The following is a 72,089-nucleotide window of genomic DNA, read 5'->3' on the forward strand; positions in this document are numbered from 1 at the left end:
CATGCAACCCGTGGCACCTGTGTAGATTTAGTTGTACCGCCACGGATTGCAAGCAGGCCTGCCTCTTCTTCTCCTCCTCCTCCATCCTCCCTCTCCTCCTCGGCTGACTCCTCCTCTTCCGCTGCTACCGTCTCTTCTCCTGCGCCGCCCAAGATCCCCAGAACCTATTCCACATGCCAGGTGAGACCTCGTCCATGTTGTGCTGTGTCTGTTGTGCCTTGAAGCCAAGAGCCACACTGGTCCTGCACTCCTTTCAGCTTTGCGTTCACAGGCAGATCAGTGGCTGACACCACTGAATTTGTCAGTTGGTAAAGTGGAGTGCGACAACGGTGCCAATCTGCTGAGCACGCTGAAACAGGGCAAAATAACACACGTGCCATGCATGGCACACGTCCTGAACTTGGTTGTGCAGCGATTTGTTGCCAAATACCCTGGGGTCCAGGACGTCTTGTGGCAGGCCAGGAAAATCTCGGCCCATTTCCGAAGATCTTACACAGCTATGGCTCGCCTTGCTGAGATTCAGCAGCGCCACAACCTGCCCCTCAGGCGTCTTATTTGTGACTTCTCGACGCGATGGAACTCAACATTGCACATGCTCGATAGGCTGCTCCAGCAGAAACGTGCAGTCAATGACTACCTATTCGAACTCGGCGGCACGACAGGTTCTGGGGAGCTTGGGTTTTTTTCACCTTGCCAGTGGCTGCTCATGCGGGACTTCTGCAGCCATTCGATGAGATCACCAAACTGGTCAGTCATGGCCAGGGCGCCATAAGTGACACCATACCTTACGCCTTCTTTCTGGAGCATGCATTGCGTCGTGTCATTGATCAAGCCGACGAGGAGCAGGAGCAGGAAGAACAGGAAGTCGCAATGTTGGATGAATTCCCAGGGGGTGCTACTCCATCTGAGACAAATGGGGGGAGGAGAACAAGGATGACATTATCCTGGATGATGAGCTGGAAGCAAGCCACTATACTGCTTCCAGTTTAGTGGGAATGGGGGCCTACATGGTTCAGTGTTTTAAGGGGGACCCCCGTATAAAATGCATAAAGGCCAAGGACCATGTACTGGGTGGCAACGTACTTAGACCCCCGGTACAAACATAAAATGGCGGAAATGTTACCACCATCACAGAGGGCGGTCAGAATGCAGCACTTCCAGTCCTCTCTGCGGGAAATGCTGCATTCTGCTTTTCCGTGCGCTGGCAGATGAATTTCCAGTCACAGAGAGACAGTTGCGGGTAGCAATCCAACAGCGCCTGCAAGAAGAGGGCGGTTGGAAGATGTCTTGGTCACTTCCAATATGATATCCTTCTTTCAGCCTAACCATCGGCAGCTGTACTCCGGATCCAGAATGAGGGAACGCCTAGACCGACAGGTGTCTGACTACATCGGGTTAATGGCCGATGTGGAAGCTCTGAGGAGTGATGAACCCCTGGACTAGTGGGTGGGCAGGCTTAACCTCTGTCCAGAGCTTGCACAATTTGTAATGGAAATGTTAGCTTGCCCCCCATCCCGTGTCCTATCTGAAAGGACATTCAGCGCAGCAGGGGGGGATCGTGAACGATAAGCGCACTCGCCTTGCTCATGACAGTGTAGACTACCTCACATTTATAAAAATGAATGAGTCATGGATCTCTGAGGAATTCAACACATGTGACCAGTAGACCAGGTTTAATCGAAATTCCTCCACCCACAACAATTCCTGGTACTTGGCTTCGCTACATACAGCTGCATAAAAGGCATTTCATGTCCATTGAATGGCAAATTTTTTGGCCTTTCAGGGCCGACAATTATTTTTTCTGTGAATGCCTAATGTACCTCCAGCCACCAAATACTAAGTTCTTTGCTGTAAGTTCAAACCATGTGAGCTAATTTTTGACGCCTATACAGGCCGACACTTACGGTTCTGTGTACTGTGAACGCCTACCATACCTCTAGCCATCAAAAACACATTTTTTTGCTGTCAGTTCAAACCATGTGAGCTAATGTTTGGAGCCTATACAGGCCGACACTTACGGTTCTGTGTACTGTGAACACCTACCATACCTCTAGCCATCAAAAACTAATTTTTTTGCTGTCAGTTCAAACCATGTGAGCTAATTTTTGCAGCCTATACAGGCCGACACTTACTTCTGTATACTGTGTGGACAGAGATGTATAGTAACGAAGTAGAACTACTTAAGTACTGTACTTAAGTACTGTACTTAAGTACCGAAATGCGGTATCTGTACTTTCCTAGAGTATAATTTTTTTCTCCTACTTCTACTTTTACTTCACTACATTTTTTTGATGATTTCGATACTTCTACTCAAGTATTTTTTTTTTGTGCTGCATAGTTACTCGTTACTTTTAAAAAAATTACCACTGCCAGAACAGTAGATGGCAGGTTACATAAAGCTCAAAAAAATGTGTATAATGTCATTTGTAAATCAGCGCATACGAAAATAAATGCTGTGTATAATAAAAGCTGCTATACCAAATCTTTCCAATAAAAAGAAAATATGAAACAAACAAATAAATTGTGCTACAGCGCTTAAAGTGCATCAAGAAACTACTAACAAACACAACTTGGCTGTGCGAATAAAGTGCCTGTGCAATCGATATAATATCATTGTTGCCCCCAGTGCCCTGTCCACACTCCACACAGTATCAAAAATAAAGTGACATGAATGTGCTAAAGCCTAAATGCAGTGGAAATAATTATTCCCACAATGTAACAGTAAATTCAATTCATATAAAATATGACAATAAATCACAATAAAATAAGTTATGAAATAAATTAGGTCAGGGGCGTGCAACAAGTTGAAGTGTGTAAACCTATCTATAACGAAAAGTCCATAAATTAATTCCAGTGTGCAAATCTAAAGTGTCACTTCACTTGTCAGATGCTTCCACCTCCTTCAGTGCTCGAGTGACCGATCAACACACTTAATGGTGGTGGCACTGGTGGTGGATAGCGTCTGGGTGGCACTGTGGCACGGGCACTGACTGCACTGGTTCAAAAAGCCATATATATATTTAATTATTTCAATTCTCAATCTCATAGGTCCTCTCCTCATAAGATATTAATAACTTAAGATTAGGTGATGAACTTCTTGGCGGCCCTGGCAGGATGACGGGGACACCCGCCACTTCTGGAGCCGAGCCGCTGTGATTCCCCAACATGTGACAAAGTGACAGCCAGGAGATCTAGTGGCTAGTAGTGCTCAACAATACCGCTTTTATATATATAAATGAAATAAAATATACTGACTCACAATTTAGTAGTAGTAGTAGTAGTAGTAGGTAGCATGTAGCAGTAGGCAGCACAACTCAATTCAATCAATCCCACAGCCTCGCTCGCGCCGCGGCCCGCGGAATCACTGTCATGATCATCAAGTTAAGACCGCACTGGAGGAGCCATGCTGCCGTCTTCCCGCTCTAGGTCTCTGCCTCTAGACGTGTTGTGTGTCACTCAGACTCCACCCCTTAGGGCCCTTACTGAGAGGAGTTGTGACGCGGGCGGCGGGACTCGGAGCATTTTCTTCGTTATCTCATCTTCTTCTCTATGAGGTGAGTGAGGTGGACCGTGGAGAGGGCCTAATCCTTGCCATGGCAAATGTGCCATTTGAGAATCAAATAATCAATATAAAATATTAATATATTATATACACACGGGTCATGGGTGGCTTTTTTGAACCAAGAAGAGTGAGACTGACGGCTATGATGATTATCCGACCATCCATGGACCATAAGTGTTGTGTTGGTGGTGCCTGTGCTTCCTGCGGCCTGCCTCTGCCTGTGCGGCTGTGCCACTGGCAGTGGCACTTGACTTGAGCAAAGCAAATGAGCACTACTAGTGTGAAGGACAGGTGGTGGAAGCATGTTCTGACAAGTTCTTATAATGAAAATAATATAGACAGCTTTTTGAACCAGTGCAGTGCCAGTGCTGCTACTAAGGTGAGAGGCAGAGAGAGAGGCTATCCAGTCCACCACTTTACTTGAGCAGATCACAGAAGAAAGGTGGAAGCATCTGACAGCAAGTGACAAGCACTTCTTAGATTGCACACTGAAATTCAGTTATGGACTTTTCGTTATAAAGTTTAGTTTACACACTTAAACTTGCACCTAACTTATTCACAATCACAACTTATTTTATTGTGGTATTGTCATATATATTTTATATGAATTAAATTTACATTGTGGGAATAATTTGCACTGCATTTAGCATTTAGCACAGACATGTCACTTTATTTTTGATACTGTGGGCGATGATTTTGAATACAAGAAGAATATATATATATATATATATATATATATATATATATATATATATATATATATATATATATATATATATAATTGCAGGCACTTTATTAGCATTTTTAGCACAGCCACTTTGTTAGTAGTTTTTGATGCATTTTTCACTTTAAGCGTTGTAGGTTTGATGAAGCTGGCCTGGCACATCATCATCAATTGAGCAAATCAAATCAAACCGTGATTAAGAAGATTGCGCATGCTCCTGTTCTGCCTTTTGATCAGCTGAAAAGATGGACGAACCAAAAACACCACCTTCCACCCCTGGCCCTTCAACTTCAAGTGATCTGCCTGGCTGTGAGAGTGAGGAAGCTCAGGAAGGAGACCACCCCTGGCTTTAAAAGATGGATGCTTTAAAAGGGGAAGGGAGGGACATACTTTATCTGTTTTTTGTTTACAAAAAGTTACAGCCTAAGGAATTGTGATTGTCCTTTAGGTTAATCATTTGAATAAATCATTTGAAATAATAAAAAACAATATGATGTTCAAACTTTTAACTTCTTTCTTTAATAACTACATAACACAGTACTTGTACTTCTACTTTCAGTACTTGAGTAGAATTTTTTTTTCAAAACTACTGGTACTTTTTACTTTTAGTACTTAAGTAGCAAATTTTTTGAAAAAAATACTTGCAATACTTAAGTAAAAAAAATGTTGAATACTTTAGTACTTCCACTTAAGTAACTTTTTCTGCGAGCACTTCCACTTCTACTCAAGTCACTTTTTGATCGAGCACTTGTACTTTTACTCAAGTAGAAATTTTGAATACTTTATACAAGTCTGTGTGTGGATGCCTAATGTACCTTCAGCCACAGAATACTACGTACTTAGCTGTCAGGTAAACCCATGTGGGCTAATGTTTGGGGCCTGGAATGGGCGACACTTACTTCTGTATCCTTTGAATGCCTAATGTACAGTACTTTCAGCCACAGAATACTACATTCTTAGCTGTCAGGTAAACCATATGTGGGCTATTTTTTGGTGCCTTTTATGGCCGACACTTACTTCTGTTACCTGTGAATGCCTAATGTACCTTCAGCCACAGAAAACTACGTTCTTAGCTGTCTGGTAAATGCATGTGGGCTAATTTTTGGGGCCTGGAATGGCCGACACTTACTTCTTTATCTTGTGAATGCCCAATTTTTCAGACTGGAAATTAAAAACAATGGGTCTGTAAAGGTTCCGTCAAATTGTGGAATGGATCCTGACCCATTTTACAGATGTGTGAATGGACCCTATATGTATTAGACAATGTATTTACTGGCTGCTGTCAGTTCTGGCTGATTTATGAAAAAAAAATATATATTTTTTGCTGTAAAAAAAAAATAAAAAAATTTAGGGCAACTTTTTCAATTGCAATACTTCTGCTATGACATTGTCCATGTGCTGGGACTATTTGTGCACAGCTAGTACGTATTTTGTGGCTGCAAATATGACCTAAAGGTTTTTAAAGTTCGCCTCCCATTAAAGTCAATGGGGCCCGCCGCAAACTTGCGGTTCGCGGACTTATGAGAAAATTTGCAGCTGGCGTTCGCGAACAGCCCCGGCCGATGTTCGTCCATCACTACCTGGGAGTCCTAGTGAACAACAGGCTTGGCAGTGGCATGCAATGCCAAGCAGCTGCAAGCAAAGCCAATAGAATACTGGCATGTATAACAAAGGGAATTTACTCCAGAAATAAAGAGATTATTCTCCCACTTTATAAGACTCTGGTCCGGCCACATCTTGAATATACTGTCCAGTTCTGGGCACCGGTCCTCAGAAGGGATGTGCTGGAACTGGAGAGAGTGCACAGAAGGGCAACAAAGATAATTAGGGGAATGGAGGACATCAGATATGATGAAAGACTGCAAGCACTGAACTTATTCTCTCTGGAGAAGAGGCGTTTGAGAGGGGATATGATATCAATGTACAAATACTGTACTAGTGACCATAGCATAAGGAACAAACTTTTCAGAGAAAGGGAATACAATAAGACACAGTGCCACTCATTAAAACTAGAAGAAAAGCGGTTTAACCTTAAAATACTTAAGGGGTTCTTTATTATCAGAGCGGTAAGGATGTGGAATACTCTTCCACAAGCAGTGATATCTGCAGGGAGCATTGATAGTTTCACAAAACTATTAGATGGGCACCTTTATTGACCACAACATACAGGGGTATATTATGTACAGTTAGTAATAAACACACAAACACACATTATGGGTTGAATTGGATGGACTGAAGTCTTTTTTCAACCTCACAAACTATGTAAATATCATGGACAGATGTGGTAAACGATCACCGAAAGATGCGGCAGATGATCACTGACAGATGTGGCAGATGATGTGCACCAGATGTGCACCAGGTGATCATGGACATATGTGGCAAATGATCATAAACAGATGTGGCAAATGATCATGGACAGATGTGACAAATGACCATGGACAGATGTGGCAAAAGATCATGGACAGATGTGGCAAATGATCACGGACAGAGTTGGTAATGATCACGGACAGATGCGCCAGATAATCACTGGCAGATGTGGCAGATGATGTGCGCCAGATGATCATGGACAGATGTGGCAAAGGATCATGGACAGATGTGGCAAATGATCACAGACAGATGTGGTAAATGGTCACGGACAGATGCACCAGATGATTACTGGTAGATGTGGCAGATGATGTGCGCCAGATGATCACGGACAGATGTAGCAAATGATCTCGGACAGATGTTCACTGTAACAGATTATTGTACTGGGACAGGTGTGTGACAGGTGTTTTTACTGTGTTGGGGACACTGTGTGTTGTGGACACTGTGTGCTGGGGACACTAGCAGGGAGATCAGTGAGCAAAGAGCAGTAAAACAGCTCTAAACTCACTGATCACCGCCTGCCAGCAACGATCTGCTCTTCTTCTCCTCACTATGGGAGGAGAAGCAGAGCCAATTGCCGTGACAATGGCTTTACAGCTGTGAATCACAGCTGTCATGTGATGTCTAATCACAGCTGACATCGCATGACAGCTATAATTAAACACAGCCATCATGTGATCAGGAGGGCCAATCACAGGGCCCTCCTGCCGAACGGTGTTGCGCTGTGTCCAGGGGACACAGGAACACCAAGATCGCGCAGCTGTGCAGGCACACGGCTGTGCGATCTGCGTTTTTCTGAAAGACGTTCCTGAACGTCCACTCAGAAGGAGGAAGCTGTCACTATATATGTTCATTGGCCAGGTGGGAGAAGGTTAAAGATGTGTTCCAGTGGGGGGGTAGACTGCACTGAGTAAGGTGCACACAGGCGCCCCGTGAGGGGGGCGCACATAACCCTAAATCTCCGCAAGTCACGGGAGTGTCTCACACAGCGAGGCTGCAGTGAGAGAATGGAGACGCTACATTCTTTGTAGTCCCGGCTCACAGACGGAGTGATATCAAATGCTCTCCGTCGGTGAGAGGAGCCATACAGAGGAAGCACGGCTTTGCTCTCTACTGCAGCTGCGTGCTTTCTCTGTATGGCTCCTCCTCTCACAGGCGGAGTGCATTTGATATCACTCCACCTGTGAGCTGGGACTGTGGATTAAATAAAGGGGCCATCTCACAGTGACAGCCGCAGCCCCGCCGGAATATTGAACAAGAGCCCAGCACCACAGAGCCCAGCACCACTGGCACCAAAGAGCCAGCACCAGAGAGCCAGCACCACAGAGCCCAGCACCACAGAGCCAGCTCCACGGAGCCCAGCACCACAGAGACCAGCAATACCAGCACTACAGTCAGAGCCCAGCACCACAGAGCCCAGCACCACCGGCACCACAGTCAGTGCCCAGCACCACAGAGCCCGCACCACGGAGCCCGGCACCACGGAGCCCAGCACCACAGAGCCTAGCGCCACAGAGCCCAGCACCACAGAGCCAGCATCATAGAGCCCGGCACCACAGAGGCCACAGAGCCCGGCACCACAGAGCCAGCATCACAGAGCCCAGCACCACAGAGCCGCACCACAGATCCAGCACCACAGAGCCAGCACCACAGAGCCCAGCACTACCAGCAACACAGAGCCCAGCACCACAGAGCCAGCACCACCGGCACCACAGAGGCCAGCACCACAGAGCCCGCCACCACAGAGCCCAGCACCACAGAGCCAGCAACACCGGCATCACAGAGCCCAGCACCACAGAGCCCAGCACCACCGGCCCCACAGAGCCCAGCACCACAGAGCAAGCACCACCAGCACCACAGAGCCCAGCATACCACAGAGACCAGCACCACAGAGCCCAGCATACCACAGAGACTGGCACCACAGCCCAGCATACCACAGAGACCGGGAGCCAGGAATCAGGACCAGCAGCCAAGAATCAGGACCAGCAGCCAGCCCCAAGGCCCCAGCAGCCAGACCCCAGGACCAGCGGCCAAGAATCAGTACCAGAAGCCAGCCCCAATGCTCCAGCAGCCAGACCTCAGGAGGACCAGCAGCCAGACCCCAGGAGGACCAGCAGCCAGACCCCAGGACCAGTAGCCAGACCCCAGGGCCAGCAGCTAGAAAACAGGACAAGCAGCCCAGCCCCAAAAACCAGGACCAGCAGCTGGGAATCAGGACCAGCAGCCAGAAATCAGGAGGACCAGCAGCCAGACCCCAGGACCAGCAGCAAAGCCCCAGAAGCCAGGACCCAGTCCCAGAAGCCAGGACCCAGTCCCAGAAGCAAGGACCCAGTCCCAGAATCCAGGCCCCAGGACCAGCAGCCAGCCCCAGTACCCATTATTTAAGGTAAGTGAAGTCTTCTAGTCTTGGGCCTGGGCATCAAAGTGCTATTAATATAATATTGTTTATTTTTCTATTGTTCAGTGACACTCTAATGTAGTCTCTCATGGGGGCTGGAGGGGACTCTTTCTATCAGAGACTCTCCAATAGGCACATAGAGGGCCTCTGTAAGATAAACCCCCCTCCAGGTCCCATTAGACTCCTTTGTAGTCTCTAATGGGGCCTGGTGGGGGGTCTTTCTAACATAGACATTAAAACGCACACAGAAATGACTTCTGTTCGAGAGACCCCCCTCCAGGTCCCATGATACGACCCCATCATAGTCTCTAATGGGGACTGGTGGGGGCTCTTTCTAACAGACTCTCTAACAGAGGCGCTCTCTGTGTTCCTTGGAGAGACCCCCCTCCAGGTCCCATTAGGAAAAGGGGAGGAGTTAGTAAGATGACCACGCCCACGTGTGGGCGCCATAAATATTTCTGCACCCAGGCATCTGTTACCTCAGGATCGTCCCTGGTAACAGTACAGTTAATCTGAAAAAGTAGTACTCAGCCACATTGGAACTAGACGATAATCCATAAGTGACTTGCATCCCCACAAAGGCACATAAAATAAAAATACCAAGGAGCTATGAAAAAGAAAGTTTTCAATTTATGTTGTCCCTACAAATGACAAGAAAATAAAATAGGGGTAAAAGAAACGAATAGAAGAAAGGGGGGAAGGGGTGGTGAATCGCTAAGAAGAGTTTAAAGGCCATGCAGTGTAATATGGTTTTTAAAAAGATCTCCTGGATTAATCTGCTCAAAAATTCACTAGGATTTTGAATCTCAAACCCATAGGATTACACTATAGTGAAATTCTCAAACCCCATCCCTATCCAACACTTCTGTTTAGTGTCAGAGCTTTCCCAGTTTCTTCTGCCTACCACAAATACCTATTGGTTGATCAATAATATTGTGTATGAGTGTAAGAGTTGGAATGGGGCAGGGCAAGCTTCTTCACTGCCAGATAATGTAAAGCTTTGCCAATCCAGAACACCTCATCTCAGTTGGGTCAAAGAGAGCTTCTGCTTTAGTGTTTTTTTTTTTATCATTAAAATGTCCTGTATAGTTAACTACATGCCGCCCGCCCACCATCATATTACGGCAGAGCGGTGGGACCATTATCCTGGGCCGCCGTCATATGACGGCGGCACTTCAAGCAGGGCAGGCGCGCGATCGCGTGCGCGCCGCCCTGCACTGCCGGTGTCGGGGTGTCCCCGAGACACCCCCCGTCACCGGCAGGGGGGAAAAAGCCAATGGGCGTGGCTGTTTCCCACGTGATCAGCTGTGTTCCAATGACACAGCCGATCACAATGGAGGCGCCCACAAGATGACCGCGCATGCGCGATCGGGAGCCCGCAGCGCGGTCATGTCGGTGGCACTGTGTTCCGTAGGAACACAGCTGTCACCGGCAGTAGTAAACAGTCACTGACAGTGACTGTTTACTAAGTGATCGGCTGTGAATCCATTCACAGCCGATCAGAAAATGGAAACAAAGAGCAGTAACTCACTGTTACTAGCCCTTCTCTCCTCATACAGCTTCCAGTATGAGGGGAGAAGAGCTAGAAATAGTGAGTTGCTGCTCTGTACAACTGTAAAATGTAAAATCACACAAATAAATGTCCCCACACAGTCCTCAGCCCCCCCCCCATGTCAACTGTCACCCAACAGTCACCTCATCAGTGCCCAGAAATTGACACCCATAACGTTCACATGTGAGCGTAGCGATCGCAGGCAGAATCACAGCGATTCTGCCCGCGATCCGGAAATCATTGCAAATCGCGGGACGCCTGTGCGTTGCCCCTGATTTGCACTAGCACCCCAAACGCTGTGCGATGTTGCCGCCATTTCCACCTGCCGAATCGCGGTAACATCACGCAAACATCGCATGATGCCCAAAAAAGGTACAAGAGCTTCTTTGGGGCGTCATGCATTGTTTGCGTGATGTTGCCGCGATTCGGCAGGCAGAAATGGCGGCAACATCGCACAGCGTTTGGGGTGCTATTGCAAATCAGGGGCAACGCACAGGCGTCCAGCGATTTGCAATGATTTCTGGATCGCGGGCAGAATCGCAGTGATTCTGCCCATGATCGCTACGCTCACATGTGAACGTAGCCTTAAGTTCACCGGTCACCAGAGACTGCCATCAGTACCGCCGTGCACCATCGCCTGTCACCTGTCACCCCATCAGTCATCGTCACCTGTCACCCCATCAGTCATTGTCACCTGTCACCCCATCAGTCATCGTCATCTGTCACCCTATCAATCATCGTCACTTGTCACCCCATCAGTGATCGTCACTTGTCACCCCATCAATCATTGTCACTTGTCACCCCGTCATTGATTGTCATCTGTCACCCCATCAATCATCGTCACTTGTCACCTCATCAATCGTCATCTGTCACCTCATCAATCATTGTCACCTGTTACCCCATCAGTCATTGTCACCTGTCACCCCATCAGTCATCGTCACCTGTCACCCCATCAGTCATCGTCACCTGTCACCCAATCAGTCATCGTTACCTGTTTGCCATATACATGCAACCACTTACCGACCGCCTAACGACTATATGCGTCGGCCATTAAAAGCTAAATACTGGGGTTATGGCAGCAGATAGCTGCCATAACCCCGGTATTTTTTTAAACGGCGGGCGGTCGGCTTTCAGATAAGGGTGGTCCCAGTGGTGGATTTGCTGCGGAATTACTCTTACGGTGCAGGGGAAGAGGTGCCCCCGCCGCGTCCCAGACGTTTTCCCAGCTTACCGGACCCGCTGGCAGCGGGGAAAACTATCCGGTCCCGGATCCTCAGAGACAGGAAGTCGAGTGAGGGCAAGATGGCCCTCACTCGACTCTATGGTCTTGGAGGACCGGAGCTACGTCAAAAGCCGTTGCCTAGCAACCGGTTTAAAGGGCCGTTTTTTTTTTTTTTTTCTTTCTTTTTTCAACAATTTTTTTTTTTCTTTTTTAGTGTAGTTGTGATGTGTGAGGTCTTTTTGACCCCAGATCTCACAATAAAGAGGACCTGTCATGCCTATTTCTATTACAAGGGATGTTTACATTCCTTGTAATAGGAATAAAAATGATCAAAACATTTTTTTTTAAACTGTGTAAAAATAAAAAAATAATAAATAAAATAAATAGGAAAAAAAAAAAAATTAAAGCGCCCTGTCCCCGTTAGCTCGCGCGCAGAAGCAAACGCATACGCAAGTCCCGCCCACATATGTAAACGGTGTTCAAACCATACATGTGTGGTATCTCCGCGATCGTTAGAGCGAGAGCAATAATTTGAGCCCTAGACCTCCTCTGTAACTCTAAGCTGGTAACCTGCAGAAATTTTTAAAATGTTGCCTATGGGGATTTTTAAGTACCAATGTTTGGCGCCATTCTGTGAGCATACGCAATTTTGAAGCATGACATGTTGGGTATCTAATTACTCGGCATAACATTATCTTTCACATTATGGAAAAAAATTGGGCTAAATTTACTGTTTTCTTATTTTTTAGTTCAAAAAAGTGATTTTTTTTCAAAAAAATTGCATTTGGAAGACTGCTGCGCAAATATGGTGTGATAAAAAATATTGCAACGATCTCCATTTTATTCTCTAGGGTCTCTGCTAAAAAAAATATATAACGTATGGGGGTTCTAACTTCTAAGTAGTTTTCTAGCAAAAAAAAATATTTTAGCTTGTAAACACCAAGTGTCAAAAATAGGCCCAGTCTTAAAGTGGATAAATGGACAACTTTGTGAAAAGGGCTACTTGGATGTTAGGCGTCTGTATGTGTCTAGGCTGTGCAAAAGTGTTACACATGTGGTATCGCCATACTCAGGAGGAATAGCAGAATGTATTTTGGGGTGCAATTTTTGCTATGTACATGCTATGTGTTAGAAATATTGCATAAATGGACAGCTTTGTGTAAAAAAAATGTGTTTTCATTTTCTTTCCACAGTTTCCAAAAACTTGTGGAAAAAAATGACATATTCAAAAGACTCATTATGCCTCAAAAATTATACATTGGGCTGTTTGCTTTCCAAAATGGGGTCATTTTATGGGGGTTTCCATTGTCCTGGTGCTCCAGGGCCTTCAAAAGTGCGATAGGTTGTCAGGAAATTATATGTGTAATTTGTGCTCCTAGAATGCTCGACGGTGCTACTTGGATGTTAGGCCTCTGTATGTGGCCAGGCTGTGAAAAAGTCTCACACATGTGGTATCGCCATACTCAGGAGGAGTAGTAGAATGTGTTTTGGGGTGTAGTTGCAAGTATACATATGCTGTGTGAGAGAAATAACCTGTTAATACGTCAATTTGTAAAAAAAAAAAAAAAAAAAATCTTACTTTTGCAAAGAGTTGTGGGAAAAAATTACAACTTCAAAAAACTCACCATGCCCCTTATTAAATACCTTGGAATGTCTACTTTCCAAAAAGGGGTCATTTGGGGGGTATTTGTACTTTCCTGATTTTTTAGTGTCTCAAGAAATGAGATATGGGCCATACACACTATCAGATTATCTGAAGACTTTTGTCTGTAGACTTACCAAAACCATATAATGTGATGTCAAACCTAAACACTTTCAATTTGTATGCAATCCGGAAGGCCCTTGCACTACATAGAAAAGGTAAATCTGAAGGAAAAAGTCTTCAGATAATCTGATAGTGCGTATGGCCCATTAGGCCTTCAGTACATCAGGTGTGATCAAGTGTGATCAATTTTCAATGAATAGCACCATAGCTTGTGGACTCTATAACTTTCACAAAGACCAATTAATATACACTTATTTGGGTTATTTTTACCAAAGATACAGTGGGTACGGAAAGTATTCAGACCCCCTTAAATTTTTCACTCTTTGTTATATTGCAGCCATTTGCTAAAATCATTTAAGTTCATTCTTCTTCCTCATGAATGCACACATAGCACCCCATACTGACAGAAAAACACAGAATTGTTGACATTGTTGCAGATTTATTAAAAAAGAAAAACTGAAATATCACATGGTCCTAAGTATTCAGACCCTTTGCTCAGTATTTAGTAGAAGCCCCCTTTTGATCTAATACAGCCAGGAGTCTTTTTGGGAAAGTCCAGGGTCTTTCACACCTGGATTTGGGGATCCTCTGCCATTCCTCCTTGCAGATCCTCTCCAGTTCTGTCAGGTTGGATGGTAAACGTTGGTGGACAGCCATTTTTAGGTCTCTCCAGAGATGCTCAATTGGGTTTAAGTCAGGGCTCTGGCTGGGCCATTCAAGAACAGTCACGGAGTTGTTGTGAAGCCACTCCTTCGTTATTTTAGCTGTGTTCTTAGGGTCATTGTCTTGTTGGAAGGTAAACCTTCGGCCCAGTCTGAGGTCCAGAGCACTCTGGAGAAGGTTTTTGTCCAGGATATCCCTGTACTTGGCCGCATTCATCTTTCCCTCGATTGCAACCAGTCGTCCTGTCCCTGCAGCTGAAAAACACCCCCACAGCATGATGCTGCCACCACCATGCTTCGCTGTTGGGACTGTATTGGACAGGTGATGAGCAGTGCCTGGTTTTCTCCACACATACCGCTTAGAATTAAGGCCAAAAAGTTCTATTTTGGTCTCATCAGACCAGAGAATCTTATTTCTCACCATCTTGGAGTCCTTCAGGTGTTTTTTAGCAAACTCCATGCGGGCTTTCATGTGTCTTACACTGAGGAGAGGCTTCCGTCAGGCCACTCTGCCATAAAGCCCCGACTGGTGGAGGGCTGCAGTGATGGTTGACTTTCTACAACTTTCTCCCATCTCCTGACTGCATCTCTGGAGCTCAGCCACAGTGATCTTTGGGTTCTTCTTTACCACTCTCACCAAGGCTCTTCTCCCCCGATAGCTCAGTTTGGCTGGACGGCCAGCTCTAGGAAGGGTTCTGGTCGTCCCAAACGTCTTCCATTTGAGGATTATGGAGGCCACTGTGCTCTTAGGAACCTTAAGTGCAGCAGAAATCTTTTTGTAACCTTGGCCAGATCTGTGCCTTGCCACAATTCTGTCTCTGAGCTCTTCAGGCAGTTCCTTTGACCTCATGATTCTCATTTGCTCTGACATGCATTGTGATCTGGAAGGTCTAATATAGACAGGTGTGTGGCTTTCCTAATCAAGTCCAATCAGTATAATCAAACACAGCTGGACTCAAATGAAGGTGTAGAACCATCTCAAGGATGATCAGAAGAAATGGAAAGCACCTGAGTTAAATATATGAGTGTCACAGCAAAGGGTCTGAATACTTAGGACCATGTGATATTTCAGTTTTTCTTTTTTAATAAATCTGCAACAATGTCAACAATTCTGTGTTTTTCTGTCAGTATGGGGTGCTATGTGTACATTCATGAGGAAGAAGAATGAACTTAAATGATTTTAGCAAATGGCTGCAATATAACAAAGAGTGAAAAATTTAAGGGGGTCTGAATACTTTCCGTACCCACTGTAAGTAGCAGTATAAATTTTGGCCAAAATTTGTGAAGAAAAATTACTCATTTGCTAAATTTTATGACAGAAACAAAGAAAAATGTGTTTTTTCACAATATTGTCTTTTTTTATTTATAGCACAAAAAATAAAAAAACCCAGTAGTGATTAAATACCATCAAAAGAAAGCTCTATTTGTGTGTAAAAAAGGACACAAGTTTTTTATGGGTACAGTGTTGCATGACTGAGTAATTGTCATTCAAAGTGTGAGAGCGCTGAAAGCTGAAAATCAGTCTGGGCAGGAAGGGGGTGAAAGTGCACTGTAGGCAAGTGGTTAATACTGGAATGTTATTATCACAAAATTCTTCTATTCCCTATTTAGATCAGCTATGGAGCATCATATGCTGCACTGACCAACAGACAACTTTATCCATCCTTCTTCCATACTCTGCCCAGTGATCACACTCAATGTCTTGCAATTATTAAGCTAATCAAACACTTTGGCTGGACTTGGATTGGTGTCATTGCGTCTGATGATGATTTTGGAGATATTCAGGCTCAGGAGTTGATGTTGAGTGCTGCCAGCCATGATATCTGCATTGAGTTTATTATGAAAATACCAACTGATCAGGCTTTGCAAATCAGAAATTTATTTTATGAGAAAGCAGAGATTCTAAACAAAACAACCTCCCAAGTTGTTGTACTTTGTGGGAAATCTTCATATTTTACTAAGTACTTGCTAGAAGTGGAATACAAAGGTCAGAGTAAGACAATTATTATGCCAGTGACATGGACTTTTGACAGATTTCTTCAACCAGATAAAATAACATACCAAGGAAGCCTATTATTTACACCACCTAAAAAAAAGATACCACGTATAAAGGAATTGTTGCAAAATGTTACCTCTGCCAATTATACTAAAGACTTTATACTAGAACGTATTTTAGCAGAGTGCTGCGATTGTTTAACATCAGACTCATATTTCAATAGGATATATGAAGATGAATTTGAAATTGAACTTCATAAATGTAATGCTACTCCTGACCTCTGGCAAAACACTTTATATTTTGGAACTACATATAATGTGTATAAAGCTGTCTATGCCTTGGCACATTCTTTGCACAATGTAGATTTTTATTTGTCCAGAAAATCCAGAGGCACCGTCATGAAAAATCAGAAGCTTATGCAGGAGGTAATGCGTTTATTACAGTCTTGTACACACAACTACTGCTATGTATCTTTTTTTTTTCCTAAATAAAATTGTTACCACAACATTTTAGTAATTTACTTAAAGGATATCTAAATCCAAAAACAAAAAAATATAATATACAGTCATGTAATACATTTTGCAGCTTGCTTTTCCTTAGATCTGGTGGCTGCAGAAAAAGTAGTTGATCCCAAACAATAATAACAGATTTCTTTCCTAGCTCTAAAGTTTACTGACTCCATTCCACCCCTAATATATATGTGGGCAAAAATTTCTGGGCATCTAATTATCACATTTACATAAATGTTTTCAAAATCGAATTCCAAACCCATGGCCAAAAAATCAGGCACATATAAATGCAATCTCCATTGAAAAACATTACCATTCAAAGACATTTGAAACAATTGTACATGTACACTTCCAATGCTATAAAAACAGTTTAGGGAAGGCCTTTTTTTTTTTTTTTCAGTTTAATTGTCCCAAGCCAGCTTCATAAAATGCTATAAATACATGGTTTGATGAATTTGGTGTGGAGGAACTCAAGTGGCCGCCGCATAGCTCTGACCTCAGGCCTAACGAACACCTATCAAGACATGCGCAAACTATATACCTTCAGTATTTTTATGGATGCAAGTGTTATGTGTTTGTACTAGATCCAAAAAATGATGTTTGTATACATCACATAATCTGCTTTTATCAACAACTTTGCATATGGTATTTACAGTGCCTTGCGAAAGTATTCGGCCCCCTTGAACTTTTCGACCTTTTGCCACATTTCAGGCTTCAAACATAAAGATATAAAACTGTAATTTTTTGTGAAGAATCAACAACAAGTGGGACACAATCATGAAGTGGAACTAAATTTATTGGATATTTCAAACTTTTTAAAAAAATAAAAAACTGAAAAATTGGGCGTGCAAAATTATTCAGCCCCCTTAAGTTAATACTTTGCAGCGCCACCTTTTGCTGCGATTACAGCTGTAAGTCGCTTGGGGTATGTCTCTATCAGTTTTGCACATCGAGAGACTGAAATTTTTGCCCATTCCTCCTTGCAAAACAGCTCGAGCTCAGTGAGGTTGGATGGAGAGCGTTTGTGAACAGCAGTTTTCAGTTCTTTCCACAGATTCTCGATTGGATTCAGGTCTGGACTTTGACTTGGCCATTCTAACACCTGGATATGTTTATTTGTGAACCATTCCATTGTAGATTTTGCTTTATGTTTTGGATCATTGTCTTGTTGGAAGACAAATCTCCATCCCAGTCTCAGGTCTTTTGCAGACTCCATCAGGTTTTCTTCCAGAATGGTCCTGTATTTGGCTCCATCCATCTTCCCATCAATTTTAACCATCTTCCCTGTCCCTGCTGAAGAAAAGCAGGCCCAAACCATGATGCGGCCACCACCATGTTTGACAGTGGGGATGGTGTGTTCAGGGTGATGAGCTGTGTTGCTTTTACGCCAAACATAACGTTTTGCATTGTTGCCAAAAAGTTTGTTTTTGGTTTCATCTGACCAGAGCACCTTCTTCCATATGTTTGGTGTGTCTCCCAGGTGGCTTGTGGCAAACTTTAAACAACACTTTTTATGTATATCTTTAAGAAATGGCTTTTTTCTTGCCACTCTTCCATAAAGGCCAGATTTGTGCAGTATACGACTGATTGTTGTCCTATGGACAGAGTCTCCCACCTCAGCTGTAGATCTCTGCAGTTCATCCAGAGCGATCATGGGGCTCTTGGCTGCATCTCTGATCAGTCTTCTCCTTGTATGAGCTGAAATTTTAGAGGGACGGCCAGGTCTTCGTAGATTTGCAGTGGTCTGATACTCCTTCCATTTCAATATTATCGCTTGCACAGTGCTCCTTAGGATTTTTAAAGCTTGGGAAATCTTTTTGTATCCAAATCCAGCTTTAAACTTCTCCACAACAGTATCTCGGACCTCTGAGACTATCATAGTGCAGGTGCATTTATACGGAGACTTGATTACACACAGGTGGATTCTATTTATCATCATTAGTCATTTAGGTCAACATTGGATCATTCAGAGATCCTCACTGAACTTCTGGAGAGAGTTTGCTGCACTGAAAGTAAAGGGGCTGAATAATTTTGCACGCCCAATTTTTCCGTTTTTTATTTGTCAACAAAATATCCAATAAATTTCGTTCCACTTCATGATTGTGTCCCACTTGTTGTTGATTCTTCACAAAAAATTACAGTTTTATATCTTTATGTTTGAAGCCTGAAATGTGGCAAAATGTCAAAAAGTTCAAGGGGGCCGAATACTTTTGCAAGGTACTGTATATATATATATATATATATATATATATATATATATATATATATATATATATATATATATATATATATATATATATATATATATCCATATGCATGTGCACACACACACACACACATATATATATATATATATATATATATATATATATATATATATCCAAGATACTATATCAGAGCCCCCCCCCCCCCTTTGCCCCAAAGTGTCCCCTCATTTCAGGGACATGTGGCCTGGTATGGTTCAGCAGGAGGGCTCTCACTCATGCTCACCCCCATTTTCTGGCCTGCATGCTCAGATAAGGGTCTGTGATGGATTTGGGGGGAGACCCCATACTATTTGTTTTTTTAATTTTGGCGTGGGGTTTCCCCTCCAAATCCATACCAGTCTAGTATGGATTTTGGGGGGGACCTTATGTCATTTTTCTTTGGCATGGGTTTCTCCTATAAATCCATTCCAGACCCAAAAGGCCTGGTATGGATTTGGGGGAACTCCCATACTGTTTTTTTTTTTAACAATTTTCTATTCCCAGTAATGTTTTTTTTTTTTTCATTCAGCTGTCAGGGGGGAAGCCCGTTGATAGCTTATGACTCATTCATTGTTAAGGATGCCGCGGCCTGCTTCCCGGCCTGCTTCTTAACAACAAGCTATTCACTGTTATAAACACACAATGAGGATTATTATGAACAAACAACTAACATGGGCCAAAGATTCATAAATAAAGGAAACAATTCAAGCCACATAGAGGAAACAAACAAAGAAGTAGGAAGGCTGGAAAGAGAAAACTTTCTGAAAGACAAAACCAACACCAATGACCAAAAAGAACAGATGCCATTGATTCTCGACTATAAAACATACAACATAGAAAAATAGAAACCATCATAAAAAGACATTGGCATATCATACAAACAAACAAACATCTAAAATAAATATTACCCAACCATCCCAAATTCGTGTACAAAAGGGCACCCACCATCAGAGACTAGGTAGTCAAAAATGTGGTTGACCTACCCAAGAAAATGTTTTCATTCTTCTCAGGTAAGGGATTTTACCCTTGCAAGAGATGTTATGCATGCACCAAAACGAAACAATCTAAACATAAAAAAAATAGAATTCACTGCCAACAGTAACGGAAACACATTTCAAATCAACAATTTAATTAGCTGTAATACAGAGGGTGCAGTATATGTCTTAGAATGCAGTTGCAGGCTACAGTATGTAGGCCGCACAAAGAGACTACTTAGAATTTGCATCAAAGAACATATACAGAATATATGCAAGGGCTATGACAAACATAGTGTATCTAAGCATTTTGATCTAGTACATAAGAGAGATCCCACACACCTCAAATTTTGGGGGATAATACCCTATATAAAACACTGGAAAGGAGACCACAAAATTAGAACCCCCAGTCAACTCAAATCAAAATGGATTTACTTAATGAACACTCTCCACTCCCCTGGTTTAAACATAAAATTCAACCTCAATTGTTTTTTAAGCAACTTCTAGTACTCTATCACCTAACCCCCCCCCCCCCTTTTCACAATATGGAGCATTCTTACATTTTATGTTTCCAAATGAATGCATATATCATGCATATTTTACATAATTATACATAATTATACACCTCTTCTTTTCTACACCACATTGAATATGGGTATATATATATATATATATGTGTGTGTAAGCACCCACAGTTTCTTCTATCCATTTTTATATAGTTTAATATTAGTCATGTGCTTACCCACAGGTTTTTATTAATTTTGATTTTATTCATTGTTACTTCCACTTTTAAACATATTTGCATATATGTTTATAAGTTTTTATGTTTTTAGGCAGCCTCTGACAAGGTGTGTATGTCATCTCCTAATTCTATAGTTTAAGACCATTATAACCATTCTGCGGCCACTGTATACATATATATATATAATGTTGCCTTGTTAACCTGAATACCAGTTTGCTGGCACAGTCATCATATACGTATACCTATATTTCCTCCCGCCGCTATACATTGGAGGATGCACTTTTGCAAATGGCCACAATTCTATGTCAGCGCCTCTCGCTGCTGGCCCACCAAACCCCCCCCCCCCCCCGTAGTCACATTGTATTCTGCCACAACAATATGGCGGTTTCCACTGCTTAGAATTCAGCCTCTAGTAGTCCAACATGGAGATAAAACCACCTATCTGTACATTCCCTGCCATCCCTGAAAGAAGTCACAACGCACATGACGTAACCGTGTAGGGCAGGTCAGGAGCGTACCCAGAAGTGACGCAACCAGGAAGAGAGACACACCGAGACAGATCCCGATGTGTACTATCTGATATGTGAGTCAACTACATTTTAATACTACACTATGAGAGGTCTGTGCTTATACCCCTGAGAGCAAGATAAAGAGCAGAGAGGAGGAGTGAGGCGATGAACTCTGTGAGGGCTCCACCATCCAGGACCCCCTGAAAATATTGGTTTAACCCATAAGGCTATTTGCAAGAAAGTGAGAGGTGAGAGGCCAGGCACACCATTTTGGAGGCACCAGCACGGAGGATCACCCTCACTTTCTGCAATTATCACAGCACCTAGATGTTTTTAGCATATGCACGGTTCTTAGATTGGACATACATGATCCAATCTGCACGATTTATACAAATTTTGTTTGGATACATCACGTTCCAGTTTGAAGCACAATTTTGAGGATAAAAATTATTTGAAGAGACCATTGGATGTATTATTACAATAGACTTTCTATAGTTTATGGACACTAAAACACCATTTATTTATTTTGCACTTTATATACTATTTTGCACTTTTTGTGATAAGGTCTGTGTTTACAATTGGTGGAGATAACTTGCTCCACAAAGTCACCTTCACCATCACCTACATTTGCACATAAGGATGGACTACTAGCACTTTATTCTATCATTGAAATGTTTTAATATATGGTATTAGTAAGAGCAATATTTATATGCATTATTTTATGTACTTTATTTTGCATCCTTTGCACTTAAGGCAACACACTCATTGATTTACTTACTTACTGCATTCATCACTTTGCACATTAAAAGGCAGTGCAGCACTACAGTACATTTCACAAGCTATTCACTGTGCCCTGATTGGGCAAAGCTTTGCCCAATCAGGGATTGGAATGCACTGTGCAATGTGAAAACGGGGGAACAGGCAATGTTTGAGCCAAACTTTTGCTTGGCTCGAACCGTTCGCGCATCTCTAGTATCTCACTTAAGTTAAATTTTGAATAGTGGTAGAGACTTAGTAAAGTATTTTTTTAGTTTTTAAGAAGAGTCCGTTTTCAAGATCCCACCGGAGAAGAAGTATATTTTAATGAGAGAGGAGATATGGGCACGTTGTATCATATTTACAGTTTTGGAATATATTTTAATTTTGAAAATAGAGATGTATATATGGGATATTACAATGCCTCTTCTCCTGATGGAGAGGAATTTGTGTTTGATGGATTACCAGCAATATGGAAACATGGTGAGGTTTGTGTTTTCACTTGACTACTGATTCCTACATACTGTAGATGTGTTAAGTAGTGTAGGAGAATACTGCTTTTTCCCTCCAACATTCCTATTGACCTATCACCAAGATGACCAGCATAAGTGGGCAGAAGGGACATGCAGAAGGTAGGAAGAGATGGACAAGCTTTAGTACTTTGAGAAAGTGTTAGAGTTTGCATGTCAGCTGCAACTGCTGGAAATGTTAGGCTACTGCAAGTATGTGTATTTTACATTTGCAGGCCCCTAGAGATGTCTACAGAAGGGCTCATTTAATAAAGTGAATGTTTATTTAGCTTAGTTAAAGCGGAGTTCCACCCTTAAAAGACATTTTGCCCCATCTGCTTGCTCTGTGTCACCTGAAAAATAAATGGATAATCATGATTTTATTTTTTCTTTACTTACCTTGTTTTAGAAGAAAATATACTTACCTTACTTCCTCTTCCTCCCTCTGCGGCCGTGGCCCACGCCATCACTTTCTTCTTGCATTGATTCCTGGGAGCTGAACGTCATAGCTCCCAGGAATCAATGGGCCTGCACAGGCCCCACTTGTCAGTTTCGGTGCAGGTGCGTCATTCCCTGCTAAACAGCTTCTGGCCCAGAAGCTGTGCAGGAATGACATGACGAGCGGGGCTGGTGCAGGCGCATTCTGGGACGAAGAGGACACGGAAGAGGATGCTGAAGAGGACGCACTGGCTTCAGCTGCCCACACCTGAGATGGCAGCGCTGGACAAGGCATTTTCAAGATAAGTATTTCTTTTAAAAGGTAAGTGCGACCTGGGACAGTTCAGAGGCTATCCATTGTGGAATACACTAGCCCTGACTGTCCTGGGGGTATTTTTAGTGAAAAAAACTTTCCGAGGGTGGAACTCCGCTTTAACATCCCTAGCGGTATTCTCAAGTGTGGCTTGGGGTTAATATTCAGTGTCTAAAGCAGTAACCCCGAGCCACACTCGGGATTACCCCAGAATCATACTCACCTTCCTCTGTGATCCTCCCGACATCCTCCCCGCTGTTCTCCAGCCATCCTCCCACTGTCCCCTCGCTGTGTGCTCGGCAGATGCCGGCACCTGTCTTCCAGTTCCCTTCTCTGCGAGCGTTGCGACATAGAGGGGTGGAACCGGCGGCAAATTCAAAAATGTAAATACACTAAATGACATAATAAAAAGCTGTGATCCTAACGGGTTACACTGTATGAAGCCATTTCACCACAGGATTTCACCTGGTGGCTTTTCCAGTGCCCTGCCTGTGCTTTTCCAGATCTTTGTGCCTGGAAAATTGAGAACGACCATGGCACCCAAAAAGCGTTATTTTTGTGCAAAAACGCTTTTAGACTAACTAGAAAACAGTGAAACGGAGTTACTTGAAGTGAGCGATATCGATTCGTGGGAAAATTCGTCATCAGGTATGGAAAGTGACGACAGCGACAATTCTGATGTCTCTTTCTGGCACATAGCTTTTGGAATTTGGGAAGTATATCAAATGATTGGGAAAAAATGTGTAAATGATATGCCACAGATGTCCAGTTGCCTCCATCCCTATGTATATGTGTACAAGCAGAAAAGATTTGGGACTTTAATTGAGGTCAATTGGACAAAAAAGAAAAATATATATTCTTTATTATTAATTTTTTGATGACATGAGTCATATAGTAAAAACATAAAAACATAACAATACTGTAGCATGAATACATACAGAGAAAGCGCACACAGTGAGTATAGCGATACATATTGAATACACAATGAATACAATCTTTTTCTAGGACCAAAAAATGGATCACTCAAGAATAAAATAAATAAAATAGCATACATATTCTGTGTGCGTATAATCTTTCAATATATTCCAGTCAAATGAAACATATGGGTAATTGTTAGCTTAGTCTTTCAATATAACACAGTTAGATAGAACATATGAGTCCATTCATCAGGAGCTTTGAATGTTTGTCTAAAAATAATGATGGAAAAATTAGTTAGTCATGTACTAATATGGATTATTGGACTAAGGTAAAGAATATATATAATGGGATGGACACTACCTTGAGCAGTGTCATAAATCCAAGAGCAATCCAGTCAGGGGCAGAAAGACCAAATTTGATCCAGGATACGCCTGACCCGGAGCTGAGGCATGGATCACCTCCAAAAAGCACGGGCAACAGAGAGGATCTCAGATGGAGTAAAAATAAATAGGCAAGTAAAAAGGCTTTAGGAGCGTCACTCCATGAAATGATGGTAAAGACGTATTGAGAGCAAGTATAGTCTGAAAATATGTATATAAAAAAAAAAAAAAAAAGGAAAAATTATTATACACATACATATATGTATATATACATATACAATGAGAAAAACAATCTCCACATCTCTATAAAAAATATAAGATTTCCAAATCAGACAGTTGAACCCAGAAAGAGTACCTTTGGGTAGCCAGCTAGAAATCATAAAGCTGAACAGAACAATAAAGTGCATATAGTCAAAACAAGAGTCCAGGAAGATGTATGAGTTGAATAGTCCACCGACAGTGAGAAGTGAACAAAAGATGTTTAAGTGCATGTTGGGGAATAACCCCCAACAGATATGAAAATATGCATTTAGTCGGAACAGTGTATAGGCAAACCGCCAAAGGTGGATATACAGAGAAAATAAAATAATAATATACATATACATATATATATACATACACATACATACATATACATATATATATATATACACATACAAGGGTAGTGGGATCCAGATAAGGGGTATATGTGGAAAGCTGGCAAAAGTGACAACCAAAGTGAACAAATGGTTTAAGAGTAGAAATGAGGAAAAACAGCCCCTGAAGAGAGAGTGCCCAGGAAAGAGTGCTATGAATAAGGTGAGGATCGGTGCACTAGAAATGTGACATAAGTTAGGACATCCATTATTCATATTCAGTATGACAAATAGTCAGTAATGAAATTAGATAATATAACAAAAAAAAAAAAAAGTTGTTGAAAATGCCAGAAAGAGGAGATCCCAATAAGCATGCTCAAATCCATCCACATCAGATGTCTGAGATGTTGGGGTGAGACCACGCCAACGCCATGCTGGCGTCAGTATATATAGGCGGTTGGCATCCCTCCCACATCCGGTCAGTGGGACCGGACATTTACAGGACCGAACCGCCCACTGACGTCATACAAGATGGAAAAGTGGTTGCCCTAGTAACGTTACGCCGTGAGGCGTCACGTACTATGCAACTCATGCATGGCGCCGATGGAGGGCATGTCCCCCCACCCGTAGCCCAGATGCCAGAGCAGAGACAGGCAAGGGGGGAGGTGACTGGCCGCCCATCGCAGCCCCGGACAGGAAGCCTGTAACCAACTTGAGTCCAAAAGACCCAGACTGGATATTAAAAAGCTCAAACAAGATATATTTTTTGTTGTGACCATCAAAAAACAGTATAGAAAACGGGCTGATTGTACCAAAATATATATATTGTATAATGTGTATGAGGAAAATGTATTATTTAATATCAGAGAACATAAGAGTTAAAGGAACTGTGGCAAATCACAAAGCGGGTGTCTTCCACCCCAAAGTGTACTGGGAAAAAATGTGTAAATGATTTGCCACAGATGTCCAGTTAGCATTTGACTGAATATATTGAAAGATTATGCGCACACAGAATATGTATGCTATTTTATTCATTTTATTCTTGAGTGATCCATTTTTTGGTACTAGAAAAAGATTGTATTTATTGTGTATTCAATATGTATCGCTATACTCACTGTGTGCGCTTTCTCTGTATGTATTCATGCTACAGTATTGTTATGTTTTTATGTTTTTACTATATGACTCATGTCATCAAAAAATTAATAATAAAGAATATATCTTTTTCTTTTTTGTCCAAATGACCTCAATTAAAGTCCCAAATCTTTTCTGCTTGTACATATATCAAATGATTCTTCAGAATTTCCAACGGAGCTATGTGCCAGAAAGAGACATCAGAATCGTCGCTGTCATCACTTTCCGTACCCAATGACAAATTTTCCCACAAAATGCTATCGCTCAGTTCTTCAAGTAACTCAGTTTCACTGTCGCTGTTTTCCATTTAGTCTAAAATCACTTTTGCGCAAAAAGAACGCTTTTTGGACGCCATGGTTGTTCTCAATTTCCAGGCACAAAGCACTAGAAAAGCACAGGCAGGGCACTGGAAAAGCCACCATGTGAAATCCTGTGGTGAAATGGCTTGATACAGTGTAATCTGTTAGGATCACAGCTTTGTATCATCTCATTTGGTTTATTTACATTTTTTAAATTGCCACCCCCCTGCTTCACAACGCTCGCAGGGAAGGGAACCGGAAGACAGGTGCCGGCATCTGCCGAGCATACAGCGAGAGGACAGCGGGAGGATGGCTGGAGGACGGTGGGGGATCGCAGGGGAAGGTGATTTTTAAAATATAAAACAACAGATTTCCATACAAAACGATGAACCGCTTTTAGCACAGAAATCCTGACATAATCAGACCATCAGGGAGGTTAAGTAAGGTGATGCTATGGTTATTTTATCCACTGACTGACTGAAAGGTGAATGTATGTACAAACCTGATTCCAAAAAAAGTTGGGACACTGTACAAATTGTGAATAAAAACAGAATGCAAAAAAAGAAAAAAAAAACAGAATGCAATGATGCGGAAGTTTCAAATTTCAATATTTTATTCAGAACACAACATAGATGACATATCAAATGTTTAAACTAAGAAAATGTATCATTTTAAGGGAAAAATAAGTTGATTTTAAATTTCATGCCATCAACACATCTCAAAAAAGTTGGGACAAGGCCATGTTTACCACTGTGTGGCATCCTCTCTTCTTTTTATAACAGTCTGCAAACGTCTGGGGACTGAGGAGACAAGTTGCTCAAGTTTAGGAAGAAGAATTTTGTCCCATTCTTGTCTAATACAGGCTTCTAGTTGCTCAACTGTCTAAGGTCTTTGTTGCATCTTCCTCTTTATGATGTGCCGAATGTTTTCTATGGGTGAAAGATCTGGACTGCAGGCTGGCCATTTCAGTACCCGGATCCTTCTTCTACGCAGCCATGATGTTGTAATTGATGCAGCATGTGGTCTGGCATTGTCATGTTGGAAAATGCAAGGTCTTCCCTGAAAGAGACAACGTCTGGATGGGAGCATATGTTGTTCTAGAACTTGGATATACCTTTCAGCATTGATGGTGCTTTTCCAGATGTGTAAGCTGTCCATACCACACGCACTCATGCAACCCCATACCATCAGAGATGCAGGCTTCTGAACTGAGCGCTGATAACAACTTGGGTTGTCCTTGTCTTCTTTAGTCCGGATGACATGGCATCCCTGTTTTCCAAAAAGAACTTCAAATTTTGATTCGTCTGACCACAGAACAGTTTTCCACTTTGCCACAGTCCATTTTAAATGAGCACTGGCCCAGAGAAAATGCCTGCGTTTCTTGATCATGTTTGGATATGGCTTCTTTTTTGGCCTATAGAGTTTTAGCCGGCAACGGTGAATGGCATGGTGGATTGTGTTGACCAACAATGTTTTCTGGAAGTATTCCTGAGCCCATGTTGTGATTTCCATTACAGTAGCTTTCCTGTATGTGATGCAATGCCGTCTAAGGGCCGAAGATCACGGGCATCCAGTATGGTTTTCTGGCCTTGACCCTTACGCACAGAGATTGTTCCAGATTCTCTGAATCTTTGGATGATATTATGCACTGTAGATGATGATAACTTTAAACCCTTTGCAATTTTTCTCTGAGAAACTCCTTTCTAAAATTGCTGCACTATTTGTTGCCGCAGCATTGGGGGAATTGGGGATCCTCTGCCCATCTTGACTTCTGAGAGATGCTGCCACTCTGAGAGGCTCTTTTTATACCCAATCATGTTGCCAATAGTGTTGAGCGAACACGGACTGTATTATTCGTGTTCGTACCGAATAATTGGATTTTTGTTACCCGAACACGGACCCGAAAACTTTACTCTATGTTTGGGTTTAAAATCCATGTTCGGTCATTTTATTTCCGGGTTTGTATGTATTGGCGCGCTTTTAATGGCGGGCTTTTAACAGCCAATCAACAAGCGTTTAACTGGTGTGCCTTAAGCCATCCCAGCCATGCCTACAAATGTATTAGTAGCTGTGATTGGCCATCTGAAGCATGTGACCAAGTCTTTATAAGTTTGAGACCGAGCGCCGCTGCGTCATTCTGCTGTAGTAAAGAGACAGAGCACACATCATACATGCTGGCTGCTGATCAGGGACAGACAGGCAAAAATCATATTGTGTCCGAAAATAATTCAGGGACGGGTCGGAGTGCTGCAGGCAGGGCGAGATATTAGGGCATTTTAGGGAGAGGCTGGAGATAGGCAGGGTCAGTGTTCTACAATCGATTTTGCTGTGTGGGGGGGGGGGGGGTTTGCAGTGCCGGCAGTGACCGATCTTATTGATCCTTTTAGGGCCAAGCTGGAGATAGGCAGGGTCAGTGTTCTACAATCGATTTTGCTGTGTGGGAGGTTTGCAGTGCCGGCAGTGACCGATCTTATCGATCATTTTAGGGAGAGGCTGGAGATAGGCAGGGTCAGTGGTCCACATCGATTTTGCTGTGTGTGGGGTGGTGTGAACACAATCTTTTTGCCCGCTGAGGAGGAGGGAGAAAAAAGTATTTTTTATCAGTCAGCTGTGTGCAGCGTTTTTCCTTCAGTGCTGCTGACTCTGATAATACACTGCTGTGTTCACATGTGCTATTATTGAGTGATTTCAAAAGTTATACACTTTTTTCTATTCCACTCTTCAATATACACCCTTGGGTTAAAAAAATTAAATTGTGGCATAGTCTGTAATAATCTATTTAAAAATTACAATCTTAAAAGGGGAATTTTCTTTTTTTTTTCCCTCCATAGCCTGCAGCAGAGCTGACTGATATAAGACACTGCTGTTCACATGTGCTATTGATAAATCACCAATTTTATATCATATTTTCTATTCCGCTATTCAATCTACACCCTTGGGGTAAAAACAATTAAATTGCGGGATAGTCTGTATCGGTACACCTTTCCAATTTTTGGGGCGCATCTCATACCGCCGAGGATTGCAGGGTGCTTCAGTGTGCCTCCTGCCTGTTCCGAACTCCTCCTACTCCTCATCCTGCCTTTGGGGGTACAAAAAATAGTAATTTGGGCCTAGTCTGGTTCTGTACGTGTGAGATACATACACCTTTTGATATCATATTTTCTATTCCGCTATTTAATCTACACCTTTGGGGTAAAAACAATTAAATTGCGGGATAGTCTGTATTGGTATGTGTGAGATACACCTTTCCAATTTTTGGGGCGCATCTCATACTGTCGAGGATTGCAGGGTGCTTCAGTGTGCCTCCTGCCTGTTCCGAACTCCTCCTACTCCTCATCCTGCCTTTGGGGGTACAAAAAATAGTAATTTGGGCCTAGTCTGGGTCTCTACGTGTGAGATACATACACCTTTTGATATCATATTTTCTATTCCGCTATTCAATCTACACCTTTAGGGAAAAAACAATTAAATTGCGGGATAGTCTGTATCGGTAAGTGTGAGATACACCTTTCCAATTTTTGGGGCGCATCTCATACCGCCGAGGATTGCAGGGTGCTTCAGTGTGCCTCCTGCCTGTTCCGAACTCCTCCTACTTCTCATCCTGCCTTTGGGGGTGCAAAAAATAGTAATTTGGGCCTAGCCTGGTTCTGTACATGTGAGATACATATACCTTTTGATATCATATTTTCTATTCCGCTATTTAATCTACACCTTTGGGGTAAAAACAATTAAATTGCGGGATAGTCTGTATCGGTACGTGTGAGATACACCTTTCCAATTTTTGGGGCGCATCTCATACTGCCGAGGATTGCAGGGTGCTTCAGTGTGCCTCCTGCCTGTTCCGAACTCCTCCTACTCCTCATCCTGCCTTTGGGGGTACAAAAAATAGTAATCGGGGCCTAGTCTGGTTCTGTACGTGTGAGATACATACACCTTTTGATATCACATTTTCTATTCCGCTATTCAATCTACACCCTTGGGGTAAAAACAATTAAATTGCGGGATAGTCTGCGTCGGTACGTGTGAGATACACCTTTCCAATTTTTGGGGTGCATCTCATACCGCCGAGGATTAAAGGGTGCTTCAGTGTGCCTCCTGCCTGTTCCAAACTCCTCCTACTCCTCATCCTGCCTTTGGGGGTACAAAAAATAGTAATCGGGGCCTAGTCTGGTTCTGTACGTGTGAGATACATACACCTTTTGATATCATATTTTCTATTCCGCTATTTAATCTACACCTTTGGGGTAAAAACAATTAAATTGTGGGATAGTCTGTATCGGTACGTGTGAGATACACCTTTCCAATTTTTGGGGCGCATCTCATACTGTCGAGGATTGCAGGGTGCTTCAGTTATCCTCCTGCCTGTTCTGAACTCCTCCTACTCCTCATCCTGCCTTTGGGGGTACAAAAAATAGTAATTTGGGCCTAGTCTGGGTCTCTACGTGTGAGATACATACACCTTTTGATATCATATTTTCTATTCCGCTATTCAATCTACACCTTTAGGGTAAAAACAATTAAATTGCGGGATAGTCTGTATCGGTACGTGTGAGATACACCTTTCCAATTTTTGGGGCGCATCTCATACCGCCGAGGATTGCAGGGTGCTTCAGTGTGCCTCCTGCCTGTTCCGAACTCCTCCTACTCCTCATCCTGCCTTTGGGGGTACAAAAAAATAGTAATCGGGCCTAGTCTGTGTTTGTACGTGTGAGATACATGCACCTTTTGATATCATATTTTCTATTCCGCTATTCAATCTACACCCTTGGGGTAAAAACAATTAAATTGCGGGATAGTCTGTATCGGTACGTGTGAGATACACCTTTCCAATTTTTGGGGTGCATCTCATACTACCGAGGATTGCAGGGTGCTTCAGTGTGCCTCCTGCCTGTTCCGAACTCCTCCTACTCCTCATCCTGCCTTTGGGGGTACAAAAAATAGTAATTTGGGCCTAGTCTGGTTCTGTACGTGTGAGACACATACACCTTTTGATATCATATTTTCTATTCCGCTATTCAATCTACACCCTTGGGGTAAAAACAATTAAATTGCGGGATAGTCTGTGTTGGTACGTGTGAGATACACCTTTCCAATTTTTGGGGCGCATCTCATACCGCCGAGGATTGTAGGGTGCTTCAGTGTGCCTCCTGCCTGTTCTGAAATCCTCCTACTCCTCATCCTGCCTTTGGGGGTACAAAAAATAGTAATTTGGGCCTAGTCTGGTTCTGTTCGTGTGAGATACATACACCTTTTGATATCATATTTTCTATTCCGCTATTCAATCTACACCTTTTGGGTAAAAACAATTAAATTGCGGGATAGTCTGTATTGGTACGTGTCAGATACACCTTTCCAATATTTGGGGCACATCTCATACTGCCGAGGATTGCAGGGTGCTTCAGTGTGCCTCCTGCCTGTTCCGAACTCCTCCTACTCCTCATCCTGCCTTTGGAGGTACAAAAAATAGTAATCGGGGCCTAGTCTGTGTTTGTACGTGTGAGATACACCACCGTTTTGTAAAATTTTTCCTATTCCACTATTCAATATACACCCTGTTTGAGTGTAAAAAATTAAATTACGGCATAGTCTGTATCGGTACATGTGAGATACACCTTTTTAAATTTGTTTGGCGCATCTCCTTCCACCGCCGAGGATTGCAGGGTGCTTCAGTTTGCCTCCTGTTCCGAACTCCTCCTACTACTCTTCCTCATCCTGCCTTTAGGGTACAAAAAATAGTAATCGAGGCCTAGTCTGTGTTTGTACGTGTGAGATACACCGTTTTATAAAAATGTTCCTATTCCGCTATTCAATATACACCATTTTGGAGTGTAAAAAATTAAATTACGGCATAGTCTGTATCGGTACGTGTGAGATACACCTTTTAAATTTGTTTGGTGCATCTCCTTCCACCGCCAAGGATTGCAGGGCACTTCAGTTTGCCTCCTGTTCCGAACTACTCCTACTCCTCTTCCTCATCCTCCCTTTAGGGTACAAAAAATTTTAATCGGGGCCTAGTCTGTGTTTGTACGTGTGAGATACACCGTTTTTTATCCTTTTTTCTATTCCGCTAATCAATATACACCCTTTTGGGGTAAAAAATTGCGGGATAGTCTGTGTTGGTACGTGTGAGATACACCTTTCCAATTTTTGGGGCGCATCTCATACCGCCGAGGATTGTAGGGTGCTTCAGTGTGCCTCCTGCCTGTTCTGAAATCCTCCTACTCCTCATCCTGCCTTTGGGGGTACAAAAAATAGTAATTTTGGCCTAGTCTGGTTCTGTTCGTGTGAGATACATACACCTTTTGATATCATATTTTCTATTCCGCTATTCAATCTACACCTTTGGGGTAAAAACAATTAAATTGCGGGATAGTCTGTATTGGTACGTGTCAGATACACCTTTCCAATATTTGGGGCGCATCTCATACTGCCGAGGATTGCAGGGTGCTTCAGTGTGCCTCCTGCCTGTTCCGAACTCCTCCTACTCCTCATCCTGCCTTTGGAGGTACAAAAAATAGTAATCGGGGCCTAGTCTGTGTTTGTACGTGTGAGATACACCGTTTTATAAAAATGTTCCTATTCCGCTATTCAATATACACCCTTTTGGAGTGTAAAAAATTAAATTACGGTATAGTCTGTATCGGTACGTGTGAGATACACCTTTTAAATTTGTTTGGTGCATCTCCTTCCACCGCCAAGGATTGCAGGGCACTTCAGTTTGCCTCCTGTCCCGAACTACTCCTACTCCTCTTCCTCATCCTCCCTTTAGGGTACAAAAAATTTTAATCGGGGCCTAGTCTGTGTTTGTACGTGTGAGATACACCGTTTTTTATCCTTTTTTCTATTCCGCTATTCAATATACACCCTTTTGGGGTAAAAAAAATTAAATTGCGGCATAGTTTGCATATTTGACTGTGAGATACACCCGTGCGATACTGTTGTTGTTTTGTTCCGCTATTCAATCAACACCTTTCTAGGTCAAGATCATAAATTACAGAAATATGAGGAGACCGTCAAATTGGGGCCGTGGCCTGGGTCGTGGTGCTGCTGGTAGATCTCCTGTTGCAAGGAGAGGACGTGGTTGATCTGTGCCAGCTACACGCACAAGTGAAACACCTTCCTCAAGTGTGAGTAGGCGACAGAACCTGCAGCAGTATTTGGTAGGGCATCATGCGCCTCTAGAAGTGATGAGGCCAGAAGAAGTACAGGCGATAGTAGATTGGGTTGCTGACAGTGCCTCCAGTTCCTTCACATTGTCTCCCACCCAGTCTACTGCAGAAAGGTCAGAGTTGGCACCTGCAGCCAATGTCCAACCGTCTTTCACCTCACCCCCTTGCAAATCAGGCAAGCAGTCTGAGCCCCAAGCCATACAGCAGTCTCTTCTTCTTTTTGAGGACTCTGTCAGCAGGGTTTCCCAGGGCCATCCACCTAGCCCTGCCCCAGAAGTGGAAGAGATTGAGTGCAGCGATGCCCAACCACTTATTTCTCAAGATGAGTACATGGAAGGAACATCGCAGCACGTCTTCGATGATGACGAAACGCAGGAGCCACCAGCACAGCAGACAAAGGAGCAGGGTGCAGAAGCGGAGCGGCCGTGCCCTATACACTACGCCTGCTACTGCCCAACACAGCAAGGGACCGAGCGCACCAAAGCCAGCTCAAAGGATTTCTCTAGCGTGGAAGTTCTTCAGAAAATGTGCTGATGACAGGACACGAGTGATTTGCACCCTGTGCAATCAGAGCCTGAAGTGAGGCATAAACCTTCTCAACCTGAGCACAACCTGCATGATCAGGCATCTAAGTGCAAAGCACGAGCTGCAGTGGAGTAGACACCTTCAAAACCAAGAAAGGTCTCTGGCTCTTCATCCACCTCTGCAGTGATACCGGCACCTGCCACCCCGCAAACAGGCGATCTGTCAGCAACACCACCACTTGGGTCACCAACCATCTCCACAATGTCCCATGGAAGCGTTCAGCTTTCCATCTCCCAAACACTTCAGAGGAAGAGGAAGTAACCCCCTACCCACCCGCGATCCCTAGCCCTGAATGCCAGCATTTCAAAATTCTTGGCCTTTGAAATGCTGTCATTCCGTCTGGTGGAGACGCACAGTTTTAAAAGCCTTATGTCGGTGGCTGTCCCACAGTACATCATGCACAGCCTCCACTACTTTTCCAGGCAAGCCATCCCTTCCCTGCACAACCAAGTGGGGGAAAAAATCAGGTGTGCACTGCGCAACGCCATGTGTGCTAAGGTCCACCTAACTACCGATACGTGGACCAGTAAGCACGGTCAGGGGCGTTATATCTCCCTAACGGCACACTGGGTAAATGCAGTGGCGGATGGGCCTGAGGCGGATAGCAATTTGGCGCATGTCCTTCCACCACCGAGGATTGCAGGGCGCTTCAGTTTGCCTCCTGTTCCTAACTCCTCCTACTCCACTTCCTCATCCTCTACCGCCTCCTCATCCCGTCAGCATAACACCTTCACCACCAACTTCAGCACGGCCAGGGGTAAACGACAGCAGGCAGTTTTAAAACTTGCCCGTTTGGGGGAAAAACCACACACCGCGCAGGAGTTGTGGAGGAGCATAGAACAGCAGACAAATGAGTGGTTGCGGCCAGCGAGCCTCAAGCCCGGCCTGGTGGTGTGCGATAACGGGCGAAATCTCATAGCAGCTCTGGGCCTAGCCGGTTTTACGCACATCCCTTGCCTGGCGCATGCGCTGAATTTGGTGGTGCAGAGGTTCCTTAAAAATTACCCCGATATGTCAGAGCTGCTGCAGAAAGTGCGGGCCGTCTGTGCGCACTTTCGGCGTTCTCACCCTCCTGCTGCTCGCCTGTCAGCGCTGCAGCGTAACTTCGGCCTTCCCGCTCACCGCCTCATATGTGACGTGCCCACAAGGTGGAACTCCACCTTGCACATGCTGGAAAGACTGTGCGAGCAGCAGCAGGCCATAGTGGAGTTTCAGCTGCAGCACGCACGCGTGAGTCGCTCTGCGGAACAGCACCACCTCACCACCAATAACTGGGCCTCCATGCGAGACCTGTGTGCCTTGTTGCGCTGTTTTGACTACTCCACCAACATGGCCAGTGCCGATGACGCCGTTGTCAGCTTAACTATCCCACTTCTATGCCTCCTTCAAAAAATGATTCGGGCGATGATGGAAGAGGATGTGGCACAGGATGAGGAGGAGGAGGAGGAGGAGGAGGATGAAGAGGTAACATTTCCAAGGCTTTCAGGGCAGTCATTCACAAGGGGCTCCGAGGGTGGGTTCCTGCACACACAAACGCCAGGGACACAATAGTCCAGCAGGGGCACAGTACTGGAGGATGAGGAGGATGAGGAGGAGGAGATGGAGGAGGAGATGGAACCATGTTCACAGCAGGGTGGCACCCAGGCCAGCTCATGGCCAACACTGGTGCGTGGCTGGGGGGATACAGAGGACACAGACGATACACCTCCCACAGAGGGCAGCCTTTTGTTGCCTCTTGGCAGCCTGGCACACATGAGCGATTACATGCTGCAGTGTCTCCACAACGACCGCCGAGTTGCCCACATTCTAACTTGTGCTGATTACTGGGTGGCCACGCTGCTGGATCCCCATTACAAGGACAACGTACCGTCCTTAATTCACTCACTGGAGCGTGATCGCAAGATGCGCAAGTACAAGCGCACGCTGGTAGACGCGATGCTGCTGGCATTCCCACCTGACAGCGGGGCCACAGTGGAAGCACAAGGCCAAGGCAGAGGAGGAGGAAGAGGTCGCCAACGCAACCAGGGCACCGCCAGCACCTCAGAAGGCAGGGTTAGCATGGCAGAAATGTGGAAAAGCTTTGTCAGCACGCCACAACAAACAGCAGCTCCAGCAGCTCATATGGAACGTCTTAGCAGGAGGCAGCATTTCACCAACATGGTGGAGCAGTATGTGTGCACACGCCTACATGTAGTGAATGACGGGTCTGCCCCCTTAAACTTCTGGGTCTCCAAATTGGGCACATGGCCTGAGCTTGCCATTCATGCCTTGAAGGTGCTGGCGTGCCCTGCAGCCAGTGTATTATTTGAACGTGTATTTAGCACGGCTGGGGGCGTTATCACAGACAAGCGCAGCCGCCTGTCCAGAGACAATGTGAACAAGCTCACGTTCATTAAAATGAACCAGGCATGGATCCCACAGGACTTTTCTGTACCTTGTGCAGAATAGAGATGGATACTGACCTTACCCAGCCATTGTTCTATTTTTGATCTTTCTCACTCTTTTGGGGTGTACCCTCATTTAAAATGACTGAAAAAAATCAGTGTTGGCTACCTCGTCCTCCTCCACCGCTGCTTCCACCTACACCGCCCATAGGTGTGTGCAGCCTATTGCAGTAGGGTGTGCACCCCAAAGTTTAAATACACATGCATGTGTTTGCCTACATGTATATGGCCCCGGTACATTACTCTCCCTGCTGGCAAAGTGAAATAGAAGTGTGTGGCACTTCTCTTATGGCAGAGCAGGTCCGAGGGAGATCTTTCCCATCTCCTCACTAAAGAGAAAAGAAATAGAATATGTAGCGCTAAAATATTATGAACAAAGTCCATAAATAAAGTCCATTTCCACCAGTGATATTGCACGGCACCAATTTGCAGTAAAGTGAAAGGAATCCACCACCAAAAGGAGTGTTCAAAACACGCTTACCAGATAGTTATATGCATTGGGCCTTGAACTATCATAGAACTGCAACACACTCGGTGACGAATTGGACCGGACCTCTTCACAAAGATGAATCCCAGAATTGATACCTTGACAGTATACCTTAAGGGAGCCACTCAAAAGAAGGAAATAAAACCCCTCATAGTGCAGTAATTTCCATAAACTTTATTGGATGTAAAGCAAAGATATATAGCACTCACATTTGAGAAGGGTATAGTGTGCGAATCACACGCCGACCTGCGTGGTTCCAAATCGGTTAGCAAGGTAGCAGCCAATGTCCTCTATTGCATGTAGGCGTCCAGCAAGGGCGGCCCGACGCGGCGTTTCGTCACATATGACTGACGTCTTCAGGGGCGTCAGTCAAAGACGTCAGTCATATGTGACGAAACGCCGCGTCGGGCCGCCCTTGCTGGACGCCTACATGCAATAGAGGACATTGGCTGCTACCTTGCTAACCGATTTGGAACCACGCAGGTCTGCGTGTGATTCGCACACTATACCCTTCTCAAATGTGAGTGCTATATATCTTTGCTTTACATCCAATAAAGTTTATGGAAATTACTGCACTATGAGGGGTTTTATTTCCTTCTTTTGAGTGGCTCCCTTAAGGTATACTGTCAAGGTATCAATTCTGGGATTCATCTTTGTGAAGAGGTCCGGTCCAATTCGTCACCGAGTGTGTTGCAGTTCTATGATAGTTCAAGGCCCAATGCATATAACTATCTGGTAAGCGTGTTTTGAACACTCCTTTTGGTGGTGGATTCCTTTCACTTTACTGCAAATTGGTGCCGTGCAATATCACTGGTGGAAATGGACTTTATTTATGGACTTTGTTCATAATATTTTAGCGCTACATATTTTATTTCTTTTTTGTTATATACATATGCTCAGTGTATGATTTGAGTGTAGCTGCTTTGTTAATTATTTTATTGTGCGTTCAATCGCTTACCTTTTAAGTTTTTTAGCGCAACTATACCCATATTCCATCTCCTCACTGGCAAACAGAGCGATAATGCTAATGTGCCCTAGGTGATTAGGGTGTGCCCAGGCACACCCTGTGCGCACGCCTATGACACCGCCACATCCACCACCACCTCAACCTCCCTCCTACTCCATATGGGCCTCGTCCTTCACAGATGAAGAACATTGTTTTATTTTTATTTTTATTTTTTTGTTGTTTTAAGTTATTTTCCTATCCACATTTGTTTGCAGAGCACTTGCCATGCTCTCAACTACGTTTTGCTGCCATTTGCAGCACTCTAGCCCTTTCCATTGGTGTTTTAGAGCCATTTTAGTGCCTGAAAGTTTGGGTCCCCATTGACTTCAATGGGGTTCGGTGTCCGGGTAAAGTTCGGAAAAAGTCCGTGTCCCGGACGTTTTTTTCAAGTTCGGCCGAACCCGCCGAGCACGGACATCCAGGTATCCGCTCAACTCTAGTTGCCAATTGACCTAATAAGTTGCAAATTGGTCCTCCAGCTGTTCCTTATATGTACATTTAACTTTTCTGGCCTCTTATTGCTACCTGTCCCAACTTTTTTGGAATGTGTAGCTCTCATGAAATCCAAAATGAGCCAATATTTGGCATTACATTTCAAAATGTCTTACTTTCAACATTTGATATGTTATCTATATTATATTGTGAATAAAATATAAGTTTATGAGATTTGTAAATTAGTCCATTCCTTTTTATTTACAATTTGTACAGTGTCCCAACTTTTTTGTAATTGGGTTTGTATATATTTTTTACCTTTTTTTTACATTTTTGTTTACAATTTTTTCAATAGATTTTTATTGAGTTTTTAACATTTTAACAAAGAAGATAAACTCATACGGGCATAGCGGTTATAAGCATGTCATACATTGGGGTACAATTGACATATAATCACAGAGAAGTAAAAGTAACACTTGTCCAAAAACGCCCCATATTGGGAAGGATGATTGGTGAAAAAAGTTAAGGTTGCCCTGTTCCCTCGCCCGGACACCCCTAAGGGGATCTTCCTGTGTCCCAGCACGGGGCCAACACAACCCCAAGATCACGTGGATTCAAGTGGATCGTATACCTTCATAGATTTATTGTACTTTCTATTTCATACAAAGTTTAAAAATGGATTCATTAGTTTTGTTTTTAAGTGCTAGGGTGCATTCATAGGTGTAATGTGTGTGGGTCAAATCTATAACCTCCTGTAGTGATGGTAGGTCAACTTGTCTCCATTTCCTGGTAATGTTGGGTCTCGCAGTGAATAGTATATGTGTCATAGTGTGTCTAAGTCGTTTCGGGTATGTTTCTATCTCTAGGTGATAATATGGCCAGGCTGGGATTTCTGGGTGATTTGTTCGTGGATGACCACTGAGATTAGGTGAAAGATCGATGTCCAATATGAAGTTAATTTGGGGCAGCTCCATAAAATGTGTAGTATGTCTCCTTTATGGCTTGTTTACAATTTTTTTACATACTGTGACCATAGCAGTGCAGTGTTACCATAGTGCCACTGCACTAGTCTGAGGAGGTGATCAGGATTTTTTTTACACTATAATTTCTTATAACACTAAGGATCACTGTTAGAAGCAATCTTTTTTATGAACGGCATCCATTCATGTTGCAATGTGTACAATTGTGATAGCTGCTATTGGCCACAGCTTTCACATGGTACAGGTGTGCTGCGATTGGCCTTGTCTGTAACACTGGGTCTGGTTGGCAGTTTGTGCCACTATGCGGCCCCTAGAGTGCACACAAGGTGCAGGACTGGAAGGATGTCATATGACGTCTACTCAGAATATCATTGCTTCTACTATACTACGATACTTCTTGCTATCTTTTTACTATAGGTCGGGCGGAAGGTAGTTTAATACCCGATAATGTGTGAGGGGATTGCTGCTTGCACATGAATAAGCAGCTAGTAGTAGTTGGTCACATTTAATTAGACTTTGTTCTGTAATCTTGGAATGTGTCTAGGCAGATGTTGACTGTTCAAAAACTGGATGGACAGTCCACTTCTGTCTTAGCAATAAAAGATGGTTGTACTAAACCCCAAAGCAAAAATGTATTGTAATACATAGATGTGGCTGCTGTATTTATTTTCATTATTTACGCTTTTCTTCCTTTATTTTCATCTGATGGTCTGGTCAGTAACACACTTGTCTTAGCGTGGATGAGCAAAAAAGACACCTTTAGACAGGATTGTAGCCAATCTGAGAAGAGCATAGTGTTAGATGCACAAGCAGTAGAGATGGCCTTGCGGTTCGCCCAGCGGTCGGTTCGCGGCGAACTTTGCTCGTTTGCTGTCCGCCGATCATGCACACATATGACAATGTTCACGGCCGCTATATTCTTTTACATTGTGAAGAACTTTGACCCATGACACATCCATCAGGTGGTACAGGACAGCCAATTGAGACATTTTTAGCACATGGACATACCCCCTACCTTATAAATAGACCTGATGTGGCTGCCATTTTACATTCTGCTTTTTGTCAGTGTAGAGAGAGGTTTGCTGTGTGAGGTAGGGACAGATTTTCATTGATCCAAATCGCTTGGTAATAGGTCCACAAAAGTCCTTTTAAGGACTGGTATTAGGTGTACTGTCTAAGTGTCTATATTCTGTCTTTTGTCAGTGTAGGGAGAGGTTTGCTGTGTGGAGCAGAGACAGATTGTCAGTGACACAAATTGCTCGGTAATAGGTCCACAAAAGTCCTTTAAAGGACTGGTATTTGGTATAGCTGTACTATTGTTTGGTGTGCAGTATATAGGGGTGTAATACACTTATAATATACTTTCTAATATAGAAAGCATATCATAGTGTATTTGGGTACTGCAGACATTATGTCTCCTTCGCTGCGTTAACTCTGCTACACACATTGACAAAAGTTACTAGAAAATATTTTTCATAACTGGTGTGATAAACCAGTGGCCCCCCAAAACGACAGATTGAAGTGGGGTGTTATAATTTCATAATAGTGTTTTTGGGTACTGCAGAAATGTTGCCTATTTCACTGCGTTAACTTTGCTACACACAGTGACAAAAGTTACTTGAAAATATTTTTCATAACTGGTGTGATAAACCAGTGGCCCCCCAAAATGACAGATTGAAGCGGGGTGTTATATACCTTCTTCCACATATACTGCGCTTCTCTAGAGACTTTTTTCACAGGGTCATCTAAAAAATTACAGGCAGAGGAAGAGGCAAGCCCTTCCACAGGGGTGATAGGGGTAGGGCAGGAGCACCAGGCCGCAGCGAAAGTGGGAAGTTGCAGAAGGTGCGTTCGATTACGTCAAAGGACGCACCAGACTTAGTTGAGTGGCTCATTCAGCGTTCCTCTTCTGCACCCTCCTCATTCTCTCTATCTGCACCCTCTTCACTCTCTGCTGTGTGCACCCGCAAAGACACCAACAGCACCACCACATACCCTCCGCTTGAGTCACAGGAATTATTTTCCGATCCATCACAAGACATTTACGATGCACAGCCATTCTTGGCATCGGATCAGGAAGAGGAGGTAGCAACAGCCGCCACTCAGCAGTCTGACGACAGTACCCATATCAGCCCAAGGAGGTTGGTTCCCACTGTTGCTGCCTACTCCGAGATCTCAAATGTTAGTGGTGGTCGAAGGTGACATCAATGATTACGTGTATATGGACGTAACCTGGGTGCCCACAAGAAAGGAAGAGGAGGGGAGTTCAGAGGGAGAGATGGACCAGCAGATAGGGAGGAGAAGCAGACCAAACTTACATTGCCCAGGAGGGACAAAGCAGACTGGTAATGTGACAGGAGTGAGACATCAACCATGTACAGTCACATCTGGCTCTCCCAGGACGCAGACACATGGCTCCGCATTGTGGGTTTTTTTTAACCTGTCCGCTGCTGACAATAGTGTTGCCATCTGCAGCCTTTGCAGTCAACGCATAAGTCGTGGTAAGCCCAACACTCACCTAGGGACGACCGCCTTAAGAAGGCACCTGGACTCCCATCACTGAGCCCAGTAGGAGCAACACCGTCAGAACCCACAAAGCCACACTCCAGGCTCTCACCATCCAGCCTCTTCTCCTTCTCCTCTCTCCTCACAATTGTCCTCCACTCCACCTTCCATCATGCCATCCTCAAGTTTTTCTGGAAAAAGGCAGGCTTCCGTGGCCCAAATGTTGGAGCGTGATGACGCCGGATAACCCTCTTGCCTAACGGTTGACCGCTGGCTTGTCGAAACTGATAGCCCGCCAACTACTGCCATATAAACTGGTGGACTCGGAGGCCTTTAGAAAATTTGTGGCCATTGGAACACCACAATGGAATGTCCCAGGAAGGAAATATTTCTTGCAGAAGGGCATCCCAGAGCTATATGGCCATGTTCAGCGGCAAGTGAATGTATCTCTGGCACACAGTGTCGGTGCCAAGATACATCTGACCACAGACACATGGTCTAGCAAACATGGGCAGGGAAGGTATATAACTTTTACTGCCCACTGGGTGAACCTTCTGACGGCCTTCAAGCATCTAACCCGTGGCACCAATGTAGATTTGGTTTTACTGCCACGGATTGCATGCAGGCCTGCCTCTTCTTCTCCTCCATCCTCCCTCTCCTCCTCCGCTAACTCCTCCTTTTTGGCTGCTACTGTCTCTTCTGCTGCGCCGCCCAAGATCCCCAGAACCTATTCCACATGCCAGGTGAGATGTTGCCATGCTGTGCTGCGTCAGTTGTGCCTGGAAGCCAAGAGCCACACTGGTCGTGCACTCATTTCAGCTTTGGGTTCAGAGGCAGATTAGTGGCTGACACCGCTCAATTTGACAGTTGGTAAAGTGGTGTGCGACAACGGTGCCAATCTGCTGAGCGTGCTGAAACAAGGCAAAACTATACACGTGCCATGCATGGCACAGGTCCTGAACTTGGTCGTGCAGCGATTCATTGCCAAATACCCTGGGGTCCAAGACATCTTGCAGCAGGATAGGAAAATCTCAGACCATTTCAGAAGATATTACACAGCTATGGTTCACATTGCTGACATTCAGCGGCGACACAACCTGCCCGTCACACATATTATTTGCCCGACGCAATGGAACTCAACCTTGTATATGCTTGATAGGCTGCTCCAGCAGAAATGTGCAGTTAACGACTACCTGTACGAAATCTGGCTGCTCATGCGCGATGCATGCAGACTTCTACGGCGTTTTGTTGAGATCACCAAACTGGTCAGTCGCAGCCAGGGCGCCATCAGTGACATCGTACATTACGCCTTCTTTCTGAAGCATGCATTGCGTTGTGTCAGTGATCAAGCCGTCAAGGAGCAGGAGCAGGAAGATGAGGAAGTTGCAATGCTGGATGAATTCCCAGTGGTGGCTACTCCATATGAGACAAATCAACAACAGGAGTCTGAAGAGGAGTCAGAGGAGGATGGTGCCGGGGTGGATGGGGAGCAAGAAGAGCATGCTTTAAACCTTTCTGGGATCCCTGGTGTTGTCCGTGGATGGGGGAGGAGAACGAGGATGACATTATCCTGGATGATGAGCAGGAGCCAGGCCACTACACCGCTTCCAGTTTAGTGCAAATGGTGGCCTTCATGCTCCAGTGTTTAAGAGGGACCCCCGTATAAAAAGGGTAAGGACCTGTACTGGGTGGCAACGAACTTAGACCCCGGTACAAACATAAAATGGCGGAAATGTTACCACCATCACAGAGGGATGTCAGAATGCAGTACTTCCAGGCGTTGCTTCAGGAAATGCTGCATTCACAGAGAAACAGTTGCGGGTAGCAATCCAACAGCACCTGCAAGAAGAGGGGAGTTTGAAGATGTGTTGGTTACTTCTGATATGAGATCATTCTTTCAGCCGACCCATCCACAGCTGTCTTCCAGATCCAGCATCAGGGAACGCCTAGACCGACAGGTGTCCGATTACATCAGGGTAACGACCGATGTGGACGCCCTGAGAAGTGATGAACCCCTGAACTACTGGGTGGTCAGGCTTGACCTCTGGCCAGAGCTTGCAGAATTTGCAATGGAACTGTTGGCTTGCCCCTCATCCAGTGTCCTGTCCGAAAGGACGTTCAGCGCAGCAGGGGGGATCGTGACTGATAAGCGCACTTGCCCAGCTCACGACAGTGTTGACTACCTCACATTTATAAAAATGAATGAGGCATGGATCTCGGAGGAATTCAACACATGTGACCAGTAGACCATGTTTGATTCCAATTCCTCGTGACAGCCCACACATATCCGCCACCACCCATAACAGTTCATGGTCCCTGTCTTAGGTAAATACAGCGGCATAAAAGGTCTTTTATGTCAGTTGAATGCCTCATTTTTGGGACCTGTAATGGCCGACACTTATTTATCCTGTGAATGCCTAATGTACCTCCAGCCACAGAATACCAAGTTCTTTGCTCTCAGGTGAACGCCTGTAGGCAAATTTTTGGGGCCTGTACTTGCTGACACTTACTTCTTTATCCTGTGAATGCCTAATGTACCTCCAGCCACAGAATATCAAGTTCTTTGCTGTCAGGTGAACGCCTGTGGGCTAAATTTTGGGGCTTGTACTGCCCAACACTTACTTCTGTTTCCTATGAATGCCTAATGTACCTCCAGCCACAGAATACAAAAGTGTTTGCTGTCAGGTGAACGCCTGTTGGCTAATTTTTGGGGCCTCTACTGTCCGACACTTACTTCTTTATCCTGTGAATTTGTCAGACTGACATTGAAAATCCATGGATCTGTAAACGTTCTGTTAAATCGTGTAACGGATGCGGACCCATTTTACAGACGTGTGAATGGACCCTCTATGTATTTGACATGTATTTACCGGCTGCTGTCAGTTCTGGCTGATTTAGAAAAAAAAAAACATTTTTGGCTGAAATAAAAAAAAATAAAATTATGGCAACTTTTCCAATAGCAATACTTCTGGTATGTCAGTGTCCATGTTGTGGGACTATGTGTGCACAGCTAGTAAGTATTTTTTGGCTGAAAATATGACCTGGAGCTTTTTAATGTTCGCCTGCCATTGAAGTGAATGGGGTCCGCCGCAAACTTGCGGTTCGTGAACATTTGAGAAAGTTCACGGGGCGCATTAGCGAACCACCCAATGTTCGTCCATCACTAAGAGATACAGTAAGACACGTGGCCACTCACTAAAACTAGAGGAAAGGCGGTTTAACCTTAAAATGCGTAAGGGGTTCTTCACTGTAAGAGCGGTAAGGATGTGGAATTCTCTTCCACAAGCAGTCGTATCAGCAGGGAGCATTGATTGTTTCAAAAAACTATTAGATGGGCACCTTAGAGACCACAACGTACAGGGGTACACAATGTATGGTTAAAAGCAAACACACACTCACATCATAGGTTGAACTGGATGGACTGATGTCTTTTATCAACCTCACTAACTATGTAACTATGTAACTAACAAGTAGGGTTGAGCGAACACGGACTGTATTATTCGTGTTCGTACCGAATAATTGGACCCGAAAACTTTACTGTATATTCGGGTAAAAATCCGTGTTCGGTCATTTTATTTCCGGGTTTTGTATGCATTGGCGCGCTTTTCATGGCGGGCTTTCAACGGCCAATCAACAAGCGTTTAACTGGTGTGCCTTAAGCCATCCCAGCCATGCCTACAAATGTATTAGTAGCTGTGATTGGCCATCTGAAGCATGTGACCAAGTCTTTATAAGTTCGAGCCAGCGCCGCTGCGTCATTATGCTGTGTAGTTCAGGGACAGAGCACACATCATACGTGCTGGCTGCTGATTAGGGACAGACAGGCAAAAATCATTTGTGTCCGGATAGAATTGAGGGACAGGTCAGAGTGTGTTAAGCAGGGCGAGTTGTAGGGCATTTTAGGGCGAGGCTGCTGATTTTTAGGGTCAGTGCTCTACAATCGATTTTGGTGTGTGTGGGGGGGGTTTGCAGTGACCGATCTTATCAATCCTTTTAGGGAGAGGCTGGAGATAGGCAGGTGTCAGTGGTCCACATCGATTTTGCTGTGTGTGGGGTGCAGTGAACACAATCTTTTTTGCCCACTGAGGAGGAGGGAGAAAAGTCTTTTTCTATCAGTCACTGTGTGCAGCGTTTTTCCTTCAGTGCTGTGCTGTGCTGACTGTGATAATACACTGCTGTGTTCACATGTGCTATTATTGAGTGATTTCAAAAGTTATACACTTTTTTCTATTCCACTATTCAATATACACCCTTGGGTTAAAAAAATTAAATTGTGGCATAGTCAATACTAATCTAGTTAAAAATTACAAACTTAAAAGGGGATTTTTTTTTCCCTCCATAGCCTGCAGCAGAGCTGGTCCACATCGATTTTGCTGTGTGTGGGGTGCAGTGAAAACAATCTTTTTTGCCCACTGAGGAGGAGGGAGAAAAGTATTTTTCTATCAGTCACTGTGTGCAGCGTTTTTCCTTCAGTGCTGCTGTGCTTACTGTGATAATACACTGCTGTGTTCACATGTGCTATTATTGATTGATTTCAAAAATTATACAATTTTTTCTATTCCACTATTCAATATACACCCTTGGGTTAAAAAAATTAAATTGTGGCATAGTCTGTACTAATCTAGTTAAAAATTACAAACTTAAAAGGGGAATTTTTTTTTTCCCTCCATAGCCTGCAACAGAGCTGAATGATATAAGACACTGCTGTTCGCATGTGCTATTGATAAATCACACCAATTTTATATCATATTTTCTATTCCGCTATTCAATAAAAACCTTTGGGTATAAACAATTAAATTGCGGGATAGTCTGTGTTGGTACGTGTGAGATACACCTTTCCAATTTTTGGGGTGCATCTCATACTTCTGAAGATTTGAGGGTGCTGCCTGTTCCAAACTCCTCCTACTCCTCATCCTGCCTTTGGGGGTACAAAAAATAGTAATTGGGGCCTAATCTGGTTCTGTACGTGTGAGATACATACACCTTTTTTTGATAATATTTTCTATTCCGCTATTAAATCTACACCTTTGGGTATAAACAATTAAATTGCGGGATAGTCTGTGTCAGTACGTGTGAGATACACCTTTCAAATTTTTGGGGTGCATCTCATACTTCTGAAGATTTGAGGGTGCTGCCTGTTCCAAACTCCTCCTACTCCTCATCCTGCCTTTGGGGGTACAAAAAATAGTAATTGGGGCCTAGTCTGGTTCTGTACGTGTGAGATACATACACCTTTTTTTGATAATATTTTCTATTCCGCTATTCAATAAAAACCTTTGTGTATAAACAATTAAATTGCGTGATAGTCTGTGTTGGTACGTGTGAGATAAACCTTTCCAATTTTTGGGGTGCATCTCATACTTCTGAAGATTTGAGGGTGCTGCCTGTTACGAACTCCTCCAACTCCTCATCCTGCCTTTGGGGGTACAAAAAATAGTAATTGGGTCCTAGTCTGGTTCTGTACGTGTGAGATGCATACACTTTTTTTGATAATATTTTCTATTCCACTATTCAATAAAAACCTTTGGGTATAAACAATTAAATTGCGGGATAGTCTGTGTTGGTACGTGTGAGATACACCTTTCCAATTTTTGGGGTGCATCTCATACTTCTGATGATTTGAGGGTGCTGCCTGTTCCGAACTCCTCCTACTCCTCATCCTGCCTTTGGGGGTACAAAAAATAGTAATTGGGGCCTAGTCTGGTTCTGTACGTGTGAGATACATACACCTTTTTTTGATAATATTTTCTATTCCGCTATTCAATCTACACCTTTGGGTATAAACAATTAAATTGCGGGATAGTCTGTGTCGGTACGTGTGAGATACACCTTTCCAATTTTTGGGGTGCATCTCATACTTCCGAGGATTTGAGGGTGCTGCCTGTTCCGAACTCCTCCTACTCCTCATCCTGCCTTTGGGGGTACAAAAAATAGTAATTGGGGCCTAGTCTGGTTCTGTACGTGTGAGATACATACATTTTTTTTGATAATATTTTCTATTCCGCTATTCAATAAAATCCTTTGGGAATAAACAATTAAATTGCGGGATAGTCTGTGTTGGTACGTGTGAGATACACCTTTCCAATTTTTGGGGTGCATCTCATACTTCTGAAGATTTGAGGGTGCTGCCTGTTCCGAACTCCTCCTACTCCTCATCCTGCCTTTGGGGGTACAAAAAATAGTAATTGGGGCCTAGTCTGGTTCTGTACGTGTGAGATACATACACTTTTTTTTTGATAATATTTTCTATTCCGATATTTAATCTACACCTTTGGGTAAAACAATTAAATTGCGGGATAGTCTGTGTCGGTACGTGTGAGATACATACACCTTTTGATATCATATTTTCTATTCCGCTATTAAATCAAAACCTTTGGGTATAAACAATTAAATTGCGGGATATTCTGTGTCGGTACGTGTGAGATACATACACCTTTTGATATCATATTTTTTATTCCGCTATTCAATCTACACCTTTGGGTAAAAACAATTAAATTGCGGGATAGTCTGTGTCGGTACGTGTGAGATACATACACCTTTTGATATCATATTTTCTATTCCGCTATTTAATCAAAACCTTTGGGTATAAACAATTAAATTGCGGGATAGACTGTGTCGGTACGTGTGAGATACACCTTTCCAATTTTTGGGGCGCATCTCATACTGCCGAGGATTTGAGGGTGCTTCAGTCTGCCTCCTGCCTGTTCCGAACTCCTCCTACTTCTCATCTTGCCTTTAGGGTACAAAAAATTGTAATCGGGGCCTAGTTTGTGTTTGTACGTGTGAGATACACCGTTTTGTAAAATTTTTCCTATTCCGCTATTCAATATACACCCTGTTTGAGTGTAAAAAATTAAATTACAGCATAGTCTGTATCGGTACGTGTGAGATACACCATTTAAATTTGTTTGGCACATCTCCTTCCACCGCCAAGGATTGCAGGGCGCTTCAGTTTGCCTCCTGTTCCCAACTCCTCCTACTCCTCTTCCTCATCCTGCCTTTAGGGTACAAACAATTGTAATCGGGGCCTAGTTTGTGTTTGTACGTGTGAGATACACCGTATTATAAAATTTTTCCTATTCCGCTATTCAATATACACCCTTTTGGAGTGTAAAAAATTAAATTACGGCATAGTCTGTATCGGTACGTGTGAGATACACCTTTTAAATTTGTTTGGCGCATCTCCTTCCACCGCCAAGCATTGCAGGGCACTTCAGTTTGCCTCCTGTTCCCAACTCCTCCTACTCCTCTTCCTCATCCTGCCTTTAGGATACAAAAAATTGTAATCAGGGCCTAGTCTGTGTTTGTACGTGTGAGATACACCGTATTATAAAATTTTTCCTATTCCGCTATTCAATATACACCATTTTGGAGTGTACAAAATTAAATTACGGCATAGTCTGTATCGGTACGTGTGAGATACACCTTTTAAATTTATTTGGCGCATCTCCTTCCACCGCCAAGGATTGCAGGGCGCTTCAGTTTGCCTCCTGTTCCCAACTCCTCCTACTCTTCATCCTCCCTTTAGGGTACAAAAAATTTTAATCGGGGCCTAGTCTGTGTTTGTACGTGTGAGATACACCGTTTTTTATCCTTTTTCCTATTCCGCTATTCAATATACACCCTTTTGGGGTAAAAAACATTAAATTGCGGCATAGTTTGCATATTTGACTGTGAGATACACCCGTGCGATACTGTTGTTGTTTTGTTCCGCTAATTAATAAACACCTTTCTAGGGCAAGATCATAAATTACAGAAATATGAGGAGAACGTCAAATAGGGGCCGTGGCCTGGGTCGTGGTGCTGCTGGTAGAGCTCCTGTTGCAAGGAGAGGACGTGGTCGATCTGTGCCAGCTACACGCACAAGTGAAACACCTTCCTCAAGTGTTAGTAGGCGACAGAACCTGCTTCAGTATTTGGTAGGGAATCACACGCCTCTAGAAGTGATGAGGCCAGAACAAGTAGAGGCAATAGTAGATTGGTTTGCTGCTGACAGGGCCTCCAGTTCCTTCACATTGTCTCCCACCCAGTCTACTGCAGAAAGGTCAGAGTTGGCACCTGCAGCCAATGTCCAACCGTCTTTCACCTCACCCCCTTGCAAATCAGGCAAGCAGTCTGAGCCCCAAGCCATACAGCAGTCTCTTCTTCTTTTTGATGACTCTGTCAGCAGGGTTTCCCAGGGCCATCCACCTAGTCCTGCCCCAGAAGTGGAAGAGATTGAGTGCAGCGATGCCCAACCACTTATTTCTCAAGATGAGTACATGGAAGGACCATCGCAGCACTTCTCCGATAATGACGAAACGCAGGTGCCAACTGCTGCGGCATTCAGAATTGTGGAGACCGACAAGGAGGGCAGGGGTGAAGACTGGGTGGAAGATGATGTGGAGGACGATGAGGTCCTCAACCCCACATGGAATGAAGGTCATGCAGGTGACCTGAGTAGTTTGGAGGAAGAGGCGGTGGTTGCACAGAACCACCAGCACAGCAGAAGAGGGAGCAGGGTGCAGAAGCGGAGCGGCCGTGCCCTAGACACTACGCCTGCTACTGCCCAACGCAGCAAGGGAACGAGTGCACCAAAGCCAGCTCAAAGGAGTTCTCTAGCGTGGAAGTTCTTTAGAAAATGTGCTGATGACAGGACACGAGCGGTTTGCACCCTGTGCAATCAGAGCCTGAAGCGAGGCATAAACCTTCTCAACCTGAGCACAACCTGCATGATCAGGCATCTAAGTGCAAAGCACGAGCTGCAGTGGAGTAGACACCTTCAAAACCAAGAAACATCTCTGGCTCATCCTGCTTCCTCTTCTGCTGCAGTCTCGGCCGCTCCATCCACATCTGTAGTGATACCGGCACCTGCCACCCCGCAAACAGACAATCTGTCAGCAACACCACCACCTGGGTCACCAACCATCTCCACAATGTCCCGTGGAAGCGTTCAGCTTTCCATCTCCCAAACACTTGAGAGGAAGAGGAAGTACCCCCCTACCCACCCGCGATCCCTGGCCCTGAATGCCAGCATTTCAAAATTCTTGGCCTTTGAAATGCTGTCATTCCGTCTGGTGGAGACGCACAGTTTTAAAAACCTTATGTCGGTGGCTGTCCCACATTACGTCGTGCCCAGCCGCCACTACTTTTCCAGGCAAGCCACCCCTTCCCTGCACAACCAAGTGGGGGAAAAAATCAGGTGTGCACTGTGCAACGCCATCTGTGCCAAGGTCCACCTAACTACCGATACGTGGACCAGTAAGCACGGTCAGGGGCGTTATATCTCCCTAACGGCACACTGGGTAAATGCAGTGGCGGATGGGCCTGAGGCGGATAGTAATTTGGCGCATGTCCTTCCACCACCGAGGATTGCAGGGCGCTTCAGTTTGCCTCCTGTTCCTAACTCCTCCTACTCCGCTTCCTCATCCTCTACCGCCTCCTCATCTGGTCAGCGTAACACCTTCACCACCAACTTCAGCACGGCCAGGGGTAAACGACAGCAGGTTTTAAAACTTGCCTGTTTGGGGGAAAAAAACCACACACCGCGCAGGAGTTGTGGAGGAGCATGGAACAGCAGACAAATGAGTGGTTGCTGCAAGCGAGCCTCAAGCCCGGCCTGGTGGTGTGCGATAACGGGCGAAATCTCATAGCAGTTCTGGGCCTAGCCGGTTTGACGCACATCCCTTGCCTGGCGCATGTGCTGAATTTGGTGGTGCAGAGGTTCCTTAAAAATTATCCCGATATGTCAGAGCTGCTGCAGAAAGTGCGGGCCGTCTGTGCGCACTTTCGGCGTTCTCACCCTGCTGCTGCTCGCCTGTCAGCGCTGCATCGTAACTTCGGCCTTCCCGCTCACCGCCTCATATGTGACGTGCCCACAAGGTGGAACTCCACCTTGCACATGCTGGAAAGACTGTGCGAGCAGCAGCAGGCCATAGTGGAGTTTCAGCTGCAGCACGCACGCGTGAGTCGCTCTGCGGAACAGCACCACTTCACCACCAATAACTGGGCCTCCATGCGAGACCTGTGTGCCTTGTTGCGCTGTTTTGAGTACTCCACCAACATGGCCAGTGCCGATGACGCCGTTGTCAGCTTAACTATCCCACTTCTATGCCTCCTTGAAAAAACAATTCGGGCGATGATGGAAGAGGATGTGGCACAGGATGAGGAGGAGGAGGAGGAGGATGAAGAGGTAACATTTCCAAGGCTTTCAGGGCAGTCATTCACAAGGGGCTCTGAGGGTGGGTTCCTGCACACACAAACGCCAGGGACACAATTGTCCAGCAGGGGCACAGTTCTGGAGGATGAGGAGGATGAGGAGTAGGAGATGGAGGAGGAGATGGAACCATGTTCACAGCAGGGTGGCACCCAGTCCAGCTCATGGCCATCACTGGTGCGTGGCTGGGGGGATACAGAGGACACAGACGATACACCTTACACAGAGGACAGCCTTTCGTTGCCTCTGGGCAGCCTGGCACACATGAGTGATTACATGCTGCAGTGTCTCCACAACGACCGCTGAGTTGCCCACATTCTAACTTGTGCTGATTACTGGGTGGCCACGCTGCTGGATCCCCGTTACAAGAACAACGTACCGTCCTTAATTCACTCACTGGAGCACGATCGCAAGATGCGCGAGTACAAGCGCACGCTGGTAGACACAATGCTGCTGGCATTCCCACCTGACAGCGGGGCCACAGTGGAAGCACAAGGCAGAGGAGGAGGAGGAAGATGTCGCCAACGCAACCAGGGCACTGCCAGCACCTCAGAAGGCAGGGTTAGCATGGCCGAAATGTGGAGAAGCTTTGTCAGCACGTCTCAACAAACAGCAGCACCAGCAGCTGATATGGAACGTCTTAGCAGGAGGCAGCATTTCACCAACATGGTGGAGCAGTATGTGTGCACACGCCTACATGTAGTGAATGACGGGTCTACCCCCTTCAACTTCTGGGTCTCCAAATTGAGCACATGGCCTGAGCTTGCCCTTTACGCCTTGGAGGTGCTGGCGTGCCCTGCAGCCAGTGTATTATCTGAACGGGTATTTAGCACGGCTGGGGGCGTTATCACAGACAAGCGCAGCCGCCTGTCCAGAGACAATGTGGACAAGCTCACGTTCATTAAAATGAACTAGGCATGGATCCCACGGGACGTTTCCGTACCTTGTGCAGAATAGCGATGGATACCGACCTTACCCAGCCATTGTTCTATTTTTGCTCTTTCTCACTCTTTTTTTGGGTGTACCCTCATTTAAAATTTCTGAAAAAAAGCAGTGTTGGCTACCTCGTCCTCCTCCACCACCGCTTCCACCTACACCGCCCATAGGTGTGCGCAGCCTATTGCATTAGGGTGTGCACCCCAAAGTTTAAATACACATGCATGTGTTTGCCTACATGTACATGGCCACGATACATTACTCTCCCTGCTGGCAAAGTGAAATAGAGCACAGCACCTCCGAGGGAGATCTTTCCCATCTCCTCACTGGCAAACAGAGCGATAATGCTAATGTGCCCTAGGTGATTAGGGTGTGCCCAGGTACACCCGGCACACCCTGTGCGCACGCCTATGACACCGCCACATCCACCACCACCTCAACCTCCCTCCTACTCCATATGGGCCTTGTCCTTCAGAGATGAAGAACATTGTTTTATTTTTCTGTTTTTTTTGTTTTAAGTTATTTCCCTATCCACATTTGTTTGCAGAGCATTTGCCATGCTCTTAACTACGTTTTGCTGCCATTTGCAGCACTCTAGCCCTTTCCATTGGTGTTTTAGAGCTATTTTAGTGCCTGAAAGTTCGGGTCCCCATTGACTTCAATGGGGTTCAGTGTCCGGGAAAAGTTTCGGGACACAGACCCGGACTTTTTTTTCAAGTTCAGCCGAACCCGCCGAACACGGACATCCAGGTGTCTGCTCAACTCTATTCATTAGGCATTCACACGATAAAGAAGTAAGTGTCGGCCAGTATAGTCCCCAAAAATTAGCCAACATGGGTTTACCTGACAGATAAGAACGTTGTTTTCTGTGGCTGGAGGTACATTAGGCATTCACAGGATATAGAAGTAAGTGTCGGCCACTATAGGCCCCAAAAATTAGCCCACATGGGTTTACCTTTCTTTATAGTAGGTTACATAGTAGGTGAGGTTGAATAAAGACAATAGTCCATCCAGTTCAACCTGTGTAGGTGTGTGTGGCTGTAATCATCTCCCATACTGAATGTTCTGATCCTTGAGATGCACGTCCAATAGTCTTTTGAAAGCCACCATACTACCTGCAGAAACCACCTCTTGTGGTAGAGAATTCCACAATCTTGTAGCCCTAACAGTAAAGAACCCCCCACATTGCCTGAGGTTAAAACGCTTCTCCTCTAATCGCATTGTATGCCCCCGAGTCCTCATGCAATCCCTTCGACTGAACAGCTTTTTTTCTAAGCTGAGATCCCCATTGAGATATTTAAAAATTGCTATCATGTCCCCCCTCAGGCGTCTCTTCTCCAGGGAGAATAAATCAAGCGATTGCAGACGCTCTTCATAATTAAGGTCCTCCAATCACCTAATTAGTTTAGTTGCCCTTCTCTGGACTTTCTCCAGCTCCAACACATCCCTTCTGAGGACTGGCGACCAGAACTGGACAGAATACTCCAGATGCGGTCGGACCAGAGTTTTATAAAGTGGAAGGATTATAGTCTTATCTCTGGAATACATCCCTTTCTTTATGCATGCTAATATTCTGCTAGCTTTGGCAGCTGCCGCTTGACATTGCATGCTGTTGCCTAGTCTATCATCAACCAAGACTCCCAGATCCTTCTCCATTTTTGATTCCCTCAAGGGTTCCCCTCCTAACGTGTATTGTGCTTTTATGTTTCTAGTCCCCAAGTGCAAAACCCTACACTTCTCTACATTAAACCTCATTTGCCAAGTCGTTGCCCACTCCATTATTTTGTCCAGGTCATCCTGTAGGATATCTGCTTCATGCTGTGCAGTTATTGCCCTGCCCAATTTTGTGTCATCTGCAAAAACTGATATCGAACTACTGACCCCGACCTCAATGCTGTTTATGAATAAATTGAACAAGGTTGGTCCCAGGACTGAGCCTTGGGGGACCCCGCTTACTACCTCAGACCAGTCTGAGTATGCACTGTTTATTACCAACCTTTGGACACGCCCTTTTAGCCAGTTCCGTATCCAAAAGCAAACCCTGCTGTCGATGCCTGCAGACCTTATTTTATAAATTAAGCGCTTATGGGAAACTGTATCAAACGCCTTAGCGAAAACTAGGTACACCACATCCACTGGTCTGCCCCTATCTAGCTCACAGCTCACCTCCTCGTAGAATGCTAATAGATTGGTTTGACAAGAACACCCATTTGTAAACCCGTGCTGGTTATTACTGATGATGCTGTTGTCTTTAGCAAACTCTACGATATAGTCCCTTATCATCCCCTCCAGAAGTTTACATACTATCAATGTCAAACTGACAGGCCTATAATTTCCCGGGACATGCCTCTGGCCCTTTTTGAATATCGGAATCATGTTAGCTTTCCTCCAATCTCCTGGTACATCTCCTGTCCTAATACTAAGATCAGGAACAGTGGTTTGATATAATCTTACTGAGTTCCTTGAGTACTCTCGGATGTACGCCATCCGGGCCTGGTGATTTGTTTGTGTTAAGTTTACCCAGCCTTTCCCTGATTTCACCCTCTGTTAGCCATAGTGGCAAGTCCTGTGTATTACTACTAACCAAACAGTCATGGTCAGTGTACCCCTCCGTTTCCTGTGTAAATACCGACGAGAGAAAAAAGCATTCAGCACGGTTGCTTTTTCAGTGTCCCCTGTAACCATCCTCCCATCATCGCTAATTATGTGTGCAATATGCTCTGCCCTAGTTTTTTTGCTGTTGATATACTTAAAGAATTTCTTTGTTTTTTTTTTTACTATCCTCCGCTATTTGTCGCTCAAAGTCTATTTTAGCCATCTTGATTTTGTGTTTACACTTCTTTTTTGCCTCCTTGTATTGGTCGAAAGCCAATACTGTGCCTTCTGATTTATATTTCCTGAAGGCCAATTTTTTTCCCCTAATAAGATTTTTAATGCTACGGTTTAGCCAGCCAGGTTTGGCCTTGTCTCTTCTAAATGTATTTCCCATAGGAATGCACTGCAAGATGCCTTTGCTTAATATGTTCCTAAAGCATTCCCATTTTTCCTCTGTGGTCAGGGATCCTAGGGTTCGGTCCCAGTTTACCCTTTCCATCAATGAGTACAATTTTGGAAAGTCTGCCCTTCTGAAGTTAAGGGTTCTTATGTTCCCCACTTGCCTTGTTCTATTGTTATTTACACTAAATGTGATCGCTAGAGCCCAGGTATTCCTGGACTCCAACCTCCGAGATTATGTCTGGGTCATTAGTGATCAATAGATCCAGGATTGCGTTTTCTCTAGTAGGAGAATCCTCCAGCTGTGACATGTAATTATCCTGTAAGGTTTCCGTGAATAGACGGGCCTTATGTGAGTGTGTAGTCCCCTCTCCCCAGTCAATGTCGGGATAATTGAAGTCCCCCAATATGATGACTGATCCTAGCTTTGCCACTTTACCCAAAAGTGCTAAAAATTCCAGCTCTACCTCCTCCCTTGTTTAGGTGGCCTATAGCAAACCCCCACAATTACTTTTCCCTTTTCTCCTTCCCTAAGGAGTTCTACCCACACGGATTCTAACTCCATACTCATCCCTTCCGTAATGTCACTCCTTTCTATCACCCTTACATTGTTCTTGATGTAGAGTCATACCCCTCCCCCTCTTTTTCCTACCCTGTCCTTCCGGTACACCGAATACCCTTGGATATTTGCCAGCCAGTCATGTGAGGGGTCGAACCAAGTCTCCGCTATTCCCACAAGGTCTATGTCCTCCTCATGAACTAACATTTCCAACTCATCCATTTTATTAGCTAGGCTCCTGGCATTAGCATATACCCCTCTTAGTTTTACGGAAGTTAAACATGATTGGTTATGTTTATTCCTGTTTGGTCTGAGGTTCTCCCGCACAGACCTACCGATTGACGTTGTGGATCTACTGTCACTGCTGACCCTACAACTGCCTTCAGTCGTTTGCTCCCTCCTAACTGACTCTACTTCTGAGCCCTCCCCCCTGTCTCCTAGTTTAACCACTTGCCGACCGCCGCACGCCGATCTACGTCGGCGGTCAGCCCCTCACAGGCAAAGTGACGTAGGGCTATGTCACTAGCTTGTGAGGGTCTAGGGAGAGAGCGCGCGCCGCCGGAGGCGCGCTCCCGCACCCCCCCGCGCGTGTGACCGGCGGACCCGATGTCCGCCAGCCACTCTGCGATCGGCGGGGGAGAGGGAGAAAGTCAGGCAGCTTGTGTAAACAAGCTGCCTGTCATTCTCCCCTCTGTATGAGAGCTGATCATATGGATCTACTATGTAGATCCGTTGATCACTCTGCATACAGCTGAAGCCACAGCCAATCACAGTTAGAATCACGCCCCTAGGGACACACACAGCCCCTCCCTCTCAAATAAAGTTAACCCCTTCACTACCAGTGTATTTTTACAGTAACAGTGCATATATATAGCACTGATTACTGTAGAAATGTCACTGGTAACCCCAAAAGTGTCAAAAATGTCAGTCAAGGGTCCGATCTGTCCGCCGCAATGTCGCAGTACCGCAAAAAAAATCGCAGATCGCCGCCATTACGCGTTAAAAAAAAAACAACAAAAATGACAAAAATCTTTCCCTTAGTCAGTAAACGCAATAACTTTTGCGCAAACCAATCAAAATACGCTTTTTGCGATTTTTTTTACCAAACATAGGTAGCGTAAAACAAATTGGCCGAAAATGTTAAAAAATTTTGATTTTTACATTTTTTTTGCAAAATTGACGCTCTTTTTTTGTTTAGAGCGCATGATCAAAAAATCGCATAGGTGATCAAATACCGCCAAAAGAAAGCTCTGTTTGTGGGAAAAAAAGGACGCCAAATTCGTTTAGGTACAGCGTCGCACGACCGCGCAATTGTCTGTTAAAGTCACGCAGTGCCGAATCGCAAAATACCCCCTGGTCGTTTAGTAGCCAAATCCTCCGGGGCTTAAGTGGTTAAAAGCCCCTCCAACTTGGTGGCCATCTTTCTCCCCAAAAGAGCTGTACCATCCCCATTAAGGTGCAGCCCATCCTTACTAAAGAGCCGGTAGCCAACTGAGAAATCAGCCCAGTTCTCCAGGAACCCAAACCCCTCCTTCCTACACCAGTTCCTCAGCCACTTGTTAAGTTCCCTAATCTCCTTCTGCCTCTCCTGTGTGGCTCGAGGTACAGGCAGTATTTCAGAGAAAACCACCTTGGAGGTCCTTTTCCTCAATCTATTACCTAAGTTCCTGAAATAGTTCTTTAGGATCCTCCACCTACCTTTAACTTTGTCATTAGTGCCCACATGCACCATGACCACTGGGTCATCCCCAGCCCCGCACAATAATCTGTCTGCCAGATCTGCGATGTGCCGAACTCAGGCGCCCGGTAAACAACATACTGTTCGGTTCACGAGATCTTTTTTACAGATTGCCCTCTCTGTCCTCTTGATAATTGAATCCCCAACTACCACAACCTTTCTAACCTTTCCTGAGTTACGGCCCCCCTTCTTCCTGGAGCCGTCCCTCCCCTGGCAGCTGGGGGAGGGCGCATGCTCCAGCTCTGCCACCCCTGAGTTGATATCCCCCTCAACCTGCAACTCGGAAAATATGTTAGGGTGTACCAACTCAGGACTGGCCTCCCTGACACCCCTCCCACTAACATTCCTAACAGTCACCCAGCTGTGTACCTCTGCTGCTTGCGTCTCCTCTATTCCTTCCTCCTCTATGCTGGCCCCTGCCAGCTCCTGATGGGTAATGTCCAAGCTCCTTTCCAGGTTGTAGATGCCACGCAGTCTTGTCACTGTGTTCTCTAGATCCACGATGTGGGCTTCCAGAGCAACAAGTCGCTCACATTTTGCACAGCAGAATTCGTCCTCGATTGGTTCATCAAGAAACTCATACATGGCGCAAGAAGTGCACTGAGTGGCATCCCCAATCCTGTCGGACATTATTACCCACTACTCTATGGGGATAATGTTAACGACCTGCTCTTCCTTACCTACACTACCTCTAACTTCCCTGGTACTAAACCTGGGGTACTCACCAGTCGCTAATATACTAACCAGTCACTAAGATACTTACCAGTCGCAAAGATACCAACAGACGCAAAGATACTCACCAGTCGCAAAGATACTCACCAGTCGCAAGATACTCACCAGTCGCAAAGATACTCACCAGTCGCAAAGATACTCACCAGTCGCAAGGATACTCCCAGTCGCAGATACTCACCAGTCGCAGATACTCACCAGTCGCAAGGATACTCACCTGTCGCAAAGATACTCCCTGTCTCAAAGATACTCACCAGTCGCAAGATACTCACCAGTCGCAAGATACTCACCAGTCGCAAAAGATACTCACCAGTCGCAAAGATCCTCGCCAGTCGCAAGGATAATCACCAGTCCAAAGATCTTCACCAGTCGGTCGGTCACAGAGCACTGTCAGTCGGTCGCAGAGCACAGTCAGAAAGTCGCAGCGCAGTCAGACAGTCGCAGATCAGTTAGTCACAGCGCAGTCAGCTAAGAACATTGTATTCTGTGGCTGAAGGTTCATTAGGCATTCATAGGATACAGAAGTAAGTGTCGGCCGGAATAGGCCCCAAAAATTAGCCCATGTGGGTTTACCTGACAGCTAAGAACGTTGTATTCTGTGGCTGGAGGTACATTAGGCATTCACAGGATACAGACGTAAGTGTCAGCCAGTATAGGCCCCAAAAATTAGCCAACATGGGTTTACCTGACAGCAAAGAACGTTGTATTTGGTGGCTGGAGGTACATTAGGCATACACAGGATACAGAAGTAAGTGTCGGCCAGTATAGGCCCCAAAAATTAGCCCGCATGGGTTTTCCTGACAGCAAAGAACATTGTATTTGGTGTCTGGAGGTACATTAGGCATTCACAGGATACAGAAGTAAGTGTCGGCCACTATAGGCCCCAAAAATTAGCCCACATGGGATTACCTGACAGCTAAGAACGTAGTATTTTATGGCTGGAGGTACATTAGGCATTCACAGGATACAGAAGTAAGTGACGGCCACTATAGGCCCCAAAAATTAGCCCATATGGGTTTACCTGACAGCTAAGAATGTAGTATTCTGTGGCTGAAGGTTCATTAGGCATTCACACGATAAAGAAGTAAGTGTCGGCCAGTATAGGCCCCAAAAATTAGCCCACATGGGTTTACCTGACGGCAAAGAAAGTTGTATTTGATGGCTGGAGGTACATTAGGCATTCACAGGATAAAGAATTAAGTGTCGGCCAGTACAGGCCCCAAAAATTAGCCCACACAGGTTTACCTGACAGCTAAGAACGTAGTATTTTGTGGCTGAAGGTTCATTAGGCATTGACAGAAAAAATAATTGTCGGCCATGAAAGACCCCAAAAATTAGGCATTTAATGGACATGAAATGCCTTTTATGCGGCTGTATTTAGCGAAGACAAGGATCAGGAATTGTTGTGGATGGATGATGGTCTGGCGGATATTTGTGGCCTGTCATGAGGAATTTCAGGAGGAGAAGAAGAGGCAGGCCTGCATGCAATCCGTGGCGGTACAAATAAATCTACACGGGTGCCACGTGTTACATGCTTGACGGCCTTCAGAAGGTTCACCCAGTGGGCAGTAAAGGTGAAATACCTTCCCTGCTCGTGTTTGCTAGACCATGTGTCTGTGGTCAGATGTATCTTGGCACCAACACTGTGTTCCGGGGATATATTCACTTGCCGCTGAACATGGCCATACAGCTCTGGAATGCCCTTCTGCGAGAAAAATTTCCTGCCTGGGACTAGGGATGATCAAACGGTTCGGGTCCACCATCGGTTCGGGCCGAACATTGGGTGTTCGAGGTTCGGCCGAATTTAGAACTTTTTGCCCAAAAAGTTTGGAATTCGGCAACCAGAACCGACCAAAATGCAATGCTTCAGGAAATGGGCTTTAAAAGCCCGTGATTGGACCAGAACCATTAGCAAAAGCCAATTGAGGGGGCAGGAGAATGCTAGGAATGTGATTGGAGTGACTAGGGGGTCCCTAGACCAATAATTAGTGAATACGCCCCCCAGTATATAAGATCGCCCCCGCCATATTCCTAGCATTGTTATACTGGACATGGAAGAGAGTGGAAGCAGTTCTGTTAATTTTACTTTAAAAGTGTCATTTAGCTATTTATTAGTGTGAGGAAAGGGATATCTAGTGTAGTTAGAGTGCTCCTTTACACTTAAGTTAGCTTCAAAAATTTAGTTTCTGTAGGGAAAGTGTTAAGTGTCAGGGAACCGTAGTGTAGTGTAGAGTTAACTGGCAGTGACTGCTATGGCAGGGTGACAAAACCCTTCCATAGCAGGGGGACCGCTATAGAGAAATTATCATTTCTCTGAATTGCTTCGGCACACCCATATGGCTTCTCACCAGCCAAGCATTTTTTATGCTGCAGGGGCTGCCTTTTTGAGGACATGTTTGATGTCAGACATGACATCTGAACATGTGTATAGGGGGTATATATACACATATATGTCTGTATATATACCCCTATACATATATAGGTGTGATAGTAGCAGAAATAAATGCTTGCGCTAATGAAATCATTTACAGTAATATATTTCTGCTACTATCACACCTATATATGTCTAGGTGTGTATATAAATATATGGATGTGTGTATATACACCACTATACACAAGTTCAGATGTTTTGCCTGCCTCAAAAGAACCCCAAAAAATGCCAAAAAAACGCTAGCGTCCAAAAAAAAAATGCCCAGGTGTGTTTTTGCTGGCATTTTTTGGGGGGTTTTGGAGGCAGGCAAAACATCTGAACTTGTGCACAGTACCACTATACACAAGTTCAGATGTTTTTCCTGACTGCAAAGAACCCAAAAAAATGCCTGCTTTGAAACCGGCAAGGTGTGAAAACCGAGGAGAGAAGCCAACCCCCTGAGCTGAAAGTTTTCTAATGCAAACAATCCTTTTTTTTCTGGTTCTGGACATTCTACAGAGCTGAAACTTCACAGGTACACCTTTTAGACCCCCCAGACACAAAATCACACAAAAAAAAGTTCTTAAAAATTGTAATTTTTGATAAAAAAGCCAATTATTGAAAAAATTAAAAAAAAGGAGATTTCAGATCTGGTGGGTCTAAAAAGTGTACATGTGAAGTTTCAGCTCTGTAGCATGTCCAGAACCATAAAAAAAAATTGTTTGTATTAGAAAACTTTCAGCTCAGGGGGTTGGCTTCGCTGCTGTAACACCTTGCCGGTTTAATAGAAGGCATTTTTTTGGGTTCTTTGCAGTCAGGAAAAACATCTGAACTTGTGTATAGTGGTACTGTGCACAAGTTCTGATGTTTTGCCTGCCTCCAAAACCCCCCAAAAAATGCCAGCAAAAACACACCTGGGCATTTTTTTTTTTTGACGCTAGCGTTTTTTTTGGCATTTTTTGGGGTTCTTTTGAGACAGGCAAAACATCTGAACTTGTGTATAGTGGTGTATATACACACCTCCACTCTCTTTTTTTTTTTTTAATTTTTCAATAATTGGCTTTTTTATCAAAAATGACAATTTTTAAGAACTTTTTTTGTGTGATTTTGTGTCTGGGGGGGGGGGTCTAAAAGGTGTACCTGTGAAGTTTCAGCTCTGTAGCATGTCCAGAACCAGAAAAAAAGATCATATAGGTGTTAAAGGAGGGTCCCACATCCCTGTTCTACTGAAAAATTATCTTTTTTTTTTTCATGGTTCTGGACATGCTACAGAGCTGAAACTTCACATGCACACCTTTTAGACCCCCCAGATACTAAATCCAAAGTCAAAATCAAAAAATCTCTCTCTCTCTTTTTTTTTCCAATAATTGGCTTTTTTATCAAAAATGACAATTTTTAAGAACTTTTTATTAAAAAGTGTGATTAATAGTTAATGGGGCATGACCCAGAACCCTAGGCACTTTTTAGGGGCATTTATTGGGTTTTAGGGCTTAAAAATTGTGTTTTTTGATTACCGAAGTTCGGGTCCCATTGATTTCAATGGGGTTCTGAAATCCGGGCCGAACTTTCGGGAAGTTCGGATGTTCTGGCCGAACCGAACTTTTCAAAAGTTCGATCATCCTTACCTGGGACCTTCCATTGTGGTGTTCCAATGGCCACAAATTTCTGAAAGGCCTCCAAGTCCACCATTTCAAAAACGAAGGGATTTCCAGTCACTACTTACCAACCAGCCAGCAACCAGCCAAATTAACCTGTCTAACAGTATGCGTTAAAAACAGGGGTTTAGTTGCACACATTTGCAAATAGATGCGTAAGCTGCAGGCCGCGCCAAGGCACCCTGATATCTGCAGTCCCTAACTCTACCTTTAAAGAGTCTCCACAATGGGAGCACATGCATTCTGATGAGATAGATGGAGGACAGGTGACTGGAGGGAGCCCACCCCTCCTTAAAGGCGCAGGGTCACACTGAACACCCAGCACATAGCACAATGGCAGCGAAGGTGTCAGTGCGTTGCCTGACCAATATAAACATTATACGATATTGCAAAAAGTGGTCACCTCCTCCATCTATAACTGGTCTAGATAGTAAGGAGCACTGGGGCAAATGCAGATCAAAAACAAAGGGATTTCCAGTCACTACTTACCAACCAGCCAGCAACCAGCCAAATTAATCTGTCTAACAGTATGCGTTAAAAACAGGGGTTTAGTTGCACACATTTGCAAATACATGCGTAAGCTGCAGGCCGCTCCAAGTCCACCAGTTGATATGGCATTAGTTGGCAGGCTATCAGTTCCGACAAGCCAGCAGCCAAACGTTGGGCAAGAGGGTTACCCAACGTCATATATTTTTTTTTTCCCAACATTTGGGCCACAGAAGCATGCCTTTTTCCAGAACAACGTGACAAAGGCATCATGGAAGGTGGAGTGGAGGACAATTGTGAGGAGAGAGAAGGAGAAGGAGAAGAGGCTGGACGGTGAGAGTAGGAGTGTGGCTTTGTGGGTTCTGACGGTGTTGACCCCACTGAGCTCGGTGATGGGAGTTCAGGTGCCTTCTTAAGGCTTTCATCCCTAGGTGAGTGTTGGGCTTACCGCGACTTATGCGTTGACTGCAAAGGCTGCAGATGGCAACACTGTTGTCAGCAGCAGACACATTAAAAAAAGCCTACACTGCGGAGCCATGTGCCGGCATCCTGGGAGCACCAGATCTAACTGTACATGGTTGATGGACCGCTCCTGATACATTTTCAGTCTGCTTTGTCCCTCCTGTGCAATGCAAGTTCCGCCTGCTTCTCCTCCCTATCTGCTGGTTCGTCTCTCCCTCTGAACTCCCCTCCTCTTCATCTCTTGTGGCCACCCATGTGACGTCCATAGACACATCATTAATTATCCACGTCACCTTCCCCACCACTAACATTCGAGACCTTGGAGTAGGCAGCAACAGCGGGGACCAACCTCATTAGGCTGATCTGGGTACTGTCATCCGACTGCTGAGTGACGGCTGTTGCTACCTCCTCTTCCTGATCCGATGCCAACAATGACTGCACATCGCAAATGTCTTGTGATGGATCGGAAAATAATTCCAGTGACTCAAGCGGAGGGTATATGGTGGTGTCTTTGGGGGTGCACACAGCAGAGAGTGAAGAGGGTGCAGATAGAGAGGATGAGGAGGGTGCAGAAGAGGAAGGCTGAGTGAGCCACTCAACCAAGTCTGGTGCGTGCTTTGACGTAATCGAATGCACCTTCTGAAACTTCACACTTTGGCTCCGGCCTACTGCTCCTGCCCTACCCCTACCACCCCTGCGTAAGGGCCTGCATCTTCCTCTGCCTGTCATTTTTTAAATTACCCTGTGACAAAAGTCTCTAGAGAATCGCAGTATATCTCAAAAAAGGTATATAACACCCCGCTTCAATCTGTGGTATTGGGGGGACACAGGTTTATCACACCAGTTTTACAAATAACTGTCGTCACTGTGTGTAGCACAGTTAATGCAGCAAAAGAGGCCACATTTTTGCAGGACTAAAATACACTCTTAGAAAAGCATACTGTTAAATAACACCCCACTTCAATTTGTTGTATGGGGGGGGGGGCACTGGTCTATCACACCAGTTGTTCAAAAAATTGGCCAGTGAGTTTGACACTGTGTGCATCAGAGTTAACGCAGCAAAATAGGCAGTATTGTTGCAGGACACAAATACACTTATGAAAGTATACTCAGATAACACCCCACTTCAATATGTGGTATTGGGGGGCCACTGGTTTATCACACTAGTTGTTCAAAAAATTGGCCACTGAGTTTGGCACTGTGTGTAGAAGAGTAAACGCAGCAAAAGAGGCAATATTGTTGCAGGACACAAATACACTTATGAAAATATACTCAGATAACACCCAACTTCAATATGTGGTATTTGGGGGCCACTGTTTTATCACACCAGTTGTTCAAAAAATTGGCCAGTGAGTTTGGCACTGTGTGTAGCAGAGTAAATGCAGCAAAAGAGGCAATATTGTTGCAGGACACAAATACACTTTTAAAAGTATACTCAGATACCCCCCCCCCAGCTTCAATCTGTGGTATTGGGGGGGGGGGGCACAGGTTTATCACACCAGTTCTACAAATAATTGGCCAGTAACTGTTATCACTGTGTATAGCACAGTTTACGCAGCAAAAGAGGCCAAATGTTTGCAGGACTAAAATACACTCTTAGAAAACTATACTGTTAAAAATAACACCCCGCTTCAATATGTGCTATTGGGGGCCACTGGTCTATCACACCAGTTGTACAAAAAATTGGCCAGTGAGTTGGCACTGTGTGTATCAGAGTTAATGCAGCAAAAGAGGCAATATTGTTGCAGGACACAAATGCACTTATAAAAGTATACTCAGATAACACCCCACTTCCTTATGTGGTATTGGGGGGCCACTGGTTTATCACACCAGTTGTACAAAAAATTGGCCAGTGAGTTTGGCACTGTGTGTATCAGAGTTAATCCAGCAAAAGTGGCAATATTGTTGCAGGACACAAATACACTTATAAAAGTATACTCAGATAACACCCCACTTCAATATGTGGTATTGGGGGCCACTGGTCTATCACACCAGTTGTTCAAAAAATTGGCCAGTGAGTTTGGCACTGTGTGTACCAGAGTTAACGCAGCAAAAGAGGCAATATTGTTGCAGGACACAAATACACTTATAAAAGTATACACAGATTACACCCCACTTCAATATGTGTTATTGGGGGGGGGGGGCATTGGTCTATCACACCAGTTATACAGTAGTACATTAAAAGTGCTTTTGTCACTGTTTGTAGTTTTGCTGCAGCAACACTCACCACACCAGTGACAATGCTGCACAGTGCACAATACAAATCCACTATAATATGCTTTCTATATTAAAAAGTATATTATGCGTGGATTACACCCCTATATAGTGCACTGCACACCAAAGAATAGTACACTTATACCAAATAGCAGCCCTTAAAATGACTTTTGTGGATCTTAACAGAGCGATTTGTGTCACTGATGATCTGTCCCTGATGCACACACAGCATACCTGTCCCTACACTGAAAAGAGACTGTACATCTATACCAAATACCATCCCTGAAAATGACTTTTGTGGATCTTAACAGAGCTATTTGTGTCACTGGCAATCTGTCCCTGATGCACACAGCCAACCTCTCCCTACGCTAACAAAAAGCAGAATGTGAAATGGCCGCCAGCTCTGGTCTATTTATACGGTAGGGGGCATGTCCATGTGATGAAATGTTTCAATTGGCTGTCCCGTTCCACCTGACGGCTGTGTCACGGGTTAAAGTTCTCCCCAATATGGCCGCCGCAAACAACGCCATGTGTTCGCAAAATTGGCAGGCTGCGAACAAGCAAAATTTGCCGCGAACCGACCGCCGGGCGAACCACAAGGCCATCCCTATTCCCACGCTCATTCGTGAAAGCCTCCATTATGGTTGAGCAAGATCTATATCCAGTTGACCTCCAAGCCCTTTTATGCGGATATAGTCAGGAACTTCCTCACTTGCACTCTTCCTCCCCATTGATACTAGCCACTCTTTGATTATGGTATAAACAAGGACTCTGTTCTATCCTCTCATATGATCCCTCACTGCTTACTCCACTTTTTGTTAACCCGGCCTTCCCTCTGGGTATAGGTACACCCTCAGCGGGCCCATTCACACGCTGTTAGTGCACCCTCGACAGGGCACCGAGATTGTCCCTACAGGATCAAGAGTTTAGCTTATTATCCTCCACTTATCATCCTTTTCCAAACACCTATTTTTCTCCTCTCAGATACACCGACCATATACAGAATTTGAACGACTGTGCTCTCTCCATGAGTTGCCTAGACATCTTCTTTCTTCTCCATACTACCTAATTCAAGCACTCACACATGATAACCTACCTGCATACACTAGGATGTGGTCCGTGGAATTGGGAAAGGACTTTAATCCATTTCACACATAAGTCTTCCATCTCATGCTACTCTCAGGAAAAAAACGTCAAGATCCTATAACATTGAGATCCATCGACGTTATACACAATGTTTCCATCCACCCCTGATATGTGCTGGCGTTGAGGCAGGACGATTGGTACATATCTGCACATCCGGTGGTAATGCGAGTGGATACGACCCTTTTAGACTCAGGTATTTAATGTTTATAATAAACTTTATGATGAAACTCTTAAACCTACTCCAGCAATGCTCTCCTCTCTATGCCGCCTGGCTCTGTGACTTCCCAGAAACAAAGCCTACTGCGTTTATTTTTGTCCGCAGCCCGACAGCTAATTCCATTATATTGGAAAACAGAAACTACCCAACCTTTATCTACATGGGTCTCTACTATGAATGACATTATCCGCATGGAAGAGATGCTAGCACAAGATAATGATACTTTTGATAAATATATGTTCTTGTGGTTTGTTTGGACTCGCTTCTCCTCCTCAGACACCCTCACGGACCTACTTTCTTCACAGGCAAATGCATCCTCAGTCCCTCACTGACCTAGACCCCACAGGGTATAAGGTGTAACATAGTGGCCACCATTTTTTCCCTCTCCTTTTTGTGCCTTGTAATAGTTATAGTAGTACTTCTCTTGGTCTGACAGATTCCAAATGATATCTTATCCTCAGAACACCGTCCCTGCCTCCATTTCCACTCTATTCCTACCCTCTCCTCTTCCTTCTTCCTTTTACTCTCCTTTGTTCCCCCTGGCACTGTTTATCTCTCTCTTCCCTGCTTTTCATTTTCTTATACAAAACTGTTCATTTTGTCTCCTCATAACTCAACTGCAATTCTCAGGATGAATATTCTATTGTTTTCAACTTTGGCCCATGTTTTGTCCCCAGTTTTACTTTTTTCATCTGATGAAACATGGTACCTATTGTTACTACGCCTGTTTAATCCAATGTGACACAACTTATAGTTTATATTGTATGTCAATGCTTTTTGCAAGCCATGCCAAAGTACAATAGCCATGGTTGCTGATTCACTATTAGGGATTAGGGATGATCGAATGGTTCGGGTCTATCATCGGTTCGACCCGAACATTGGGTGTTCGAAATTCGGCCAAATTCCGAACTTTTTGCCGCACAAATTCGGAATTCGGCCACCAGAACCGCCCAAAATGCAATGGGACAGAAACTGGGCTTTAAAAGCCCATGATTGGCCCAGAAACATCAGTAAAATGTGATTGGAGTGACTACGGGGTCCAGAGCCCAATCAGGAGTGAATACGCCCCCCCCCCCCCAGTATATAACATAGCCACGCCAAAACTCTAGCACTGTAATACAGAGGCTGTGGAAGAGAGTGGAAGCATTTTTGTTTCTACTGCTGCTTGTAAAGCTCCAGTGTCATTTTGCAATTATTAGTGTGAGGAAAGGGATATGCAGTGTAGTTAGGGTACTATATACCACTATAGTTAGATTCAAAAATCTAGTTTTTGTAGGGATAGCTTTAGGTGTCAGGGTGACCGTAGTGTAGTTTAGGGTGACCTGACTCTGCCATGTCAGGGTGACCGTAGTGTAGTTTAGGTGACCTGACTCTGCTATGTCAGGGTGACCGTAGTGTAGTTTAGGGTGAACTGACTCTGCCATGTCAGGGTGACCGTAGTATAGTTTAGGGTGAACTGTCTCCGCCATGTCAGGGTGACCAAACTCTGCCATGTCAGGGTGACCCCACTATGCAGATTCTGGGTTAGGGGTATACATATATACATATATATATATATAAATATATATATCAAAAACGACAATATTTAAGAGCCAGAACCCTAGGCATTTTTTGGGGCATTTATTGGGTTTTAGGGCTTCAAAATAGTGTTTTTTGATTCCAGAAGTTCGGGTCCCATTGACTTCAATGGGGTTCTGGAATCCAAACTGAACTTTTGGGAAATTCGGGTGTTCTGGTCGAACCAAACTTTTCAAAAGTTCGATCATCCCTATTAGGGATGAGCTTCAAGTTCAAGTCAAACGTAACACACAAACAAATGGGGCAGTTCATGAACACACAAACAAATGGGGCAGTTCATGGGAATTTTGCCCCACCGCCGCACCCGAAAAACAGAAAACAAAACAAAATGCCCCCGCCACTTCAGATGCCTCTGGCGTAATGAGCTGCTGAAGCTGTGTCATCTTTTTTATAGGAAAGGGGCAGGGACACCACCAGGTGGCACCGCTCCTTCTGACATGACATCGGTAATTTATTCACTGCACCTGAGCAGTGCATTATGGGGCACTTTTGCCCCCCAAAGCACCTTGTCCCTATGTTGATGGGGACAAGGGTATCTTCCCAACAATCCTGGGCTGTGGTTGTGGGGTCTGTGGGTGGGGGGCTTATCAGAATGTTTAACAAGGGGGACCCCAGATCCTGCTCCCCCCCATATGAATGGATATCGGGTACCCATTCACCAAAAGAGTGTACAGAAAAAAATAAAGACAAAAGCCACTTTTTGACAAGTCCTTTATTAACCACCTTCCGCCCACGCTATAGCCGAAAGACGGCTACAGCGCGGGCTCTAATTTCCGGGAGGCCGTCTTTAAACGGCCTCCCAGTAACAGGCGCATTGGGGAAAATCTGTGTCGGCCGTGTCCCTTGGACACAGCCAATCACAGATCGTGGTGAATGGCCACATATGAGATCATCTCTCATCGCCAGCTCTCTTCCTCACACAGAGACTGCAGTGTGAGGAAGAGGAGAGCCGATCAGCGATAAGGGGACACAGAGGAATGTAATCAGGGCACTGATCACCAGTGCCCTGATTACACAAGAGGGAAAAAAATGCCATAACTGCCCACAGTGCCAGTCATAAGTGCCCCCCTTCAGTGCCCACAATCAGTGCCCATAGTGCTGCCAGTCAGTGCCCACTAGGCACTGATGGGCACTGACTAGCAGCACTATGGGCACTGAGTGTGGGCACTGATAGTGCTGCCCATCAGTGCGCCCATTAGTGCCACCCGTCAGTGTCCATCAGTGCCACCCATCAGTGTCCATCAGTGCCAGCCATCAGTGTCCATCAGTGCCACCTCTGAGTGCCCATCAGTGCCACCTCTCAGTGCCCATCAGTGCCGCCCATCAGTGCTGCCTGTCAGTGCCCAGCAGTCCCACCTCTTAGTGCCCAGCAGTGCCACCTATCAGTGCTCATCAGTGCCGCCTATCAGTGCTCATCAGTGCCGCCTATCAGTGCCACCTATCAGTGCTCATCAGTGCGGCCTATTAGTACCTCCTCATCAGTGCCACCTCATCAGTGCCCATATGTGCCACCTCATCAGTGCCCATAAGTGCCACCTCATCAGTGCCCATCAGTGCAACCTATCAGTGCCCATCAGTGCCGCCTCATCAGTGCACATCAGTGAAGGAGAAAAATGTATTTATTTTCAAAATGTACTCACAGAAAATAAGAAAAACTTTTTTTTTCTGTCTTTTTTCTTTTTTTTTTTTGTAAGAAATAAAAAACCCAGAGGTTATTAAATACCACCAAAAGAAAGCTCTATTTGTGTGAAAAAAATGCTAAAAATGTCATATGGGTACAGTGTAACATGACCGCGCAATTGTCATTCAAAGTGTGAGAGCGCTGAAAGCTGAAAATTGGCCTGGGCAGGAAGGGGGAATAAGTGCCCAGCAGGCAAGTGGTTAAAAAAATAAATAAATAGTGTCCCTCGATGTAAATCCATTGTCAATCACATCGCCCGCTGCACCAGAAAAATTAAAAAAAAAACCCTCCCACCTCTTCAGGCACCTCTAGCGAAATGAGCTGCTGTAGCTGTGACAGCTCTTTTATAGGAAAGAGGCGGGGACACCACCCAGTGGAACCCCCCTTCTGAAGTGACATCAGTAATTTATTCACTGCACCTAAACAGTGCATTATGGGGGTGCTTGTGACTAGAGTTGAGCAGACACCTGGATGTCCGTGCTCGGCGGGTTCGGCCGAACTTGAAAAAAAAAGTCCGGGTCCGTGTCCCGGACTTTTTCCGAACTTTACCCGGACACCGAACCCCCATTGAAGTCAATGGGGACCCGAACTTTCAGGCACTAAAATGGCTCTAAAACACCAATGGAAAAGGCTAGAGTGCAGCAAATGGCAGCAAAACTTAGTTAAGAGCATGGCAAGTGCTCTGCAAACAAATGTGGATAGGGAAATAACTTAAAACAACAAAAAAAAACCAGAAAAATAAAACAATGTTCTTCATCTGTGAAGGACGAGGCCCATATGGAGTAGGAGGGAGGTTGAGGTGGTGGTGTATGTGGCGGTGTCATAGGCGTGAGCACAGGGTGTGCCGGGTGTGCCTGGGCACACTCTTATCACCTAAGGCACATTAGCATTATCGCTCTGTTTGCCAGTGAGGAGATGGGAAAGATCTCCCTCGGAC

This window comes from Pelophylax lessonae (genome assembly GCF_965119305.1).
Source record: "Pelophylax lessonae genome assembly, chromosome: 1".
Taxonomy (NCBI): Eukaryota; Metazoa; Chordata; class Amphibia; order Anura; family Ranidae; genus Pelophylax; species Pelophylax lessonae.